We start from the raw sequence: 72,089 nt of genomic DNA on the forward strand, positions 1-72,089 counted from the left end.
GGTTGTGCGATGATTGCATACATATATATGAATCTTCGATAATATCCGCAGTGTCCCATGAAGGATTGCACTTGTTTCGCATTAGTAGGCCTGGGCAGGTCTACTATGACTTTGATTTTGTCTAGGTTAGTGGTTATGCCATTACTTGAGACAATATGTCCTAAGATGCGGCCTTGCCTAACCATAAAAATGTACTTTTCCGGGTTAAGAAAGATTCGATATATTCTGCACTTTTCAAATACCTTTTGTAAATGGTCAATATGTTCCTCTCGTAGAAGAGAGTGTACACAAAGATCATCCATATATATTTCTAAGAATATTCTCAGGTATTCTTTGAACATATGCGTCATTAACCTTTGAAAGGTAGCTGGGGCATTGGTTAAACCAAAAGGCATAACCTATACGCATATATTCCCCATTCTGTGGCAAACGCTATTTTGTGTTGATCCTCTATTGCAATTGCCAGTTGGTTATACCCTGAAAACCCATCTAGAAAGGAATAAGCATGTTTCCCGGCCACCCTCTCAAGTACATGTTTTGTGATCGGCAAGGGATAATTATCCCTTATGGTGGCTGCATTTACCTTTTTGAGGTTCACACACACTCGCAGCTTTCCGTTCTTTTTTGGGACAACCACACTGGGTGACACCCAATCTGTATGCTCGATTTCATAGATGAATTCAACATCCATCAGCTTGTCAATCTCCTCTTTGATTCGTTTAGCAAATGTGTCATTATATGTATAAGGATGATGTTTGCTAGGTTTGACATTTGATTTCGAAGGAATTGTATGTTGGCATATCGATGGATCAACTCCTTAGAGGTCTTTGTAGGACCATGCAAACACATCTTTATACTTCTTGAGAAGTCGTGTTAGCCGTTCTTCTTCTTTAGGCTGTAAATCAGTTGCGATATAGACCGGCTGAGGCTTTTCACCTGGTTCAGCGAGGTCTATCAGTTTTTCATTTTCCGGCCCATCGTAAGATTCTTGGTTTATTCTTTCCCTGATTGGTGGTGTCATTATGATTTTTTTGTCCTGGATGGTGAATTTCCGATAGTGGGATGGTACATTCATGTTTCCTTTTTCTGACTCCTCCTTACCATCACTTTCTCCCTCAGTAGTCCATACCTCTCCTAAAGACCGTTTTAGTTCTTGGTATTTCTTTTTACGCTCCAATTTGGTCCACTCTGGGTCTTTTGTTGTTTCTTGTTTTGATTTTTGAGATTTTGTTTCTGTTTTAGCTTTCCGTACTTGTTTTATTTCCTCTTGCGGCCGTTCCCTTCGCACTCTTGAGAATCTTCGTGATATTTGGTCTTTTACACAATCCTCTGCTTTGACAAGCATTAGATAGTGAGTTTTATCTTTTATCCTAGGCATCAGGTTCTCTCTCATTTTGTTTTTTGCTCGTTTTCTCCTATAGCGTTCCTGGCGTCTAGGGTGCTGATTGGCAAAATCATAAAGCTTGATATTCTCTGTTTTCTCCCCACGCTCGCTTGAGCTATCTGAACACTCATTATCTGCATCGTTATTTATCTCCAGATGCCCAAAGGAGTTATAAAACTCTTCTTGTTCTGGTAGTTCTACAATTTCTTCTCCTCCTCGTATAAGGCTTACCATGTAATAGGGTAGCACATCATAGCCATCCTTATCGTAAAATTTTGTCGTTGGGCTATCTGTAATGATACAGACATCCAGCGTTGCTAGTATGTGTTCCCATTCCAGAGGTTCCAAGGCATCTTCAGGAAAAGGTTCCGGAATATAATCCTTGTCCTCAATAGCTCTTTCTAAGACGCATTCCTCTCTTTTTAAGCTCCCGCAATGTGAAGCTCCGCACATCCATAGCTCTTTTTGTTGGCCTAACCATGCTGGGAGTTCGGACCCTGCCAATGTAGCTGAATCAAACTCTTCCACTGGTGTCTGGTTCGCATCTTTGTAACTATGGTCTTTTAGGTGTATTTTGGTTGTAGTCTCACCATGTTTGAGGTATATGTGGTCGTAACCCCAATCTTGGGCCATCTTTAATTGTCTCATGAATGGTCTTCCCAAGATGATCTCGTAATTGTTCTTTTTGTCGAAATCGATTATTGCAAATGTATGCTCATACTCGATTCTGCACGAGGTGACAATTACTTTTTCTAAGAGTCCTAAAGGCTTCTCCACGAACCCATCTGCCAGTTGCAATTTCATTCTGATAGCTCTCAAAGCCGGTTTTCTCCATTTTTTCCAGATTTCCTTAGTGGCAATAGCGACTCCTGCTCCACTGTTTAGAATAGCTTTGGAAACTACTCCTTGAAATTCTACTGGTAGCGTGGTGTTTCCATCTTCTCCCTCACAATACTCTCCAACCTTGTTTAAAGGTATTGGCCTTGTGTTTAGTTGAGGCTTGTCCAATTCTCTGATCCCTTCTTGAAGCTTCGTGGTGGGGTCTTTTGCTCCAAATTTTTCTAAGTACTTGCCTACAGTGGTCCACATGTTTGGTCGTAACCTCAGAAGTTCAACTAATGTGATTGTACATGCCACAGGGGTGGACAATAACTCAATCAACCCTTGTGAATCCATCACTCTGTTAGAAGAAAGTCTTTGGGATGGGATTGCTCTCACCTCAGACTTGGTGTCATACTCTCCTAAGTAAGAGGGTAGAGTTTTTAGTGAGTCTGGTTGGCTGTGCCCCAAACTAATTGATCCCTGGTCTCCCCCTTGTGAATGCATATCAAAGTTCATTTGTGATCTTGCCTCAAATTCTTCAATAGGAGGTAAGATCTCATTTTTCTCTTTTCTCGTGCTATTCATATGGTAACTCACCCTGTTAGCTTCGTTGGCATCGCGGATTTGCTTCCATAGGTCATCTAGCCTGTTACAATCCTTACCCATTTCTACCAATGTTTTAGGTTGGAAACCCTCCCTTGTCTCATTTGTTGTATTTGGCACTATGATAGGTTCTCTCCTAGACTCAGAGGCATTCGTGAGTCTCTCCTTCGTTTCTACTTGTTTCTCTAAAGTTGGTTTGATAGGGGTTGGAGCTGGTACTTCATGCCAACTTGCAGGTTTACCAAGCGGGTTTTCTATCAAGGATTGAGCTGTTTCAATCATCTTTTGACACATTTCCAACCTCTGTTTTTCTATTTTGGCATATCGATAAGTCATCCATCTTTGCTCTTGGATTTGGTTGTTTTTTAGTCTGGCTTCATAGGCTTTTAAAAGTGCGTCTAACTGCTCATTTACCTTTTCTGCCAACATTGATCCTCCTAATCCTGCACTTTTGGGTTCTGCTATTTCCTTGGGTGCTATGGTTGCCGCAGTGTGTGAGCTTAGACTAGCTAGATCCTCTAACCGCTCAAATCTATCCTTCGTGTGTTTCAACTCCTGGGATAGAACCGTTTGCTCTCGTTCTCTCCTAGCTTTCATACGCGCCTTTCTAGCTTTCCAAGTGCTTCTATGATTCCTCACTTCTGAACTTGGGGCATCGGTTTTTGGCTCTTCAATTATGGGTTTGTTCGTCATTCTTTGAGCTTGGGCTTGTGTCGCTGCCTGAATAGGTATTACTGTCTCGTTTTTTGACCCTCCACTGGAAGGCACTGCTTCCAGCATGTTCAAGGTAGTTTTTGCTCCTTTGCTCGGGTTCTTAGGGCAATCAGGAATTAAATGAGTAACTCCACACTCAGTGCAATATGCGTTGACTCTAACGATTTCATTATGAGGACAGTCTCTTAGCCAATGGTCTCCACCACACTTGTAGCAGGGTCCTTTAGGCTGTTGAGGTGCTCCTTAAGCTCCTCTTTGTTGGTATGCATGTCTCTTCCCGCCCATGCCTCCGTTGGCTATGAACAACAATGTTCATTCATCCAAGCTATATCTTCCTTCTCCTACTGCCTGTGCAGCTGTTGGGGTCCTGCAGTTCCTATCATGCTCCATGGTTCTGGCGTTGAGGGTTCTTCTGGTGGATAATAGGTAGGATTTGCAGCATATCCACTGGGATCTTAGTAATATGCATGCATAGGCACCAAAGCCTTCTCTTCTAGTTTGGTTACTGTTGGTGTGTATCTTATGCCAACTAGTCGTAATCCTGGTAGGGGTGGTTGTGTGTCCCAACACTGGTTGTGGTCTTTCTATACCTAAAGGTCCTGGTAGGTTGCCTGCTTGATACCTAGGCATTGGTGGAAGTTGAGGAGATGCTACTTGAGCTTGGGGAGCATACAGTCCCTTGTTATAATAACATTCCTCCGTCACATGGTTTGTCCATTTTTGTTCAATAGCACACCACTTGGGCTGTTTAGCATGAGGTTTGCCGTACAGGTTAATCTTTTTTAGCACTTCCTCTACAAGCTGCTCCTGGCTTACAACTACTTCTCCTTTCGGTGATGTCTTAGCGGACTCGCTTCCACTTTGTTGTGAGGATGAATCGTTGTCAAGATCCTTGAACTCACCCTCTTTGTAGACCGCACAATTGTCTACAAGGTAAAGAACCTCCTGAGTCAACGCATTTAACGTGGTGCTCCTCTTCATATGTAAGTCCTTCTAGAGATCTGCATTTCTTAGTCCTTGAATAAATATAAGCATAAGTCTGGACTGAGTTGGCAGTTCTTCCACAGGGCAGAACATAACATATCTTTTTAGTCGTAGAGCTGCCTTTCGCATAGACTCCCGTCTTTCTATTTGAATTTATGGATTTGTGAGACTGTATTATGAGCTATCCCCCTTTGTGAGAATTCCTCTATAAACTCGTCAAACACCTCCTCCATAGACTCAAAGTCTCTACGCTCCATAGAGTCAAACCAAGTAGCAGCATCATCCTCTAGGGTTAGTCCAAACCCTGCAAATTGGGTAGGGAAGTCTAACACCTCTTCAGCTCTAATTACACGCACAAAGACTGCTACATGATCCCTAGGATCTCTGTTTCCCGTGTATTTCTTGTTTACCCATTTTTGCACTTGAGAAGGTCTAATTCTACGATGGTCTACAAATCTTATCATTGGATCTCCTTGTCCCAATCTACATACCTCCTCTGGCCTTCGGTAGTGGGAGGGTTCCTCTCCCAATGGTGCTCCTAAGCCATAATTTCTGACGGTTTTTGCAAGAGATGGTTCATCTCTTCGAACTCGTTCGATGGGTGGTCTTCCAGGCTTTGTTGACCCTTGAGTTTTTGGCTTACTCTCGCCTTGATACCGTGAATAGAGTGGCGGTTCTTGTAAATCCCTTAGCCCTCGTGCAACTAGATAACCATCTCTGATCACTTGCCACCTTTTGGTCTCTAAAAATACGTCTTCCTGATCTTAAATTCATCAAACTTAGCAATGCAGCTTAACACAAATCCAACCACTCACCTGGCAAAGGATCAGTTTCCGCACAACTTCTTGCTTTGCCGTTGAATATACCTGTACACAAGCGTTTAATTTCGATAATCGAATCAAAGCATTTAGCCGCTAGAGGTGGTTTTAGTAATGATTGGTATAACTGGAGAGTTAACCTCAACCACTACCGTGTTTATACACTTCTGATGTTCTGGATTAGGTATGCTAATCTGGAACTGTACTTCCCTCGGATGTTGGTCAATTTACATGAAAAGTCATAATTCCGTCTTTGCTTCGTCAAAAGGTCAAACAAGGTCTAAATTCACTTCTAAAAGAAGTCCTGGAACTCTTAAGTCAATTGGAACATCACTGTATGTCCTCAATCAAATTTTCTTTTCACTAAGCCCCTGTAGACATCCTACGCATAGGATGTCTCCTGCTCTGTTTTGCCTGGATTTTTGCACTATAGACTCCCCTTGATGTGCTGAGTCCACATCTATTTTTACTTTTTGATTTGGACACCTATAAGCTGGTCAATGGATCAGAAATCTGTTCCAGCAGCCTGATGTTGGCCTGTGACCAGTCAAATCAACTCCAATTTGGACCAAAATTGATTAGGAGGCTTGCCTTAGGCTATACAACACCCTGCTATGCATACAGTCAGTTACTGGCTTCAATTTCATGCATTAGATATTCTACACCTAGCATGTCTAATTGCTCAAAATAGCTTCAAATGCAAAGCACATACTCCTCTTGAGGTGCTGATTACTTTTGTATGCTCAAATAAGGGTTTGGAGTGCCAAATCACCCAAAACACATCCTACACGTAGGATGTCTTTTTGGCGTGTTTGACCCCAGAATTGTGCCACACCTTCCCCTTGATGTTAGCAACTCAGTGCTATGCTTAGATTTTAGTTTGGATTTCAAAAGACCCCAATTTTAGCTGTTCTAGTCCTTTTCAGTCAAAGATGCTAAAGTCTGCTTAAAACCCAATTTTCTTACCCAATTGAGATGAAACATTTCTCAGTCACTCAATATATCAGTCACATCAACTTTTGAACTTCACTTCAGCTTTCAAACACTCTTTTGCGTCTTTTATAACCTTGTGATGAACCCAACAGCAAGTATAACATGTATGAAGTGCTCTAGATCATGAATCATGATGTCCTACTTACCCTACTCCTACTCATCATGTGAAATGGTGATATTGGTGTATCGGTTGCTTCTTGGCCTCTCCGGACTCTCAAGCTCTCCTTTCACAGCCTCTACCACTCTAACTCCTACTCTCTACACCACAACTCAACTAAAAACTAAAAACTATTTAAGTCTACCTAAATCGAAGGATCTAGGCCAGACACACGCTCCCTCTAAGACCTAGAGAGTCCTCCACCCTCTGATCCTATCTAAATGTAAAACGAGATTCTGGCAAGCTAGAGAATCCCTATCCTCAAGGACTAGTCTCGGTCACCTACCTAGAGTTTTCGTCCCCGGCAGCGGCGCCAATGTTGGCGGATACGCCGCGACAGACGTCAGCACAACGAGAACTCACCTAATAAGATTTGTCAGCTAAGGAGGAAGCTTGACCCGCAGGCACGTGGAAGCAAGCATAGGGTGTCAATCTACACTCGACCGACTCTTGACTAATTCCTACAGAGGTCTCTACCCAATGTCTAAGCTACGGCCTTCAAGAGTGCATAAGAGGAGGTTTCCTACAATGCTTCCAAGAGCCAAATACCCATCAAAAGGTCTCAAAATGCCACGGAACTTGAAGGAGACCCTACTAACACCAATAGGTCGCTCTCCCTAAGGTCCATGAACCAAAATCCCAACCCTAAACACCTGGTGCAAAATCACGTAGGATGTCTGGTCAAAATTTGTAGGTTATCGTTTCCAAAAACTAAAGTGCCTAATGTATAGCTCTACTCAATGCGAATGCGAGGATATGCTAAAATGGGAAAATGGATATCGTATGCTCACCGAATCACCAAATGAAGCTCGTAGGTCGAGCTCGCAAAACCGGACCGTACACTCGCAATGTGGGTATCGGCGCGTAGCTCTCATCGGGGGCAACACGCTGCACTTCTCTGCACTCGATTCCGACCACCGGTGCACGCGTAGCATCAAGATGAAGCTCTCACTCTCTCTCGTACACAATACTCTCACTCACAGACAATACTCTTTTAAAAATGACAAAGGTCTTTCATTAAGGTAAAAAAGTGGTATAAATACCTTACAATCTCAAACCCTAATGTTCCAATTTAACCATCTACTCAATCTAAATGTCAAAAATGGGATACAATCAGGAAACTTCTGTAAGCTCCAATATTTACAAAGGTGAAATGATAGGTTTTCTCAATAAATGAATAATTACAAAAAATAATAGTCCGTCGAGCAGTCATTTTCCGTTGGGTGTGTCCAGTTGCTAACAGGTATTGACTGGTACTACTAGACTATATTGGTACTAGTAATGGCACTATACATTACTAATATTGCAATACTAGTATTGGTACTTACTGGTTGTACTGGTACTACTAGACTATATTGGTACTAGTAATGGCACTATACATTACTAATATTGCAATACTAGTACTGGTACTGACTGGTTGTACTGGTATTGTATATATTGGTACTAGTACACACACACATGGCTGGTTATTGTGTGTTTCCATTTTCTTGGTATAATTTGCTAGAACTGTTAGACCTGGGATACCTTTGGTACTGACTGGTACTACTGAACTATACTGCTACTGGTAATGGCACTATACACTACAGATACTGATATTGCTATATTGTTATACTTGTACTGGTATTGGCACTTACTGCTACTACTAAACTACACTGGTACTAGTACACATGTACACACACTCATATGGCTGGTTCTTACGTGTTGCCATTTCCTTGGTATAATTCGTTGGAACTGTTGACCTGGGGTACCATTGGTGAATAATTGGCTTAAATTCACTAGAAAATGTTTTTTTAGGATTTACCTAACCCTTAGTTATTAAAGGGTTTATGGGCGGGCTACCTGGCTCTGTAAATGATGTCATCTTCTGCTTAATAGCGAGGTGGCTCCCTCCTGACAGGTCTGCAATAATGCATCCTTAGCTCTCTCTCTCTCTCTCTCTCTCTCTCTCTCTCTCTCTCTCTCTCTCTCTCTCTCTCCTCCCCCTCTGTTTCTGTACAAGGCAGTGCTGTTGCACCATCCCCCTATTGAAACCGGGCTCACCATACGGCTGTGAAGAATCGTGGCTATTTGCTCCAAACCTTATAAAAAGGTGAGCTTTACATGCTCAATTAGCATTGGTTGTGTGTGTGTGTGTGTGTTCTTGGGAGTTGTTCTCTGTACATTAGAACTGTGAAGGTTTTACCTGCAAGGGGTAATGTTAAGTGTTGGATCTATGGCAAAGGGCAAGGATAAGCAAGCTATTGCGGAGTTGACTTCTCCAACTCAATCTCAGTTGACGTTTGGCATTGAAATGGACTGCTGTCCAAACTAATTGATGGTTGTGATTCAAGTGTTGGTATGGGAAAAGTGTCATGCATATGACGACAGAGGTTCTTTAATGGCAACTTCTTATGAGATGCTTTTAATTTACAACACTGGTTTTTTACTCACCTTGTGAGTTAGGAATTGCTTTTTCCTATCATATGCTTCGCTTTTGAGTTTAGGGATATTTGTCAATGAATTTCTACAATTGGTTATAAGCATGTAAAGAAGCATTAATAAGTTGTATCTTCTTAAATATGACCTTGAAAGGCGATGTATTGATAGAGGTTTTGCCTAAATATCTGGTGTATGACCCTATACTAGCGGGGTTGACACACATGTGGGGCATAAGACAGTGGCTTGTATGGTCTGGCCTTATCTCATGAGAGCTTGCAAAGCTAAAGGGGCTCAAATGGTTCTTTCCCCTTTATATGAAAACATCTTTGAATATAAAGGAGTAGCTTCACATTTCTTATTATTTAGTTGGGTGACATCTATAACATGTGGGACACCCATGCATCACCTGCATATGGTGCCAATGCTAACTGATTGTTGTGCTATTTCCATGGGTGTAGGTGAGGGTTACCTTCTCAACTATGGTTTTCAATGTTCCTTGGCTTGAAAATGACGGATCATTATATCTTCTGGCCCTTGATTTCAACACTTTTGTTTAAAGACTACCAACTTTTTATTGACATAGTTTCTAGTGTCTTTTGATTCTTTGGTGTATCTGTTATATTGTTATTGAAACACACACACACACACACACACACACACACACACACACACATTATGGCTAGTTCTGGAATGATTGAAATTTCCTTGATATATTTTTTACTTGAACTATTGGCCGAGGGTGCCCTTGGTGTATTACTGGCTTGGATTGACAAATTTTTGGTACCTAATGGTATCTAAACCTTGGTGTAAAAATGGGTGGACCTTTTGCCTTGTTACGATAAGCCTTGAACCTTGGGGAAATGAAAGCTTGAATTCACTAAAGGGTGGTACCTTAATGGTACCTAACCCTTGTAGGTTGAAAGCATGAAAGGGTGGTCAGTTTTAAGGGCTTTTCTAGGTGTTTTTGAAGTAGTTCTCAGGCTTTATTTGTTCCCTTCAAATAATTTGTCGGGGATGTGGAAAATTGCAAGAAATGGAAAATGCCGCCACTTCAAGAATGCCATCATTTTTTGAACATCGTTTACGGGTAGAGGGTGACTATGACCTATTGCGTGCCAGTTTACACAGCAAGAAGCTACCCACGCGCTACTCCATCTTCATGTACCCTACGTGAACAGAGCGAGGAAGAGCTGCGGATGCCTGCCGTCTCTGTGCGACCTCAATCTTCACCGGGTACTGTAATCCCCCCTCTCTCTATTTCTCTTTTGTTGCAGTTGAGCAATGTGTTTGTTTGAGAACATTTGTGAATCATGGATTGTGTTTTTTTGTTGGTACAGTGATATGAAGACTCCACCACGAAAGTGCATCATGGCAACAACTGATGGTGGTTCAGCTAGCATGCTTTCATCCAGTAGCAAGCCTAGGAGCTCCACAACATTGGGCATAAACTCAAAAACTATCAACGACAAAAGCATTGGTACATATCAACTCTGTCTCTTCAATTGTAGAAATGTTCTTTTCAATGTTTGTTTACTCTATCAAATGTGGTTTGCAGCAAGATCTTCCTGGAAGATTCAATACCCAAGCAAACTCGATTTTGCTACACACGAGAGGAGTTGCATGAGGAGTATGGCTTAAGCTTGGAGGGCAAGCTCTAGTAGCACCTCGGTGAGGCTGATGTCACAAATCATGATTGGTTATCGGTCTTCGTGAAGAAAAGGGAGAAGGGCTCTAAGACCTGAGTTTGTAGACGAATGCAAGTTACTATTTCACAAAGTCTACCAAAGCATGGCAGCCAACAAAGAGATCACACACAAGTTTGCAACATTGTTTGTGTACGAGCGATGCCCAACTGCTCGACAAGATCCTGCTGGTCGAAAGGTTGCATCGGCTGCTTTTGGTGAACATGTTTTGGACCATTGCAAGAAGCTTCCGGGTGGCATTGACAAGAAAGTAAAGAATTGGCTAGAGAACAATGAGGGGACATCACTTCAGCCCCTTCGTCTTGACAATGTCGGGGCAAGTCAAAAAAGTGGGCAAAAATGCTCTCTTTTTTGGCAGCACTTCTCTAGTTAGTGCCTCCTTCATAGCCAGCAAGTAAAAGCACAGGTGGAGCAGATTTGGGATGCAAAAAGGGATGCCTAAAAGGTTTTGAACACAACATTGGATAATGTGAGAATAGAGCTACACGACAAAAACCAAAATATGTGGAAGATACAAGGGACATCTTCAGCCACGGCAGTGCTTCAGGGGCAATTGCAGGAGCTCCAGTTATTGCGGTCTAGCATGAAGGGAGCTATTGATACTGGCCCAGATTTTTTGGTGATTGAAGGCAAGATGGCTGCTCTAACTAGTGCACTCACAGCTCTTGGGGTCGATGCAAGCAACTTGAACATAAGAAATGAGGTGGATCGTCTCAAGGTATGTGTCGACCAAGTCAAGGCATGATTTTTGTTTATGTGGTAATGCCCTAGGTACTTGACATGGTACTCTCTTCTATTTAGGTGGTTGTTTTTGTCATGCCAGTTATTTCTGTTTGTATGGCAATGCCCTAGGTACTTGACATGGTACTCTCTTCTATTTAGGTGGTTGTTTTTGTCATGCCAGTTATTTTTGTTACGGTGCTAAGTGTCCAACCTACCTGACAAGGTAGTTTTTTCTATTGTGGGGTTCTTTTGTGACATGGCTACTTTTCTGTTAGGTGGTAGAATCCAAGGTATTTTATATGGTAGTTTTTTCTTTTTTTATACTTTGGTTTTGCACTCCTTTTTAGTTCTATCATGGTAATAGTGCCCAAGGTACTTGGCATGGTAGTTTCTTTTAACCTAGCTCTCTTTTTATTACGGTGACATTGACCAAGTACTTCTCCATGGTGGTTTTTTTTGCTATGGGTGTTTGTTTTTTCCGTGGAAGTTTGTCTGTTATTGTGGTACTTGTCATGGTAGTTTTTTCTACCATGACAGGTGCAGGGGTCATGGCTATTTTTCCAGGTATCATGTAATGACCAAAATGCATGTCATGGTACTTCTTTTGATCATGGTGGTGTTTTTTTCATGGCATTATTTCCTGTTATGGTACTTTTATTTTGCTATGGTTGTAGTGCCCAAGGTACTTTTCTACTTTTCACGGTATATGTTATTACCTTAGAGGTTTTTTGGAAAGCCATCTCTGTTATGGTGGCAGTGCCCAAGGAACGTTTTCATGGTTTTTTCTGCTATGGTTGATTGTTTCTTTAAGGAAGTTTATTTGCTATGGTGGTTGTGCCCAAGCTACTTGTAAAGGTAGTTTTTTCTACCAAGGTGGTTGTAGGGTCATTGCTGATTATTGTGTAGTACCCAAGGTACCTGTCATTGTACATTGTTTTTTGTCATGGTGGCTTTTTTACCATGACAGTCTTTCCTGTTATGGTAATAGCCTTCGCGTTGATGTTTTTAATGGAATGGCAATTTTCTGTTCTGGTGATAGTGTCCAAGGTACTTTTCTACCTGCCATGGTATTTTTCATTGCCTCGGTGGTTTTTTTGGAGTGCCGGTTATTTTGTTACGTGGCAGTGTCCAAAGTACTTTTTTATGGTAGTTTTTTCTGCTAAAGGTACTTGTCATGGTACTTTGGGCTATAATGGTGCTTCTCAGATCTAATCCCTGTGGGCGTTTTGTTCTTCATTTGTCATGCAGAAAGAAGTGACTGACTTGGAAGCATCAGTGAGTACGTGTGTGCAATAGATCAGCTTTTGTGAGAGCATGTTGGAGTAGGTGAAGGCTGGTGACACAATGTTACTGCTTTCAATAGCTGGCCAACACTTGAGTCACTTGCAAGCTACAGTCTCTGTTCCAAGACTATGTGCTGCATGTGGTCTTGCATTTATGGCTTCCCATGTGGTTTGTTTATACATGATAGCATGCGGTCATGCATACCATGCTCTGTGTTTTACTGCCTGGCTTGGATCAGAGACGGTATGTGCGGGCGCCTCTTCCAAGAGGAGTATTCCAGATTCACTAAAATCAATGCGCCTGCATACATGTTGGTTGCCGTTGCTCCAAATCTCATATAAATCCAAGAACTATTCAGGCTGCCTTCAAGTATTTTGCTGATTGCACAAGCCTGAACTTCATTGATGTGCTTGCAGGTTCTGGCCATATTCCTTGTGTGGCACCGATACAGAATGACTTGCCAAAGGTTGTGCTACAAGCTACTCCTGAAGCCCATAGTGTGGACTCTAGGGAGGGCACTCCAGCTGTGAAGGTAGACCCCCCTGTAAGGACAGTAGCAGTTGAACCAATGAAGCGAAAGCAGTTCAAAGGAACATCCAACAGTTAACAACGCGGAGGCAATAGCGCAAGAGGGAGTGGATGCAGTACAACGCATGGTAGCTGGTGATGAGACTCCAGACTCTCCCATCTTTCTGAGTGACACGGTAAAAGTGTCAAAGAAGTGCAAGAAAAATGGTGATGGTAAGTGGTAATGGTATTGGACTTGTGAACTTCTAGGCAATGTCTGCATGGGGCTGATGTCATAATAATCAATATCTAATTCTCCTAAATGTTTTTCTCATGTTAAACTGATCATTTAATATGGGGAAGTGCCAAGGGAGAAAAATCTAGAATATTGGTTAAGCTAGTAGACTGGCCAAGTAGGGATCCAAAGGAGGGAAAATAGGGGTCTAAAGGGGGGGGCCATATGCAAAAGAGCAACGTGCAACAATGGGCTTAAAAGACCCTAAGGTTCAGCCCATTAAGACTTCCAAAATGCTAAGGTTCCGAAATTCAAAGGTTGTGTCCAAAGGTCAAAAGCCTAGGGAAACTGGATGCTTTGTGTGTGTCCTTGTTAGCTGAAGACTGGCAACCACAATCAATTGAAGACTGACGAAATGAGAAAATAAAGAAATCCTATGTAGTCATTCTCTAATTAAGAAAACCTATAGTTTCACTTGTAAATACTTGGGGCTTGCAGAAGTTTTCGATTTTGTATATTATTTTTGCCATTAGACTGAGTAGGATTTCACTTTGGAACATGAGGTTTTGTATTTGGAAGGTATATATACCAAATTCTAACCTTAATAAAAAAACCCTTTTTGTTCATTCTATGAAGGGTGTGTGAGAAGCATATTCTGTGTATGAGAGAGAGTGAGAGCTTATCTTGACGCTACATGCACATTGGTGGTCTGAATCGAGTACGGAGAAGTGCCGCGTGCTGCGCTCGGAGAGAGCTACGTGCCAATACCCACATTGGCGTGTACGACCCGGGTCGGCTTCGCGAAATTGACCTGCGAGCTGTTTCTAGGGATTCAGTAAGCATATCCACACGTTCATATTGAGTAGAGCTACACATTAGGCACCTTAGTTTTCAGAACCGGCGAGCGGCAAAAACCTGTTAGACATCCTACGTGATTCTGCACCGGGTGTTTTTGGGTAGGGTTTTGGGTCACGGACCTTAGGGAGAGTGGCCTATTGTTGTTAATAGGATATCCCTCAAGTTTCGTAGCATTTCGAGAACATCTAATGGGTATTTGACTCATGGAAGCGTTGTAGGAAATCTCCTCCTGTGCACAATAGTAGGCTGTAACTTAGACATTGAGTAAAGACCTCTGTAGGAAGTAGTCAATAGTCGGTCGACTGTAGGTTGACACCCTATGTTTGCTTCCACGCGCTTGGGGGTCGAGCTTCATCCTTAGCTGACAATTCTTGTTAGGTGAGTTCTCGTTGTGCTGACGTCCGTCGCGGCGTATCTCCCAACATTGGCGCCGCGGCCGGGGACAAAAACCCTAGGTAGGTGACCGAGAGTAGTCCTCGAGGATAGGGATTCTCTGGCTTGCCAGAGTCTTATTTTACATTTAGATAGGATCAGAGAGTGGTGGATTCTCTAGGTCTTAGGAGGAGTCTAGGGAGCATGTGTCTGGCCTAGATCCTTTGACTTAGGTAGTATTAGTTAGGTTGTGGTGTGGAGAGTAGGAGTTGGAGTGGTAGATGCGGTGAGAAGATAGCTTGAGAGTCCGTGGGAGGCTAGGAAGCAACCGAGACACCAAAATCACCATCTCATATGATGAGTAGGAGTAGGGTAAGTAGGACATCATGATTTATGATCTAGAGCACTTCATGCAGGTTATATTTGCTATTAGGCTCATCGATGAACTATAAAAGATGGTAAATTGTGTTTAGAAGTTGAATTCAAGTCCAAAAGTTTTTGTGATTATTGTTGAAAGATCTACAGAGTATACGGAAGCCCACTGCCAGAGAAAATTTAAATTCTAAGACAGTAGACATCCTATGCATAGGATGTCTACAGGGTGATCTGGCATGAATTTTGAGAATCTGAGTTGACCAGAGTGTTTAGAAGTTAGGGTTTACCCCATTTTCACCTGGAAAGTGGAAGATTGACCATATCTTGATAGATTGTGGCCAAAAGATAGGAATTGCCAGACATCCTACCCAAATTGTGCCAAGGCATAATTGTGAGACCAAAACCATAGGATGTCTTCATGTGCATGATCTACATGATTTATTGAGTGCATGTGAAAGGTTTCATCTCAATTGGATGAGAAAATTGGGTTTAAGCAGACTTTTTGACAGAAAAAAGGCCAAAACAACTAAGTTTGGGGTCTTTTGACATTCAAACACAAATCTAAACTCACCAGGGAGCTCAGCACATCAAGAAAAAACTATGGGCCAAGTTGGGTTAAATTCTGATGCAAAAGACATCCTACACGTAGTATGTCTAATACATGATTACAAAGCCCAAAATTATATTTGGGACATACCAGGCTCTCATATAGCCTTAGACAAACCTCCTAGTCAAGTTTGGTCCAATTTGGAGTTGATTTGACTGGAGAATTCATCAGAACGGACATTAGGCTTCTGGAACAGATTTTTGATCAGTTGACCAGCTTATAGGTGTCCAAACCAAAAAGTGAGAGCAGCTGTGAGCTCAACACATCAAGGGAAAGCTACATTGCAAATTTTAGCTGAAACAGAGTAAAAAGACATCCTATGTGTAGGATGTCTTCAGGATCATTTTTAGGACAATATTAAACTGTGGACATACCAAGAGGTTCTAATTGACTTAAAGGTTCCAGAACTTCTTTCAGAAGTGAAATTGGACTTTGTTTGACCTATTTATGGAGCAAAGACGAGAATTAAGACATTACCTCTAGACTGACAAACACGTAGGTGGTGTACAGTTCAAGATTAGTGGACCTAATCAAGAACATCAGAAGTGTATAGAGTACAGTAGTGGTTGGGATTGACCCTCCGGTTATACCAATCATTACTAAGACCACCACTAGCGGTTAAATTCTTTGATTCGATTGCCGAAATTAAGCGCTTGTGTACATGTATATTCGGCAGCAAAGCAAGAAGTTGTGCAGAAACTGATCCTTTGCCAGGTGAGTGGTTGGATTTGTGATAAATTGCATTGCTAAGTTTGATGAATTTAAGATCAGGAAGACACGTTTCGAGAGACCAAAAAGTGGCATATGATCAGGGTAGTTTAGTATCCACCGAGGAGAGTGTAACTCAGGCAAGGCTAGATCCATTAGCCCCAATCATTGAGGAAGGTAGTGATACTGACACTTCATCAGACAAGTCCTTCTTCATGATGGGTAGTCAACAACCAGGAGGCTTCTCCGGTGAAGGACCAATGTTAGGAGGGAGCACCTCCCAAAACCCTTTGAACAAGGCCAAGTTCACTATAATCTTCTTAGAAGGAACAAACTCTCAGGGAGCCCTAGTTTATTCTGACTATCGGGGATGCAAATGTATTTGTATAGAGGAACGGCCTTCTCAGAGATTGGAGACAATTCAAGTCTATGATGATGGAGATAGATTCCGAGATGAAAAGGGGAACCACTATCTGATAGTTAGCAACCCTGAGGATTACAATAGGTATGGAGATAATGTGGCAAAAGAAAAATGGTCTCAGAAACTCAAGAGCCGCCCCCTAAAATTGATCGACCTGGAGCTCTTTTTATGTATGATAAAAAACAACCAGAGTCTCTACCTATAATGAGAATGTGGGAATTTACAAGCATGAGAGCAACGGAGTAGTTTCTTATTTTCGATGCAAAGAATCCTACCCAAATGAATCAAGGGATGACAAGGTTCTTTACTTGTTCTCTTATGAAATTGCTATGGGGAAGGATATCATTTTTGTTGACAGGTACGAGCAAAAATACAAACGAATTCTACCAGAGGAGGTAGATAAGGCAACAGTTCCAGAAACATCAACATATGCTCCCGAAGAAGTACCAAGGTCCACCTATACCCCTAGCAAGTCAACAAATCCATTTTCAGAAGAGTACGACACAACATCACATTCTAACCGACATCAGACTTTTAACTAAAAGAACCAACATGCAACCCAACCATCACTGCAGGCATGGCCTCAACAAAATGCAACAGACTGAAACAGAGGTGGTTATCCAGCCACACGAGGGCTAAGAGATTTACAAGAACCACCACTTTATTCATAGTATCAAGGCGAGAGTAAGCTGAAAACTCAAGAGTCGGCAAAGCCTGGAAGACAACTCATAGAACGAGAACAAAGAGAACGAGTTCGGAGAGATGAACCACCTCTTGCAAGAACCGTTAGAAATTATTGCTTAGAAGCACCTCTGGGAGAGGAATCCTCCCACTACCAAAGGCTAGAAGAGGTATATCGAGGAGGACGAGGAGAACCAATGATGAGATTTGTAGACCATTGTAGAATTAGACCTTCTTAGGTGCAAAAATGGGTAAACAAGAAATACATGGGAAAGAGAGATCCTAGGGATCACGTAGCAGCCTTCGTGCATGTAATTAGAGCTGAAGAAGTTTTGGATTTTTCTACTTAATTTGCAGGGTTTGGACTTACCCTACAAGAGGATGCAGCCACTTGGTTTGATTCTGTGGAGCGTAGAGATTTTGAGTCTATGGAGGAGGTTTTGACGAGTTTATTGAGGAATTCTCACAAAGGGGGATAGCTCATAATACAGTTTCACAAATCCATAAATTCAAACAGAAGGAAGGGGAATCTGTGCGAAAGGCAGCCCTACGACTAAAGAGATATGTGAAGTTCTGCCCTGTGGAAGAACTACCAACCCAGTCTAGACTTATGCTTATATTTATTCAAGGATTGAGAAACGCAGATCTCCAGAAGGACTTACATATGAAGAGGAGCACAACGTTAAATGAGTTAACTAAAGAAGCTCTTTACCTTGTAGACAATTGTGCGGTCTACAAGGAGGGTGAATTCAAGGATCTTGATGACGATTCATCCTCACAACAAAGTGGAAGCAAGTCTAGTAAGTCAGCACAGAAAGGAGAAGTAGCTGTAAGCCAGGAGCAGCTTGTGGAAGAAGTGCTAAAAAAATTTAATATGTATGCCAAGCCTCAGGCTAAGCAGCCGAAGTGGTGTGTAATTGAACAAAAATGGACAAACCATGTGACGAAGGAATGTTATTATAATAAGGGATATGTGAGAGAGCGACCTTATACTCCCCAAGCTCAAGTAGCATCTCCTCAAATCCCACCGATGCCTAGGTATCAAGCAGGCAACCTACCAGGACCTATAGGAGTTGAAAGACCACAACAAACAACCACCCCTACCGAGAGTAAGACCGGCCGGCATAAGATATGCACCAATGGTAAATGAACCAGAAGAGAAGGCTTTGGTACCCATGCATGCATATTACGAAGATCCCAATGGATATCCAACAAATCCTGTCTATTATCCACCTAAAGAACCTAAGATGCAAGAACCTTGGAGCATGATTGGAAGTACGGGACCACCAACAGCTGCCCAGGCTGCAGGAGAAGGAAGATACAGCTTGGATGAACTAACATTGTTGTTCATAGCCAACGGTGGCATGTTAGTGGAAAGTTACTGTCTGTTTGCTCGTGGGTGGTAGTTTCTTGGAGGACTTTTCTAGCCCATTGATTAGAGCATTGTTAGCTCGTTGCTCTGGTCGTATTCCTCCTAGCTGAGTCTTTGCATCCTTATTAGGAGCCATGTATGAGGATAATTGTGGTGGTTGTGTCTTCACGGAGGACTTTGGAATCCACTTTTGATGCACTTTATTCGTGTAGCGAAGACATTGATTCTCGGGTCGTTGATCTTCTTGAAGCTCGAAGTGTTCTACAAAGTCATAGAACTCGTCGTCTTCTTCATCTTTTGATTCTCCACATTTCTTTGTGTGCTCTTTATTTCGAGAGCTTGTTGATGTCTGGTTCTCTTCGTTTTCCTGGATTACACTCACTGCAAAATAAGGAACGACATCATAGCCATTTTCATCACAAAACTTTGTTGTGGGAGCATCCTCCACGATGCACACGTCCAGAGTAGCCAAGATGTGTTCCCATCCAAAAGGCTCTAACTCTTCTTCAGGAAATGGTTCTGGGATATAGTCCCTATCCTCTATAACCCGCTCTAGGATACATTCCTCACGTTTCAAGCTACCACATTGTGAAGCTCCACACATCCACAGTTCTTTAGGCTTTCCTAACCAAGCTGGAAGTTCTGATCCTCCAACTGTGGCGGAATCAAACTCCTCAACCGGTGTTCTCGTCACATCCCTATAGCTATGGTCCCTCAAGTTTACCTTTGTTATGGTTTCCATATGTCTCAGGTATATATGGTCATAACCCCAATCTTGGACCATTTTCAATTGTCTCATGAATGGTCTTCCCAGAATGATTTCATAGTTGTTCTTCTTGCCAAAGTCAACAATAGCAAAAGTGTGTTCATATTCAATGCCACAAGAAGTAACGATTACTTTTTCTAGGAGTCCTAGGGGCTTTTCCTTGCGTCCGTCTGCAAGCTGCAGGGTCATTCGTGTGGATATTAAGGCAGGTTTTTCCCATTTGTTCCAAACCTCTTTGGTTGCAATGGCCACACCAGCTCCACTGTCAAGGATTGCCATGGTTTTTACACCATTGAATTCCATAGGAAGGGTGGTGTTTCCATCTTCTCCCTCGTAATACTCGCCTACCTTGTTTAATGGAACTGGCCTAGTATTTAGTCGAGGCATTTCAAGCTCTTTGATGCCTTCCTCGATTTGAGTCATTGGGATTTTTACACCAAATTTCTCTATAAATTTACCCACATTAGCCCACATGTTTGGTCTTATTCTGAGCAACTCGGCTAACATTATTGTACAGGTGACTGGGGTAGATAGAATATCTACTAGCCCCTTTGAATCGACGGCCTTGTTGGGAGACAGTCTCTTTGATGGGACTGCAACCACATCTGACTTGGTCTCGTACTCTCCCATGTAGGACGGTAGTGTTCTTAGCGAATGGGGTTGACTATCCATAGATTGTACAGATCCTTTGTCGCCCCAACACGATTGCATGTCTAGATTCATTTGAGATCCAGTCTCAAATTCCTCTATTGGTGGTAGAAACACTCCTCGTTCATCACCAGTCTTGTCTACTCGTCTTCTTGGGTCATCGACTTCATTGGCCTCTCTGACTTGTTTCCACAATTCGTCAAGACCATCTATCTCTTTACAATCCTCAGGTATAGCTTGGTGAAATCCCTCGGAAGAGTTATCCGTGGTATTCAGTACTATCCTTGGTTCTAATGCTGGGTCTTTGAGTTTTGGTCTGTGCTCATGACTAGAATCTGGCTCTTTTAGTTCCTGGTTTTGGTGGGATTGCTTGTGTAGGCATGACACAGATCACATCCTCAGGTTTTGCAACTTGTGGTTCTAGTAAAGCTTGGGCTGTTTGAATCATCTTATGGCACATTTCAAACCTTTGCTTTTCTAGTTGCGTATAGGGATATGTCATCCACCTGTGTTCTTGGGTTTGGTTGTTTTTGAGCCTCGCATCATAGGCTTTCAAGAGGGCATCTAATGTCTCATTAACCTTCTCTGCCAACACAGATCCTCCTGAACTAGCACTTCTCGGTTTCTCATCCGTGGATGGTTCTTCTAGAGGTTTAACCATCTGTGTAAGAGAAGGTGCCTCCTTTTCCTCATGTTGTTTTATCTTCTCCTGAGCTTCGGTAAGCTTCTCAGCTAGGGATTTTTGCTCTCGTTCCCTGCGAGCTTTCATCCTAGTCTTTCTAGCTTTCCAACTATTTCGTTTGCTCTTGGTTTTCTAACTAGGTGCGTCTGCCTTTGGTCCATCATCTGTCTTTGGACTCATGTCACTTTCCGTGTTCTTTGTCTCTGGATTCTCATCAGCTTTCTTTTGAGCTTGTGCTCTCGTAACCACTTGAACTGGTACAACATTTTCATTTTCTGAGCTACTAGGGAGCTGAACAATCCCTGATACATTTGTCGTGATTTTCTTGATTTGGTTTGGGTTTTTCGGGCAATCGGGGATCGAGTGAGTGATGCCACACTCAAGACAATAGGCATTTACTTCAGTGATCTCCGTACAAGGACGTTGTTTGACCAAGTGGTTGTCACGACTTTTGTGACAATCTGTCTCTGGTTGAGGAGATTCTTTTAGCATTTCCTCTTGGCTATAAGCAAGCTCTGACCTAGATAAGCCGCTATTTGCAATGAATCGCAATGTCTTTTCGTCCATTCATACCTTCTTTCTTTCGACTGAAACCCAGGAGGTGGCGGTTGTACCGGCCTCACCACTCCATGTGTTTCTCTCACATTTTGTTGCTTCGAAGGGTAATACTTACTTTGGTAGCTATACCACATTGTAGCTAGTACTGGCATTGGTTTATTTGATGCTTCCATCATTGGCATGTATCTCATGTTTACCGGCATTCTAGCACCTGGCAGCGGAGGTTGTTGTCCTAAGACAAGCTGTGGCCTTAAAACGCCTACTGGTCTTGGCGCATTCCCCGTAATGTATCTAGGTGGAGTAGGTGCTTCTGGAACAGGTTGTACATACCTCTCCCTAGCATTTTCCATGCTATAATAGCACTCTTCCCCCGTATGGTTCGTCCATTTTCTCTCAATTTCACACCACTTCGGCTCTCCCGAATCAGACCTTACAAGAGGAATCAACCTCTTCACCAAGTCGTCAATAAGCTTTTCTTGATCAATAGGTGCCGTTGGCTTGGCAATGGGCTCACTTATCTGTGAAACACTGTGCTGAGAGGATGTGTCATCTCCTTGACTCTTTAAGTCCTTTTCTTTGTATGCCTCACAGTTATCCACTAGATAAAGAGCTTCTTTGATCAACTCGTTTAGCGTCATCCTCCTTATCATATGCAGATCCTTCTGAAGGCCCGCATGTCTCATTCCTTGGATAAAGATCAGCATCAGTCATGCTTGCGTAGGTAATTCCTCTCTCGGATAGAGCTTAACATATCTCTTGAGCCGTAATGATGCTTTGCGTACTGATTCATCCTCTTTCTGTTTGAATCTATGGATTTGCGAGACCGTGTTGTGAGCAATGCCATTTGGCGAGAATTCTTCAATAAACTCCTCAAACAGCTCATCTAGGGTCTCAAAAGCCCATTTTTCCACCGAGTCGAACCAAGTAGCTGCATCATCTTCTAGAGTCAATCCAAATCCCGCAAACTGTGTCGCAAAATCTGAAACTTCCTCTGCTCTAATCACTCTTCTAAAAGCCACTACGTGATCTCTCGGATCTTTATCTCCGGAGTATTTTCTGTTTACCCATTTCTGGACTTGGGATGGTCTAACTCGTCGATTGTCTACAAGTCTAACCAGAGACTCTCCCAATCCTTCTCTCGTTATCGCTCTTGAAGGGAATCCTGGTGGCTCTCTTCTTGGAATTCCTATAGGAATTCTCGTGTTTGGTGGAGGCATTTGTGGTCCTTCATTGACCAAATGTCCACCTCTTTCTAGTACAGTCTGTGGATTTGTGCTTTCTACAACTCTGTATTCTCGTCCATACTTGTTGACAACTATAGATCTCCATTGACAGTCGACTCCATATGTGTAGACATATAAGAGCTTGTAATCCGCTATCTCTTCTAGGTACGGATCTGAGCACCTATAAAGATTGACCTCATTGTCGTCAATGTATCTATATAGTCCTTCACTCTCATGACCAATCATCCAAACTCTCTCAACAAGATGGATCTTTATCAATTGCAATTTTGGAAGATCTATTGTGGGAGGATATTCCTCTATCGTCGGGCTCCAAGCTTGTGTAATCTGCGTTTGAATCTAGGGTAGACATGATTCTGGGCTTAAGAGCTTTTGATTGGTTCAAGTAGACTTAGTCCACTGTGTTCAAGTGCTTTGGTTAGGGAAAAGTCGAAACTATGTCCAAAACCGCAACCGTTTCGTCACAATTCTCGCAAATTGTCGCTTTCAAACACCCTTGACTTCCGGATGAATTTTGAGGCCTCAAACGATGTTTTTTTCAGGCTATGTTTTCAGGCTTGATCTGTAGAGCCGTTCTCAGGCTACGTTTTGATATAAAAACTTTTTCGATCCGATACCGTTTGTGAAAGTTATGGCCAAAACAGTGAAATGCAGTTTAGACCGGTCAAAATGAGTCCAAATTCAATTTTGAAAAAATATTTGGGATCTCTGTGACACTGTGAACACTTCTGTATGGTCAAAAGTGCAGTTGGGCCCTAAAACTGGCCTAGAGACATACTACGCGTAGGATGTCTTTTTGCTCAGAATCTAACAAAATTTGGTCTAGAGACTCTCCTTAAGTCCACCAACACAATGGTATGCTCAGATTTTAATTTGGACCTAAAAATGGCCTTGAGATATCGTACGCGTAGGATATCTTTTTGCTCAGAATTGCCACAAATTTGAACCACAGACTCTCCTTGATGTGTTGATCATAGTGGTGTGCTCATATGTTGATTTGGAGTCCTAAATCAATCTGGAGACATCCTACGTGTAGGATGTCTTTTTGCTCTGTTTCAGCTCAAACTTGCACTGTAGCTTCCCCTTGATGTGCTAAACTCACAGCTATTTTTACTTTTTGATTCTGACACCTATAGGTTGGTCAAATGATCAAGAATCTATTCCAAAAGCCTGATGTCTGTTCTAATGAATTCCTAAGTCAAATCAACTCCAAATTGGACCAAATTTGACTAGGAGGCTTGCCTAAGGCTATACAACACCCTGCTATGGTCAAAGTAGAATTTTGGTTTCACAATTATGCAGTAGACATCCTACGCGTAGGATGTCTAACTTCTCAGAATTTCCCCAAATTTGAACCACAGACTCTCCTTAAGGTGCTGATCACTGTGGTATGCTCAGAATTTTCTTTAGAGTCCAAAATCAAGCTGAAGACATCCTACGCGTAGTATGTCTTTTTGGCCTGTTTGACCCAATTGTCCCACAGCTTCCCCTTGATGTCAGTAACCCAGTGGTATGCTTAGATTTGAGTTTGGATCTCAAAAGACCCAAATTTTAGCTGTTCTTGCCTTTTTCAGTCAAAAGTGTTAAAGTCCGCTTTGAACCCAATTTTCTCACCCAAATGAGGTGAAACCCCTTTCAGTCACTCAATACAACATTTAGAACATGCCTATGGAGTCATCCTATGGTTTGGTCTCAAAATTAGGCCTTGGACACAATTTGGGTAGGATGTCTGACAATTCTCGTCTTTTGGCTTTGATCTGTCAAAATTTGGTCAAATTTCCACTTTCCAAGGTAAAACCTACCTTCTAAACACACTGGTAATCTCAGATTTTCAAAAAAATGCTCAGATCACCCTGTAGACATCCTACGCGTAGGATGTCTACTTCTGATTTTTTGAGACTGAAGTGTCCCTAATGCTTCCTTATGCTCTCAGAAAGTGCAAGTATGCTTCACAGTTGCAAAAACATGCAAAAATCACTCAATTTAAGCCTTTTCTGAAATTTTACATTTTCTGACTCCGCCTTTTGGCTTTTGGTCAGCAAAAAGAGGGAAAAACACTCAAGTCAATATGTTACTAGGGTAAAACCTACCCTCTGAACCCACTGGTGCAGTAAGAATTTTCAAATTTGGTCTCTAGAACCCCCTTGAGACATCCTACACGTAGGATGTCTATGTTTACGGAATTGCAGGTTTTCTTCACAGAACCCTTGCAAATGCTCTTTTATATGCACAACATCAGTAAGTCATACAAAAATATCCACAAAAGCTTGTTTAATGCATTTTTACCCTCAAAAGCACACTTTTTCGTGATTTCAAATGCAATCAAGCACTTTAGCAAATAATTCAGTGTTGAATAGCTCTAGATCAGAATCGGATCACTTACCTAAAGCTACTCCTACAAATCATATGGGGTTTTGCATCTATGAGTAGAAAAACGCTTCACCGCCACACACGGACTAGTAAACGCTTTTATCACCTCACAAATCACTCGACCACCAACAACTACTCTAATCCACAGATCCTAACTAAACCTATCTAGTCGCAGATCCTCGGCAAGACACACACTTCCTGGCTATCCACTTAATCGCGGAATATCCTCTTCCGGATCCACTTAAGAAAAACGCTTTCTTTAGCCGAAACTAAATCAAGCAACCATCACACGAGTGTTAGTAGGAAACCTACTTAGGTCCTTGTGTCCCCAGTAGCGGCGCCAATGTTGGACGGGAAGCTACTCACACACCCATGAAGTGCATGCAAACACTACCTAGATCAACATAATGTCAATCGAGGACACAGATGACACGATAGGCACACGAAGGAAATCTCTTAAGCTTGTCAGGCTGAGACCATCCTACACATACAACACTTTGGAAGGCCAACTAAACCACAATCAAGAACCTCACTGCCCTCAACTACACCACCTAGCCACATACACACATACGGAAGGTAACTCACCTAATCATGCCAGATTCGTAGGAAACTTAAGGAACACCATCCCCTCACTAGGATACACCTGTCCCTAAGCTTCTACACTCAAAACCCTCACTCTAAACCCATCTGCAGAAAACGCGTAGGATGACAGAGCCAAAATTTGAAAGTGCTCAAAACTGAAATTTATGAGTACCTATGCGTAGCTTATGTCGCCACCATTCTATAGACTACTAGCACGCAGAAAACAAACATCGTTTGATACACTTACGACCACAAATAGCTCGTAGATGCGTCGACGTGTGCGCTTCGTCTCGCGTGGAATGCTTGGCGTTGTCGCGTAGCTCTCCTCAAGCCTACAACAATGGTGCAGTCGGATCTCCAATGTGTTGAGCGAGCAGGGCGTAGCAAGAGGATGAAGCTCACACTCACTCTCTTTCTCTCTCACACACCGTAGACAGCAGCGCTAAGTTTTGATTATGATAAAAAAGTCTCCTTACAAAATGACCTAGGTACCTTATATACTAAGGCTACCTTAGGTTTAACCAAAAATGGGGTTGAAAGGGTCAAATGGCTTTGTATTTACAATCTGGAAGCGCCATTGCACCCCGACTTCTGAAACTAGAATAATTACTCATTACAAATGACGTTTATAGCCATAATCTGCAGCATTTCATAACTCGCAAAAGATAAGACTTTGGTACGAAACTTGAGTTATGTTGTGTTGTTGACCCAGCGGTCAACAATAATCATAGAATTTGGTCCGATCCTAGATGATACAGCCGTCCTGCAATCAACTGGAAGTTTTTTGTTTGTCGAATTGTTTGTTGTTTGGGCCTCTCTTCCTTGTTATCAAATCTACCTCCAAAGGAGAGAATGCTAACAATTTCCTGAGACCATTTGGGTATCATTTCAATATTGAAAAGATAAGCATCTGGTATGTCATCATCTACTCCTTCAGGAGCTTTCCCGTTTTGTAAATGCTCGTGCTCCCATCATTGGCCGTAGTGGCATCTCATCTCTTTTTATCAGCACTTTAGTGTTCTAACATGCGTCACAACGCTTTACAAATTCCTCAGCATCCATATGCAATGTAGGCCACCATATCCCCGCAGTTAAGACAATCTTTGTCGTCTTATCGCCTGAAAAATGGCCTCCACTTATTCCTCCATGTGCGTGTTCTAGAATCAGTAGGTATTCATTTTTACTTGCACAGATTCTACGTTGATTGTCCTTTCCTCGCTTGTAGAGTTGATTTTCAATTAAATTAAAGTCTCGAGCCTCCAACTATATAGCTCTTTGTCGTGCTTTTGTTATGTTTTCAGGAAATGTCCTTGTTGTTAAGAAATCAATGATATATTGACTCCATGCAGGTGCAATGGTTACCTGAAACAATGTTGTGTGATCCATCGATCGTTTGGCACTACATATAATACAATTGTTAACATAAGCATGTGTGTCAGCATACATAGTTGGCCAATATACACCTAAGTGTTTCAATCTTTGGTGTGTTTTCATTGTTGAACAATGAAATGCACGGTCTTGGATGTGTGCTTCCTCAAGATAACACTCGAATTCCTCTGGATTTATACATAGTCGTAGAATTTGGTCCGATCCTAGATGGTACAGTCGTCCCGCAATCAACTGAAAGTTTTTTGTTTGTCGAAATGTTTGTTGTTTGGATCCCTCTTTCTTTTTATCAAATCTACCTCCGAAGGAAAGAATGGTAACAATTTCTTGAGACCATTTGGTTATCATTTCAATATTGAAACGATAAGCATCAGGTATGTCATCATCGATTCCTTCAAGAGCTTCCCTATTTTGTAGCCTTGAAAGATGATCCACTCATAGATGCGTTTTAACTTTTTTTACTACCACTGTGAAGTCAAACTCTAACAATATAATAAACCAGCGTACAATTCTCCCAGTATTGCATGGTTTATTTACTAGATACAGAAGAGTTTGATTATCTGTGAAGAACACAAATTTGTTTGCAAGCAAATAATGCCGAAATTTCTTTACAGCATATATCATTCATAATCCCTCTCTTTCAGTGGTGGTGTAGTTCTTTTCTGCACTATTTAGCTGTCGGCTTGCATAACAAACTGGGAAATCCATTGTTCCGTCTCCTGGTTGAGCCATAATATTCCCAATAGCGTATGCAGAGGCATCAATGTGAACATGGAATATCTTAATCTGGTGCTTTAAGTACAGGTGCTGATGCAAGGCTTTTCTTAAGCTTTTTAAATGAAGTTTCACACTCCTCAGTCCAGTCGAAACTGGCTAATAAACGATATAGTGGTTGGGCAATGACCGCATACATATATATGAATCTCCGATAATATCCACAGTGTCCCATGAAAGATTGTACTTGTTTGGCATTAGTAGGCCTAGGCAAGTCTACTATGACTCTAATTTTGTATAGGTCAATAGTTATGCCATTTCTTGAGACAATATGTCCTAAGATGCGGCCTTGCCTTACCATAAAAATGCACTTTTCCGGGTTGAGGCAGATTCGATATGTTTTGCACTTCTCAAATAAATGGTCAATGTGTTCTTCTCGAATAAGAGAGTGGACATAGAGATCATCCATATATATTTCTAAGAATATTCTTAGGTACTCTTTGAATGCATGAGTCATTAATCTTTGGAAGGTGGCTGGGGCATTCGTTAGGCCAAAAGGCATAACTCTATACGCATATATCCCCCATTATGTGGTAAATGTTGTTTTGTGTTGATCCTCTATTGCAATTGCCAATTGGTTGTACCCCGAAAACCCATCCAAAAATGAATATGCCCGTTTTCCTGTTATCCTCTCAAGCACATGTTCTGTGATTGGCAAGGGATAATTATCCCTTATTGTTGTTGCATTTACCTTTTTGAGGTTCACACACACACACACACACGCAACTTTTCATTCTTTTTGGGGACAACCACAATGGGTGACACCCAATTTGTATGCTCGATTTCATAGATGAATTCGGCATCCTTCAGCTTGTCAATCTCTTCTTTGATTTGTTTAACGAATGTGTCATTATATGTGTAAGGACGCTGTTTGCTTGGTTTGGCATCTGATTTTAAAGGAATTGTATGTTAGCATATCGATGGATCAACTCCCTTGAGGTCTTTGTAAGACCATGCAAACACATCTTTACACTTCTTGAGAAGCTGTGCTAGCATTTCTTCTTCTTCAGGCCCTAAATCAGTTGCTATATAGACAGGTTGAGGCTCTTCACCTAGCGCAGCGAGGTCAATTTGTTTTCCATTTTCCATCCCATCGTAAGATTCCTGGTTTATTCTTTCCCTTATTGGTGGTGTCATTATGATTTTGTTCTCTTGGATGGTGAATTTTCAATAGTGAGATGGTACATCCATGTTTTCTTTTTCTGAATCCTCCTTACCATCACTTTCTACCTCAGTAGTACATACCTCTTGTAACATTCGTTTAAGTTCTTGGTATTTCTTCTTACGCTCTATTTTGGTCCACTCTGGATCTTTTGCCTTTTCACGTTTTGATTGTTGAGATTTTTTTGAATTTGTTTTCCTTTTGGTTTTCCGTGCTTGTTTTATGTTCTCGTGTGTTTTTTCCTCTCGAACTCTTGAGAATCTCCCTGATATTCTGTCTTTTACACAATCCTCTGCCTTGACTAGCATTAGATAGTGCGTTTTATCTTTTATCCTGGGCATCAAGTTTTCTCTAATCTTGTTTTCTGCTCTTTTTTTTCTATAGCATTCCTGGTGTCTAGGGTGTTGATTTGCAAAATCATAAAACTTGATATCTGCGGTTGTTTCCCTACTTTCGCTTGAGCTATCTGAACACTCGTTATCTGCATCGCTACTTAATTCCAGATGCGCAGAGGAGTCATAAAACTCTTCTTGTTTTGGTAAGTCTACATTCTCATCTCCTACTGGTACAAGGTTTACCATGTAATAAGGTAGCACATCATAGCTGTCCTTATCATAAAATTTTGTTGTTGGGTTATCTATAATGGCACAGACGTCCAACGTTGCTAGTATTTGTTCCTATTCCATAGGTTCTAATGCATCTTCGGGAAAAGGTTCCGGAATATAATCCTTGTCCTCAATAGCTCTTTCTAAGATGCATTCCTCTCTTTTCAAGCTCCCACAATGTGAAGCTCCGCACATCCATAGCTATTTTTTCTGCCCTAACCATGCTAGGAGTTCGAACCCTGTCAATGTAGCCGAATCAAACTCTGCCACTGGTGTCTGGTTCACATCCTTGTAACTATGGTCTTTTAGGTATATTTTGGTTGTAGTCTCCCCACGCCTGAGGTATATGTGGTCATAACCCCAATCCTGTACCATCTTTAATTGTCTCATGAACGGTCTTCCCAAGATGATCTCGTAATTGTTCTTTTTGTCAAAATCAACTATTGCAAATGTATGCTCATATTCGATTCCGCAAGAGGTGACAATTACTTTTTCTAAAAGTCCTAAAGGCTTTTCCATGAACCCATCTGCCAGTTGTAATTTCATTCTGGTTGCTCTCAAAGCCGGTTTTCCCCATTTTTTAAAGATTTTTTTTGTGGCGATAGTGACCCCCGCACCACTGTCGAGAATAGCCTTGGAGACTACTCCCTGGAATTCTACTGGTAGTGTGGTATTTCCATCTTCACAATATTCTCCAACCTTGTTTAAAGGTATAGGCCTAGTGTTCAGTTGAGGCTTGTCCAATTCTCTGATCTCTTCTTGAATTCTCGAGGTAGGGTCTTTTACTCCAAATTTTTCTAAGCATTTGCCTATTGTGGTCCACATGTTCGGTCGTAACCTCAGGAGTTCGGCTAATGTGATTGTGCATGCCACAGGGGTAGACAATAACTCAATCAACCCTTGTGAATCCATTACTCTATTGGGAGAAAGTCTTTGAGATGGGATTGCTCTCACTTCAGACTTAGCTTCATACTTCCCTAGGTAAGAGGGTAGAGTTTTTAGAGAGTCAGGTTGGCTGTGCCCCGAGCTAATTGACCCCTGGTCCCCCCCTTGTGAATGCATATCAAAGTTCATTTGTCATCTTGCCTCAAATTCTTCAATGGGAGGTAAGATCTCATTTTTCTCCTTCTCAGCGCGATTAGTTGGTGGTTCACCTTGTTAGCTTCATTTGCTTCCCGGATTTGCTTCCACAGGTAATCTAGATTGTCACACTCTTTATCCATCCCCGCCGATGTTTTAGGTTGGAAACCATCAAATGTCTCATCATTTGTATTTGGCACTATGATAGGTTCTCGCTTAGACTCTGAGGCAGTCGTGAGTCCCTCCATTGAATTTGCTTGTTTCTCTAGAGTTGGTGTGATAGGGGTTGGAGATGGCACCTCGTGCCAACTTACAGGTTTACTAGGTGGGTTTTCTATCAAAGATTGGGTTGTTTCAATCATCTTCCTACACATTTCCAACCTCTGTTTTTCTAGTTCCGCACATGGATAATTCATCCATCATTGCTCTTGGTTTTGGTTGTTTTTTAGTCTGACTTGTATGCTTTTAAAAGTGCATCAAGCTGCTCATTTACTTTTTCAACCAGTATTGATCCTCCCGATCCTGTACTTTTGGGTTCCACTATTTCCTTGGGCCCTATGGTTGCAGCAGTGTGTGAACTTAAACTAGTTAGATGCTCTAATCGCTCCAATCTATCCTTTGTGTGTTTTAGCTCCTCGGATAGAGCCGTTTGCTCTCGTTCTTTCCTGGCTTTCATACGAGCCTTTCTCGCTTTCCAATTGCTTCGTTGATTTTTCATTTCTGCACTAGGGGCATCGGTCTTTGGCTCTTCAATTATGGATTCGTTTGTCCTTCTTTGAACTTGTGCATGTGTGACACTGCTTCCAGCATGTTTAAAGTAGTTTTTGCTCCTTTGCTCGAGTTGTTAGGGCAATCAAGAATCGAGTAATTCCACACTTGGTGCAATACGTATTGACTCTAATGATTTCATCGTGAGGACAAACCCTTAGCCAATGATCTCCGCCACACTTGTAGCAGGGTCCCTTAGGCTATTGAGGTGCTCCTTGAGCTCCTCTCTGTTGGTAAGCATGCCTCTTCCCTCCCATGCCTCAAGGGAAAGTACAAGAAGTCAACCTTGCTGAGGATAGTAGCGATAGTGACGAATCTTACGACATCCCCTATCATCAACTCAAGCCATCACTATCACCAACCCCTTCAGCAAAAACCATGACACGTCAAAAGAATAGGACAACAAGTCAAAGTCAAAAAGCTCGACAAATTTGGATACCCAAAAGCCAGATCGGCCAAAAACAGATATGGATCAAGAAGACAAAGATCTCTAATGACAAATCACAAGATCCAACACCAAAACAAAAACAAGGAAAGCGTGCACAAACGGGTAAGAATATCACAAAGTCGCAAGCTTTCACAACTCAGGTATGTGCTCCAAAGAAGTTGATTCAAGCACGAAAAAGTCAGAAATTCATTTGGATTCCAAAACAACCACAGTATCAACTTTCAAAGCCTAAATCCCGCCCCCAACCAAGCGTACAAGGGCTGAAGCAAAGACCACTGTTGACTCACACAACAAAAAGGTGGATCCCAAAGAAAGCTCTTCAAACACAAACGAAGCACGGGCAAGTATGGGTTCCCAAACGAGCATCAGCAACAAAACAGCCAATAATCGCAAAGAAATGGGTCCCAAAGAAGAACAACAAAACTGCTGACAGTGCATCGCCGCTTGAATTCTTACAATTTTTCCTACGATTACAGTACAGTTAGAAGAGAGCAAGTCGCTTCAATCAAGCAACGATACAGGAGCTTCAAAGGCCATTACATTGCTTAGAATAGGAAGCCTCGCCAACAAATGCCAATAAGCAAATTGCTTATACCCACATCTTGCACAACATAAATCTTTTCCATGCATTGACTGTGTATGCATAATAGGGCTACATTACAAGGCCTGTATAGGCACGACTTTTAATTGCCCAAGCACAACATATACCCTTTGCGATACCATGTCGTAAAGGATGACTCCAAATAGGAAGGGGGGAGGCATTCTGAATGCGGACCTAACATTATGACTATTAGAGGGCAATGTTTTGTGAGATGCATTGAATTTTTGCGTTGTATTGTGATAATTTTTTGACAAAATTTAGAGTATATGCCCTCATAGTAGTGTTACAGAGGAGTATGGGGACAAAATCCATATATGAGCCCCTAGGGACATGTGTATAGTGTACATAGCATTTATATTTCTATTTGAATGATTTTTATTTTATTGAGTTGTTTTAAGATTTTCTTTGTTAATTATTAAAAATAAATTAAAAAAATCCATAATCCACATGAAGAAAAGACTAACGAGAGGCCTGAGCACTACAAAGAGAAGAAGGTACAGGAAAACGATGAAACTTCACGAAGTATGTCTCAGTAGCCACTACAACAGCCGAAGAACTTGTCACAAAGCAGTGTCAACATGCAACCGACAAGTCATACAAGTCAGAGTCGAGTAGCTACGCCACAAAATGAGCGAGGTGTTAGTCCCAAAACTTCAAGTAATATTCTCTGTGGTCTAAGCGTCTTAGCTATTCTAGGTACTGCTCAAGCTGGAAGAGTTGAGCATATTTACGTTGTGTCGCTCATGCTGATATAGGTGAGCAAAAGAGTCGAAGTCTAAGTACTTAAGTCTAGTGAAGTGAAGAAGAAGGTCCAAAAGACACTCATGTACTGAGCACAGTGAGATACGAGTGGAGAAACTTCTACATCGAAAACCCTTCTTGGAAAGGTGAAAGCTATTGAGACATCTTTTGATGTCACATGTGCTACATTTATTCCTCGAAGCACCCATCATCTCCTTCTTTCACATTGCATGCTTTTGTTGACAAATTTCTCATATGCATATAGAGTGTCCCATAATTGGCACTTGCATCAGGCACTCTTTCCGTGTTTCACCCAAGCACTCACCTTTCATGAACATGTACTTCACGTTCAACTGCTCAACTCCAATAAGAGCGTATACCAAAGGCATTTTTTCCCACCGGGTTTTTCCCCTTTGGTCATCCAGGTTTTAGACCCTAATCTAAAGACACCTATCACCATCCTCTTGTACATATTCCTTCTACATCAACAATAAGGAAATGCTACTCAAATCAATTGACACATGAATTGGACCACCAATTTCAGATCATAGCATACTTCTCCTCAATGGCGAGTCGAAGAATGGCCTACAATGACAAAGCTACAGACAACACTAACAACATGATTGCACAGGAAGTTAAATGACATTGGGTTCTTTTTGAATTTAGATCTGGCAGTAGACCTATAATGACAGAAACAGATGTTGCATCTCGGAGCGTGGATGTGAAAGACATAAAGTTCGTCATCCATTATGATTTTCCTGAATCATGTGAAGACTATGTACATTGGATTGGACGAACAAGACAAGATACTACAAAGGCTATAGTCTATACTTTCTTTCCAACAACAAAACGACAGCAAAGACCACATCGCCATCGACAATCAGGTCATGTCGGGGACGACGTGAACGCGGAAGGGGGGAATGTTGACCGCTGGGTCAAAAACAAAACATAACTCAAGTTTCGTACCAAAGTCTTATCTTTTGCGAGTTATGAAATGCTGCGGATTATGGCTATAAACGTCATTTGTAATGCGTAGTTATTCTAGTTTCAAAAGCCGGGGTGCAATGGCACTTCCAGATTGTAAATACAAAGCCATTTGACCCTTTCAACCCCATTTTTGGTTAAACCTAAGGTAGCCTTAGTATATAAGGTACCTAGGTCATTTTGTAAGGAGACTTTTTTATCATAATCAAAACTTAGTGCTGCTGTCTACGGTGTGTGAGAGAGAAAGAGAGTGACTGTGAGCTTCATCCTCTTGCTACGCCCTGCTTGCTCAACACATTGGAGATCCGACTGCACCATTGCTGTAGGCTCGAGGAGAGCTACGCGACAACGCCAAGCATTCCATTTGTGGCCGTAAGTGTATCAAACGATGTCTGTTTTCTGCGTGCTAGTAGTCTATAGAATCGTGGCGACATAAGCTATGCATAGGTACTCATAAATTTTAGTTTCGAGCACTTTCAAATTTTGGCTCTGTCATCTTACGCGTTTTCTGCAGATGGGTTTAGAGTGAGGGTTTTGAGTGTAGAAGCTTAGGGACAGGTGTATCCTAGTGAGGGGATGGTGTTCCTTAAGTTTCCTACGAATCTGGCATGATTAGGTGAGTTACCTTCTGTATGTGTGTATGTGGCTAGGTGGTGTAGTTGAGGGCAGTGAGGTTCTTGATTGTGGTTTAGTTGGCCTTCCAGAGTGTTGTATGTGTAGGATGGTCTCAGCCTGACAAGCTTAAGAGATTTCCTCCATGTGCCTATCGTGTCATCTGTGTCCTCGATTGACATTATGTTGATCTAGGTAGTGTTTGCATGCACTTCATGGGTGTGTGAGTAGCTTCCCGTCCAACAATTATGTATAAATGCGGAGGAATTCGAATGTTATCTTGAAGAAGCACACGTCCAGGATTGTGCATTTCATTGTTCAACAATGAAAACACACTAGAGACTGAAACAATTAGGGATTTATTGGCCAACTATGTATGCTGACACACATGATTATGTTAACAATTGTACTATATGTAGTGCCAAACGACCAGTAGATCACGCGACATTGTTCAGGTAAACATTGCACCTGCATGGAGTCAATATATCATTGATTTCTTAACCACAAGGACGTTTCCTGAAAACATAACAAGAGCACAGAAAAGGGCTATAGAGCTGGAGGCTCGCGACTATAATTTGATTGGGAACTAACTCTATAAGCGAGGAAAGGACACTCAACTTCGAATCTGTGCAAGTGAAAGTGAATACCTGCTGATTCTAGAATACGCACATGAAGGCATAAGTGGAGGCCATTTTTCAGGCGATAAGACGACAAAAATCGTCTTAACCGCAGGAATATGGTGGCCTACATTGCATATGGATGCTGAGGATTTGTAAAGCGTTGTGACGCATGTCAGCGCACCAAGGTGCCGATAAAGAGAGATGAGATGCCACTACGCCCAATGATGGGAGCAAGGGCATTTGCAAAATGGGGCATTGATTTTGTGGGGCCTATTTCATCCCCTACATATCGCACCCATACCCAATATATCATTGTGGCTACGGACTATCTCACAAAATGGACGGAAGCCAAGGCAACACAAAAAGCAGACGCACGAACCACTGCACAATTTTTGTATGAGAATGTCTTTGGTACGATACGGATTACCAATAGAAATTGTCAGTGTTTGATCGAGGAACACATTTTCTTAATGAAGTCATTGAATATCTACTAGAGGAATTCATGGTCATACATAGAAAATCTGCTCCATATCATCCATAGGCAAATGGACAAGCCGAGGCCACAAATAAAACACTTGTGCACTGTACACAAGTACGAGAAGAAGCACAAGCAGAAGCAAAAGAATGTTTTGCAAAAAGAAGACTTCTACGACAACAACAACAAATTGGATCGCCGTTGCAAATAAATTCTATTCGATTAACGAATTTTAATGAAGACACAATAGATCCAAAAATTGCAGTCAAAGTGGGTAGCAACCAAGTTGAATCGACGGCATTGATTGATTCAGGAGCTGAAGCAAATCTGATTTCTTGTAAAGTATATAAACAACTCAAGCTTGAAGAACAACTCTATCCTACTCAACAAGCGCTGGAAAGTAGTACATCACATTCATTAAGCATGTTGGTCTGGAGGATATTGCATGTACAAATACATCAATATGTTTATCCCCACAAGTTTTATGTGGTTGAGGATGCGAGCACACTACATCCAATGTTGTTGGGACAACCATGGCAGAAAGATTATAATGTGCAGATAGATTGGAGTTCGAATACGATCAAAATTCAACAAGCAAATCAACACCAGGTGGTAGCCTTTGCTCAAACAACCATGAAGAACCAGATAGTGGTGCCACAATCACTTGATAAAGAGCAAAAAAGATGGGTGCCACTTAACCGGCAAAAGATACCTACGAAGGATAACTAGGAAACCGCCCACCGGAATCAATAAAAAATGAGACACGACAGGTGACAATGAATAGATCAAGGTCAACGATACGCAAACAACAGGTATGGGTACGGAAGGATGGAAGCAAACGACCTCCGAAAAACAATGTTAAACAAACACCGAACATGGCCATAAAACAGATATGGATATCGAAAAACATGCTCAATTGCCAACTACATGAGACACGCATTTCGATCCCCAGAGCGATGCTACAGGAACTCCCTTCAGTACAAGAAACAGAAGCAACCAGACAATCACTAAATCCGACATCGGCCAATCGATCTATGTGGGTGCCGATCAAAAGAACTGCAAAAACAACCAAAGAAGAGGCCGTAAACCTACAAACACCTCCAAATCAAAGCTACAAATGGCAATCAAAAGAGAAAAAGAATATGGCCACATCGGACAAAACACTCCCGTCCAAGGAGATCACAACGGCAATATCTACAGTAGCGGCAAACCAAGCCACTTTCGCAAAGAAGACGATCAAACAACGAGCGGCAAAATTACAACTTTTAATTGCAAAGAAAATCTGCCAACCAAACTAGGAACAAACAAGAAACCTCAACGTCGAATGCCAATAGGCATCTTGCTTATACCCTCCTCTCGCACTGCGTTAATTTTACCATGCATTGACTGGGTATGCATCAGGCAGGGCCACATTACAAGGCCGTGCATTAGCACGATTTTTAACCCATGCACTGCACATACCCCGAGGTGATACTTTGTCGGCAGGGAGGACTCTGATTAGGAGGGGGGGGGGGGGGGGGGAGGCATTCTCAATGCGAACCCGATGACCGTAAAAAGCAGCAAAAAGGGCATGTTTTGACTATTTTTGAGGGGTTTACATTTGATTGCAAAATTTTCTGGACTAACCTAAGTACATATGCCCTTATATAGCATTAATCTACTAATATATGAGGCCAAATGCCAAATTGAGGCCTATGGGTGTGTGTATATATGTAAAAATAGCCATTTTTGGACAAAATATTGGTAAAACGGAGAAATCCAGCCATAAAAATTACATGCGAGTGTACATAGTGTGTTGGGGTGAGTTTTTGATTTATTTTATTTTTGGGGTTTTTCTGGGTTGATTTTGCTATTTTCCTTTTAATTTTACTAATTATTGGCAGAAAAACTTCAAAAATACAAAAAGCAGGTGAAAGGTGAACATAATGAAAAACAAAAAAGATGGGGATGATCAGTGACTATAAGATAACCCAGGGTACAATGTGGGTGCAATTATGAAAATGAAGCGGGAGGTGTGTTGTGACCAGATTTTGACCGGATTGTCAAAATTCTCAGAAACTGAGCAAACGGAGTCCAAATGGGAAACTTTTCGAGTCTAAACCGTGTTTCACGAAAAGTTAGAAGCACATGTCAAATTTCATGAAAAATGGTTATGGGACCCCCATTATAAGATTTTTTCACTCCACTTAGAGCTCATTTCTACTATTCACTTGTGAGAGAGAGCTCTAGCCACCTAGAGCGCATAGGACTTCCAGCAGCTAATATGCCGTGCACAATCATCCGACGGCCACCAGATATGAGAGGTAGGCTCAACACCTTATACTCTTTGTGTATATGTGATGTTTTGTCGCCAAGACTAGCATAGAACTCCAACGGGGTTTGCAGGATAGAGGCCTGTGAGCACAAGTAGCCACCTAACAGCTAACCTAATACCAACAAGACTTCATAGGGGGTTTACCCTAGCCTAGGAGACCAATCTTGGATGCCCAAAGAAGGCAAGAAAGCAACGGAAAAAACCCTGACATCTCAAGCCCTGCAAGACGCCACAAAGAGGGAAATCCAACAAAAGTGGCCCGAATGATACCAAAACTCATGGGTAGGAGCTTCTCGACGAGCTCTACAAGGCTACATAGGCCACATGGCCTTAGGCGACCCAAAGCAAGCCTAAGCTTCAGAAATGGCATCGGAACCGCAAAGCATCACTTGGCTCTCATAGCCAAGCGAGACGTCCGTTTGCCACCAAACTTCACGAGCGGCTTACCAAGGCCTTCGACAACCAAGTCCTATGGTGGTAGACCACTACAAATCATCGGAGGCATGCAAATGCAATAATGGGTACTTCCAGAGCTACAAATCACCAAACGAAGCTCATGTGAAGCCAAAGCCAACAAGAATCACATAGCAAGGTTCCCCAGGGGTTTATGAAGCTATGCTGGTCATCATCAAGAAATTTCATCGTGGAAAAGCGCTCCAAGAGTCAGAAATCGCCTCAGAGGCTCTGAAAGCCAAGAAGGGAGTTTCTAACTAACCATTTGATTTTTTAATTGAAATAAGGCACAAAGGGGACTTAGGAAGGTCATATGCACACAGTAGTAGGACTTGCTCCAAAAAAAATGCACAGGAGACATCCTACGCGTAGGATGTTTCAAGGCCACTTTTGGGCACCCACCTCATCATTCAGCCATACACACAGCCTCTACATGTCATTTACATCTAATCCCTCAAGTTTCACTCCATTTGGACCAAGTTTGACCTCTTATGCATCAACAAACACAAAGTCAGATTATAGAGGCAAGAAATGGTCATAGACCTATCAGAAATGATCCAAATCAAGTGAAACTTGAACCACACACTCTTCATAACATGTCAAAGCTAATTGTGAGGTCACATCTTTAAAATCATGAAAAAGACATCCTACACGTAGTATGTCTCCAAGCTTGAAATGACCTCCAAGTGGATTTTTTGATCTTCAAACATATTTATCACATTCATACAAGCCCACCCACCAAGTTTCCAGCCAAACAAATCACTTTTTGGCCTCATAGCTCCTTAGATGGACTTTCCAGATTCTCAAACACCAGAAATGGTCTTCCTACCCTCAAAACTTATCCAAATTCAAATCTGAGACCATGGTGATGATCCACAGGCTGTGCCCTATCATACTGACAAGTTTCATGCAATTCTGAGAAAAAAAGACATCCTACGCGTAGTATGTCTCCAGAGTCATATTGACCTACTGAGCAAAGTTTGACATCATAAATGTGATCAACATGCTACAAGAAGCCTACATATCAATTTTTAAGTCATTTGGATAACGTCTACTCATCATTACAGGACATCCTACTCATTTGTACACCAAAAGCCTAAAATAGTCAAAAATTTCACTTTTTGGTGTCTAAATCAAAATCCAAGCACATAGCTGTGATGCACAGGTCATAGGCTATCATCATGTCAAGTTTCAAGTCATTCTCATGAAAAAGACATACTACACGTAGGATGTCTTTAGGCTTATTTTGCAGCACAAATCCTACTGTTTTCACTTGCAGGGGATCCTTAGTCCCTCTTGAGCTCATGTTTCAATTTTCAAGTCAATTGGATAGTTAAAACTCAGTTTATCAGCTAATCTGTAAAGAACGCTAACTTTGGACTACTGAGTGTAACAGGATCCACGGCAGTCGCTAAGTCGCTAACAAAGAAGAAAAGAATGACCAACAAGGATTACCTGGTTGAGGTGGAGCCATTTATAATACCAACAGGAACCATAAAGCCCACCACCACTTGGTTACAAAGCAACTTACTTGAAGAAAACGACCTCAGAATATACCAAGGCATGTTCAAAGACCCAGAGGGCAATGCCATAGAGCTGCCAATGATACCACGTGAACTCAATGAGTTCACGAGAAAGCGAGACATACCGTCTATCTTGGAAAAGTTAGACTTGCACAATTATTTTGAGGATTTGCCAGCAGGAATTGACATTTAGAGAGTCTGGGAATTCGTCACAACAATAAAGGAGAATGGTATAGCTAAGGTGATAGATTTGCAAGGAAAGAACAGAGTGATTGGGATCACACCAGAGGTGGTCGCAAGTGCCTTGAATCTCTCTAATGCAGGAGACAGTGTCAACAAGAGGCAAGAAGAGGTGAAGGTATATAAGGAAACCAAGAAGAACTACACCTTCAAGGATATTGCGGATCCAATGGTGGCAACCATGTGCCAACTTTACAACCAATATTTCCATATCTTCATCAAGGAGCCTCAAAAGTACATTGTGCCACCTGCAACAATTGGAACAACATTCACATGGGCAATGAAGACAATCAGCCCAGGAGAGATAGATTATGCGGCATACCTGCAGTACAATATTGTGAGGGTGGGAACCTAGAAACCTACATATATTGCAGCAAGGGAGATGCTCACAAAGGTGATATATGAAGCTCTACATGCTAAAGGCCAGTGGCCTCTTCCTCCATCACAGAATGAGTGGTTGAAGCTGACAGAAGACAAGGAAGAGGAGCAACGTATAGCTCCCAGGGTGACCACCAGGTTGAAGAGAAGGTTAGAGACAGTGGAAGAAGATCCACCTCAGCCAAAGAAAGGAAAGAAAGCTACCATTTAGATGCCAGCAAAAGAGACTAAATCCCAGAAGGCCGCTCGGCTAGAGAGGTTGATGGAGAGTTTCAGAGCCCAAAGAATGCTTAAAGGAGATCTAAACGAATTATGGAAGCCCTCACTTGAGGCCATGTCTAGATCTTCTCGAAGGACTAATAGGGATCGCTTCAAAGATTATATAAAGAATTTTTGAGATCCTAGATGCGGCGGCCACGAATATTCCAGTCATACCTTTTACCGAAGAAGAGGTTGATGATGTGAGGCGGCAGCTATTAGAAGAGCAGGAAGGTGAAGAGCGAGAGAGGAAAACAAAAGCTGATCAAGACTTCAAAAAGAAGCTATCAACACCACCATCAAGACGCAAGTCAAGTCCTCCACCATCACCACCTCCTCCTAGTCCTCCTCAACCTCGACAAACTGAGGAGTTGAATAAATCTGAGAAGCAACAAGACTCCAAGAAAGAAGAGGACAAAGAGAAAGAGTAGAAGACATAATTTGAACCAAAGCCTGAGAAGCAAGATCCGGAGGCAAAAAATTCTGGAATATTCTTGGATCTGCTAGCTGCTGGATACACCCAAGAGGAGGCAGCTCATATGGATTTTCAATTATCAACCCTTAAACCAGAAGAATACATGCCGAGCTCTCATTTGGTGGAGCTAAAGGAGATTGTAACAAATACCATGGATTTGCAACCACAAGCCGAAGATTGGGAAGAAGTGATGCAGAAACTGCATAGATTAAGAGCCAGATCAGTGGCCAAAGAGATTGAGTATGAAGGGCTAAGGTTGAGTGAAGAAAAGGTGAAAGCTGAAGTGGAAACACTTCAGAAGCAAAACCAAGAGAAGATGCACAGCCAATCACAGATGCAAGCTGAACTGGAAGCAGCGCTGCAGAAATGTCAAGATTTAGAAAGTCAAAACCAATAAATCAATCAGAAGCTGATAAACTCTGAAGAAGAATACCAAAAAATCAGCAATGCTCTTTCTGAAGCCGAAAAGGACAAGGATGGGTTCACCCTACAGCTGGCGGAAGAATCAAAACACGTTGAAAGCTTGAAAGAGGCCAAGGACAAGGCTGAAATATCACATGAAGCTAGCCAAGATGAGGTGATTGAACTCAAGGATCAAATCAAAGTGAAAGATCAAACGATTCAGAGGTTGAGAGCATCTCCGGGCAGAGCAAGAGCTGCAAACAGCTGCAACTACAATCAGCCAAGATAGAGATGTGTTTGAAGAACAAATGATAGAACTTCAAAAAGAGCTGACGCTTGAAAAGAGGTAGAGAGTGATGCTGGCAGAGGGATCAATGGTGATACAAAGTAGATTGGAAGATGATAATAAATCATTGAAAGCAAAATTGGTTAAGCTTTAGAAAAGACTAGAAGATAATACAAAGACACTGCAGACAAAAAATGATGAGGTAAGATAGAAGCTAGACGAAGCTGATAGAGTCAATGTAGAACTTAATGACCTATTAGTATCCGTGACAGAACAAGCTCAATTAGCAAAAGACGACTTACAGAAGCAGCTGGACAAACTTAAGAGCCAAACAAGTGAAGAACATCAACAAAGTCATGGGCCGGCTGCTATGGAAGGAATTGAATTAGAGAATGTGTCAGATCCGGTGCACACAACATTACAAGAGGACATTCTAGTGGGACCATTAAAAGAGCCCCGGGATCTGACACAAGAAGAAGAAGACAATCTACAGAAAGCAATAGAAGCAGCCATAAAGGACACCGCCAAAGAAGCAATGCAGTGGGAGCAGAGGATATTGAAGTCAATGACCAATCAAAAATTAGATGCAAATGTCGTTCGACATGAATGGCTACAACCCTCTCTCCCCTATCCTCTTCTAAAATACGAGGCTGCTACAATCAACAAGAGGATTAAAAAGGAGTCTATAGTGCCGCTATACAATAAAGACATCACCAAACCAGAAGGTGTTAAGCTCGTTGTGGACTCTCAACTAAGATGGAGGAAGGCACGGCTCACTAAATACCCACAATATTTAGTACATTTGGTAGAGGCGCCCAAAATGATTAGAGACGACCTCAACTTTTGCCCTCTACCAAGGATGTGGACATGGAAGGAACAGAAACTGCTGAAGAGAAGCCACCCCACGTGGCTCAACTACCCGAAGCTGCCACGCTTGAAGGCAGGCGAGAGAATGAGTGAGCAATACATGGTGAAAACCCTAACGGGCGCCATTAAATTGTTCACTGGCTCGCTTGAACTCTCTTGCATTATGCTCAGAAAGATATGTAAAACACTTATGGCAGTCTTTGAGGTCTTCAAACCTGGTGAAGCCACAGACAACATATTCTTCTTCTAGGACACTTATAGATGTGCTTATGAATTGTCTGCTCAACCTTCCCATGAGGTGATACATGCCCTCTACCAAAGAATAATGGTTCTTGCCCTCATACCATCTCCAACCAAGCCTTTGAAGAACCTTCTACAACGGCTTCTTCACCATCGACACAGATATATTCGGCCCAACATTAGTGACCCAACATGTACGATATGAGTCTGTTTTGAAGATGCACGGTCGCCTCCACTGAAGCAACGGCTCTACTGTCATGTCGAGGACGACATGAGCTAGGAGGGGGAGTGTTAGTTGAAGACTGGCGGCCACACTCAATTGAAGACTGACGAAATGAGAAAAGAAAGAAATCCTACGTATTCATTCTCTTATTAAGAAAACCTATAATTTCACTTGTAAATACTTGGGGCTTGCAGAAGTTTCGGATTTTGTGTATTATTTTTGCCATTAGACTGAGTAGGATTTCACTTTGGAACATGAGGTTTTGTATATGAAAGGTATATATACCAAATTCTACCTTAATGAAAAAACCCTTTTTGTTCATTCTATGAAGGGTCTGTGAGAAGCGTATTCTGTGTATGAGAGAGAGTGAGAGCTTATCTTGATGTTACGTGCACACTGGTGGTCGGAATCGAGTAGGAGAAGTGCCGCGTGCTGCCCCCAGAGAGAGCTACGCCCCAATACCCACATTGCACGTGTACGACCCGGCTTCACAAGATTGACTTGGGAGCTATTTCTAGGGATTCGGTAAGCAAACGGTGTCTGTTTTCGCATTTCAGCATATCCACGCGTTCATATTGAGTAGAGCTACACATTAGGCACCTTAGCTTCTAGAAATGTAGACCTACAAAAACCTGTCAAACATCCTACATGATTCTGTACCGGGTGTTTTTGGGTAGGGTTTTGGGTCATGGACCTTAGTGAGAGTGGCCTATTGGTGTTAATAGGATATCCCTCAAGTTTCGTAGCTTTTCAAGAACATCTAATGGGTATTTGGCTCATGGAAGCATTGTAGGAAATCTCCTCCTGTGCACAATAGTAGGCTGTAACTTAGAAATTGAGTAGAGACCTCTGTAGGAAGTAGTCAATAGTCGGTCGAGTGTAGGTTGACACCCTATGTTTGCTTCCACGCGCCTGCGTGTCGAGCTTTGTCCTTAGCTGACAATTCTTGTTAGGTGAGTTCTCGCTGTGCTGACGTCCATCGCGACGTATCAGCCAACAGTCCCAAAAGTCTTTCTCAAGCCCTACAAAGGAGGGGGCGAGCCTAATAAGTAGGGGATGAGAGAGAAACTCACACACACACACACACACACACACAAGATTCCTTTGCACACAAGGGGAAAGAGGAACACATGTCAGCTCCCTAGCCTAGATGCCCACAAGGTGTACTCAAATCCTATTGGATGGCCTTGGAGGTGGACCAATGAGAATTAGGCTAGAGTAAGTCTAGTATAATTAATTTAAAAACACTTAAATAAAAGAACCAATAAGAATTAAGCTTTCCAGAAGACTATTGGACAGTCTCCCTAGGGGTCCAATGAGCATTCAACAGCCTAATGCCTTGCCTGATTCCTATTGGCCAGGAGACAAAGGGGTCCAATGAGCATTCAACAGCCTAATGCCTTGCCCGATTCCTATTGGCCAGGAGACAAAGGGGTCTGATGAGAGTTTAGTTGCATTAATTAATTAGCAAAAGCTCTCACAAAAGGGGAAAGGGGGACACTTGTTAGAAGGCTATCACTTATGCTGCTTAATTGCCATTGCTGGCTAAGCCTGGGGAGATCCAATAGGGAGTGAGCATGAGCAAATAGAAAGAGGGGTCGATCAAGAGAGAGAGGGGGACTGATTTTTCAAGGGATTATTCACTTACACACACACACACACACACACACACACACTCTCTCTCTCTATGTGTGGAGCAAGAAGACTCTCTCTCTCTCTCCTTCTCAAGCTTTAATGGAAAGCTTACCACCTACTCCAAGCTTGTGAGAAGGGAGGTCTACACCAACAACTCTTGGCTTTGTGATGCAAATCCAACCAAGAGCCAAGCTTCAATGCATGCTCACCTCCTCTACCATGCTAACTACTAAGCTAAGCTATGCTAATATGAGTGATTATGTGAGGAGATGTACATCTTTCTCGTAAGACTACTCCTTCTTCCTCTCAATCTACTCTCATACCCCGCTAGCTCTCACCATCTTTGAAGGTGTGTGAGGTCTTGGGTCTGAGATCATGAGGGAATTGATGTTGTGTTTGATAAGTGTTTTGCTTAGTGCTTGAAGTTTCCATCTTCATTGCACTAGCTAGTATTGAAGGAATACAAAGAATTGTATTGTAAAATGTCTCTCTTGATGGGAGAAACCATAATACAAAGTTTTGGAGGGGGGACCGGCTCCATGAAAATCCGGTCCTCAACTGTTGTCAATTGCTTAATTTCTGTCTCTTTTGAAGTATTGTTCATGCTATCTAACTAGGTGTTATACTTTTTGTTGCTCTCTCCACCCAAGCACTCTTGTTATTCTCATTAGGAATCTATTCTAACGAAAAGCTCACTATGTTCATGCTATTTTCCGGTACACACAAGTTACTAGGCCATTAAATGTTACATTGGTATCAGAGCACAAGGTTTCTCTTTTCTTGCTCAAGAAGGGAGGCCCTCAAGCTAGCTATAAATGGTTGGTATTATTAATTGCATGTGAGTAAGTAGAATAGGGAATTTTCAGCTTTGCAGTGCGCTTACCTTTGTGCAGTTAACGGGGCATCACCGTCGAGAGCTATGGTCTTAATAGTGGAGTCCTACGGGGCTTGCCTATGGCTTAACCACTATTGAGCTATTAGAAGCTTGAGAGGAGCCGGTGTTGTTTTGGTGGTTAACGACCCTCTCTTCTATTCCTTGCAATTAATGGTATTCGAGCTATGGGTACAGTAGCTTGAGTGCTTTTTCTAAAGGGGTAAAGAGGAGTAGCAGCTAGGGCTTGAAGTGCCAAAGTACACCTAAAAAGTTTACACCTAAAAGTTGTTAGAATGGCTGACAACAGTAAAGAGAGTGAAATTAATGTTGATAACTTCGATTTTGCTAATGAGCAAGCTCCCCACCATGACGAGAGAGCACTTAGGAAGCCTCCTTGCGAGACTTCCAAAAGAGGCCTCTCTCCGATTCGGGAAGAAGAAGAGGATCCATATGAAGGGCTCAAAAATTTACTTCTTGATGATGCATCTACTTCCCAAAGGAGAATTTAAGAGCCTCCACGGAAGGAACGAGTAAGAAGTGAGTCTCCTACCACCTCGATGGAGATGGCTTCTAGAAGACGACGGGCTAAACGCTCTCCATCACCTCCAAAACGGAGAAGACCATCGCATACTTCTCCACACCATACTTCAAAGAGGGATGACAAAAAGCAAGAGAAGAAAAAGACGAGAAAGAGGACACCCTCTTCTCCATCTTCTTCATCCTCTTCCTCTTATGAAATTGATGGTGAAGACAAAGAAGATCAAGGCAAGAAAAAGGCGAGAAAGAGGTCACCCTCTTCTCCATCTTCCTCAAATTCTTCACAGTCTGAAGAAAGTAATGGTGCAACCTTTGAACCATCAAAAAGAAGAGGCCACAGGAAGTCCTATGCCACGTGGAAGAGGTCATCCAAGCTCAAGAAGTTCAAAGAGGGAGGGAAGAGCATCTCTTTCCTTACCTACGATGGCACCTTTGGTGCTATGGACAAAGTCTTGTCCTTTATCCAACAATTCGATGTGGCGTTTGGAGATGAGGGCTTCACGGAGTCCTCTAAGCTACGCCATGTAGTTATGCACTTTCAAAAGTTCATCAGACAATGGTGGTCTAGCCTACATGCCAACGGTGAAGCTCCACAAACGTGGAAAGCTTTAAGAGCTTCCATTATGAAGCAGTTTTTGGCCACCGATGACAAAGACAAAGTACTCACGGAATGGTGAATCTTGAAGCTCTCTCCCTATGAATCCATTCACAAATATGTAGACAAGTTTTGGGACCTACAACTCAAAGCCATCGTCTTCAAAAAGTTGGATTTTGGAGAGAAAAAGCAACAATTTTGTGCGGGCTTAACTGAAGAAATGGCAGAGTATGTCAAATCCCAAAGGCCACGCACCATATCGGCGGTTATACACCATACTATGGTCGCTTCTCGATCAATTTCCAAACGGGGACTAAAAGAAATTCTAAGCCCACAGAAAACAAGGGTTCCAATGAGCCTAAGGGGAAGGACAATGTCCAAAAGTCTCTTAAGGGCAACTCCAATAAAGCTAAAGAGAAGGGGTTTACAAAGGTAAAAACAAATTCTCTCCTGAAGAGCTTGAGCGTTATCACAAATGATAACCGCGCTGTTTCAAGTGCGGCGAGCAAGGGCATGTGTACCGCGCTTGTCCCCAAAAAAACACCCACCATGAGCCTCCTAGAGCTACCTTGGTCAAAATCCAAGAGGAGGAAACTCACCACAAAGGATCTCCTCTATGCCATGCTTGGGGAAAGGCAAGAGAACATGATGCTTTTATTCTCTTTGACCCTGGTTGACCCTGGTTCTACTCACAATTTCATATCCACAGAGTTGGCCACCAAGCTAGGCATACAAGCTTACGAGATGGGAGATGTCCTACCCACAGATGGTGCTTTCAAGGGGCAAGAAGCTTCAGTCACTCCCTTAATTGGGAAATTGAGGCTCCATGTCCAAAGCTATGTGGACAAAGAGGACTTCTTTATCTCTCCTCTCAAGCATGAGGATGTAATCCTAGGGGCACAATGATTTGATCGCATGGCTTCCAATGTTAAATTCCCTGAAAAGAGAATCTCCTTTAAAAAGATATGTACATAGATGCTAAGGAAATGGGTAGCACCATACCCATTGTACACACGCAAGCTTTCAATAAGTCAATAAAGAGGTCTATTTTCGTCTACATAATTTTTGTTAAAGACTCTCAAAATGAACCTAATGTTTTAGCAAAAAAAAATATACAGAATCAAAAGGAATTAGAGTTATCCAATTCTCTCAAGGGGTTTCAAGATGTCTTTATTGACGACATCCCTTGTGAGCTTCCTCCTAAACGAGGCAATGATGACCATGCAATCGAACTTCTTCCAGGAAGTTCACCGCCTAACAAACCTCCTTATAGAGTTTCTCAAGCTCAACAAGAGCAGATTATGCGGCAAGTGCATGAGTTAGTTGAGAAGGGCATGGTTAGGCCTAGCTCATCTCCATTTTTCTCACCTGTGCTATTAGTGCAAAAGAAAGACGACACATATCGTATGTGTCAATTATAGAGCACTAAATAGAATCACTATCAAGAATAGGTTTCTCGCTCCATGGGTAGAAGACCTATTTGATAAGCTACAAGGGTCCACCTACTTCAATAGGATTGACCTAAAAAGTGGCTATCATCAAATAAGGATAGTTGATCAAGACATTGTAAAGATTGCCTTTCGAAATATGTTTGGTCTTTACAAATATATTGTCATGCCTTTTGGCTTGACCAATGCACCAGCTACATTCAACCGCTTGATGGAGAAGCTATTCAGGCCTCACCGAACCTTTAGTGGAGCGTTCTTTGATGATATCATCATCTACTCTAATTCATTAGACGAACACAAGCAACACCTCCAGGTAATATTTCAAGTTTTAAGAGAGAATAAACTTTAGGTTAATTGAAAGAAAAGTGAAGTTTTATTACAAGACATTCAGTATTTAGGTCACATTATCTCTCAAGATGGCATCCAAATGGATCCATCAAAATTAGAGGTAATAAAAGGATGGCCTAAACCAAGGAATCTTCATGAACTAAGAAGCTTTTTAGGTATTTATACATACTATAGACGCTTCATAGAAAAGTTCTCACTAATAGCAGGACCATTACATGACCTAACAAAGAAAAACGTTAGGTACACATGGTCTGCCAAGGAGAACAATGCTTTTTAAAAGCTTAAAGAAAATCTTATCTCTCAACCTATGCTTACACTACCGGATCTCTCAAAGCCACTTGAGGTCCAATGTGATGCTTGTGGTGATTGCCTTGGAGCTGTTTTGCTCTAAGAAGGGTGCGCCATAGGCTATGATAGTCAAAGGCTCGACCTTGTTGAGCAAGCTCTAGGCATATATGAAAAGGAACTCCTCGCAGTTCTACATGCCTTAGACTCATGGAAGCACTATTTATTGGGGACTCCTTTCATTTTGTGAACGGATCACCAAAGTCTTAAGTACTTCATGACACAGACCAAGCTCTCCGACAAACAAATGAGGTGGGCAAACTTTCTTTCGCAATTTCATTTTCATATTGCTCACGTTGCTGGCAAGCATAATCAAGTAGCCGATGCACTCTTAAGACGACCGAGAGTGAATGTGGTTTCCATAGCAACTCACAATGATCTATCTTCTATGATAGATGAGTATGCTATTGATCCCAATTTTAGAGATGTGATTTCAGCCCTTGCATTAGGGAAGAAAGAGGAACCATTTACTTTACAAGATGGTTATCTTGTCTATGGCAATAGACTATGCGTTAGTAGCTCACTACGTGAGAAAGTAATGTATGAATTTCATGCTCTTCCTTATGCAGGGCATAGAGGGATTCAATCTACCATAAAAGGGATTGAAACATATTTCTATTAACCTACCATGAAAGCAAACATACAAGAGTATGTTTCTAAATGTGTGGTATGCCAAAAGACAAAGTTTGATAAAGGGAAGCAACTTGGATTGCTTCAACCTTTGCCAATCCCTAATTCACCATGGGAGAGCATATCCATGGATTTTATCTTTGGATTGCCTAAGTCTATCCATGGGAATACGGGAACATGGACGATCGTAGACAGGTTCAGTAAACAAGCTCATTTTATACCTGTCAAAAAGACTATAAAAGCCCATCAAATGGCAACCCTCTTCATTTCACAAATCTTCAAGTATTATGGCTTGCCAATGTCCATAGTGTCGGATAGAGATCCTAGAATGACCAGTAATTTCTGGAAAGGTCTCTTTGAGAATTTAGAAACAAGGCTAAACTTCTCTTTGGCCTATCACCCGCAAACGGATGGCCAAAGTGAAATAGCTAACCTAACAATTCTCGATCTACTAAAAGCCCATGTAACGGAAGTAGATCAAGGATCCCAATGGGAGAAGTACTTACCCTTAGTGGAGTATGCCTACAATAACAATGTACATACTTCCACGTGAAAAGCACCTTCTGAGGTAATTGAGGGAAGATCAAAAAGTCCCCTGCTACTTAAGGTACATGGGAAGATCTTCGCTGCAGATGAGTATAGCCAAGAGCTACAAGAATCTTTGTAAAAGAGTAAGGATGCTATCTGTCTCTCACAGCAAAGGCAAAAGGCTCTTTTGCTGACAAGCACACAAGAGCCCAAGCCTTTAGAGAAAATGATTGGGTCTTACTCAAATTTTCCAAGGCTCGATTAAGGCACACGACAGGCAAGAATCCTACGGAACACCAAAAGTACTATGCTAAGTTAGCAAAAAGGTACTATGGTCCCTTCCAGATTCTTAGGCCAATCAATGAGATGGCCTATCAACTCAAGTTGCCCAGCCATTGGCTCATACACAATGCTTTTCATGTGAGCCTACTAAAGCCTTACAAAGGAGAGCCACCTCAAGAACCAACTATTGAAGACCCACCGGAGATTGAGGACCAAGAAGAGGTGCTGCAGCCCGAGTCCATCCTCCGACATGAAGACAAGGTACTAAGAGGCGGTAAGACTATCCGACGATACCTTATTAAGTTTAAGAATTATCCTTTTGAAGATGCTAGATGGATGCAAGGCATACAATTAAAGGATAACCTAAACCTTGTCAATGCTTACAATGCTTCCCTAGAGTAAGCAAATGTACAAATGTTAAAAATGAATTGTCTTATAAGACTCTCTTTTTCTTTATTGTGCACAAATGTGAAGTAGTATGCATGATTAGATTAAGTTTGCGGAGATGACGTCTCCCGAACACCAAGTAGAGCTTGTCACTCTACTATGGAAGATTGATAGGACTAATGTGCAGACATGCTTGCGGCGGCAGCTTAGGCTCTCAAGCGCCAGATGGACTAGTCATCCATTTTGAAACGATGTCGTAGGGTAACATAGGGATAATGACTAATGAATATGCTTTATCTTCTCTACACCATAGTCGAGGACGACTATGATTTCAAGAGAGAGGTAATGTCATAATAATGAATATCTAATTCTCCTAAATGATTTTTTCATGTTAGATGAGCATCTGCAAAAGAGCAATGTGCAACATTGGGCTTAAAATACCCTAAGGTTCAGCCCATTAAGACTTCCAACATGCTAAGATTCCAAAATTCAAAGGTTGTGTCCAAAGGTCAAAAGCCTAGGGAAATTGGGTGCTTTGTGTGTGTCCCAAAAGTCTTTCTCAAGCCCTACAAAGGAGGGGGCGAGCCTAAGAAGTAGGGATGAGAGAGAAACTCACACACACACACACACACACACACACACAAAAGCTTCCTTTGTACACAAGGGGAAAGAGGGACACATGTCAGCTCCCTAGCCCAGATGCCCACAAGGTGTACTCAAATCCTATTGGATGGCCTTGGAGGTGGACCAATGAGAATTAGGCTAGAGTAAGTCTAGTATAATTAATTTAAAAACACTTAATAAAAGAACCAATAAGCATTAAGCTCTCCAGAAGACTATTGGACAGTCTCCCTAGGGGTCCAATGAGCATTCAACAGCCCAATGGCTTGCATGATTCCTATTGGCCAGGAGACAAATGGGTCCAATGAGAGTTTAGTTGCATCGATTAATTAGAAAAAGCTCTCACAAAAGGGAAAAGGGGGACACATGTCAGAAGGCTATCACTGATACTACTTAATGTCCATTGGATGAGCCTGTGGAGGTTCAATAGGGAGTGAGCATGAGCAAATAGAAAGAGGGGTCAACCAAGAGAGAGAGGGGGACTGATTTTTCAAGGGATTATTCACTTACACACACACACACACACTCTCTCTCTCTCTCTATGTGTGGAGCAAGAAGACTCTCTCTCTCTCCTTCTCAAGCTTTAATGGAAAGCTTACCACCTACTCCAAGCTTGTGAGAAGGGAGGTCTACACCAACAACTCTTGGCTTTGTGATGCAAATCCAACCAAGAGCCAAGCTTCAATGCATGCTCACCTCCTCTACCATGCTAACTACTAAGCTAAGCTATGCTAATATGAGTGATTATGTGAGGAGATGTACATCTTTCTCATAAGACTACTCCTTCTTCCTCTCAATCTACTCTCATACCCCGCTAGCTCTCACCATCTTTGAAGGTGTGTGAGGTCTTGGGTCTGAGATCATGAGGGAATTGATGTTGTGTTTGATAAGTGTTTTGCTTAGTGCTTGAAGTTTCCATCTTCATTGCACTAGCTAGTATTGAAGGAATACAAAGAATTGTATTGTAAAATGTCTCTCTTGATGGGAGAAACCATAATACAAAGCCTTTTGGAGGGGGGACCGGCTCCATGAAAATCCGGTCCTCAACTGTTGTCAATTGCTTAATTTCTGTCTCTTTTGAAGTATTGTTCATGCTATCTAACTAGGTGTTATACTTTTTGTTGCTCTCTCCACCCAAGCACTCTTGTTATTCTCATTAGGAATCTATTCTAATGAAATGCTCACTATGTTCGTGCTATTTTCCGCTACACACAAGTTACTAGGCCATTAAATGTTACAGCTGATGTGTTGTTTTATGACATAGGTGGACCTTCCAAAAAGAATAGACCTTCGGAGTCTACACGTTCAAAGCAGCATGCTTAGCATGCAGATGGAGATATGGGAGAGAGGGAAGCACCCAGATCACCTCCTGCCATGAAGAGGATTCCCAGAAAGAGTACTCCCCTCTGCAATCCTTCTAATGTTTCCCACCCCCCCAAGCCTTGAGTTTGCAGTAAATTGCGACTCTTCAATTGTAATACAAGAATCTGTGATTCTTTATTTTGAATGCATAAGAAACTTTTTTGTCGGCCTCTATGTTTTTGTCGCTTTTATGTTTCATAAGCGCAGTGTCTATGTTTTTGTCGGCCTCTATGTTTTTGTCACTTTTATGTCAAATATTGCCTCATGTTTATTTTCCAATGTTGAATGTTGTCTTTTACAGAGCGTCCAAAGGAAAAGGGGACCCTCAAGCTGCCCGTAGAGGAAATCATCATCATGAGAGATCCTCCAAAGTACATTCCGCCAGCTATCTCCTCCTTGCCATATGATGATCCAACATGACCAGCCCTAATATTAGATCTTAATGGTGTACTTTATCTTACATGTACACCTGATCAGTATGACCCTTCATCTGTCCACGATATTGAGGCTACATCATTTGTCAAGCATGACAGGAGGATGGCAGGTACTTGTTTGTTCCAAAAGATGCACAGGATTTTATTGCATGGGCTTTGACATGGGCAAATGTCTACATATGGACCAATGCAATGCTCAGCAGACTGGGCTCAAGAATTCAAAGATGTTTTCCCCAGGTTCACAATCATATTAGTGGATAGGCTAGACAACAATTATGTGATGTGGACAGTTACTATTTTGGTGGTGGAAGACCAACATTTTCAAGGTATTGCAAATTTTTTTGGCGAAGTTGCAGCGGTATGATACCTGCAATGTCCTTTTAATTGAGAACAGTTCCTATAAATGTCATTATATCCCTGTGGTACTTACATCATAGTGCCTGGCATTGAGCACCGCTCCATCGAATACTTGTCAAAAGATCTAAAGGTCTTGTTGGAAGGGTGGCAGCATGCTACAGATTGCCGTGCCTTGGAGGACACATTCAACAAATCAAAACCTACTGATGATGACAAGTATGTATTCACAACAATTGCAAAACAGTTTAAAAATACATCGTATGATGCGTACTTATGTGGGTTGCAACTCATGCCCATAGTTCACAAGCGACGATGACGTCCCTTGCTTTTTTTTGGATGACCAATCCTTTATGTACCTTTTGTAACTAAACTAAACCTGGGGCAGAACCTTGTATATTTATATGCTACTTTCCATGTGGAAACCAATTTTTTGGCTTCATTTTGATTGCCATTGTAACTCATGTAAAGACTTGATGTTAAATTGATGAAGATGTGATATATTCCTTTTGGTTGGATGCGTTGTCTTTGTGTCCCATCATTGAAGCGTTATTTTTCTGATTCAAGTAGTTTAAGAATGTTGAAGTGTCCTAGCAATGAAGTGTTATTTTTTTGATTCTTTTATTGTTTCCCAGTCTAAGACAATTTCCTACAAAAACCACCCTGGACTACTTGTAAGGTACTTTGGGTTGGCATACAAAAACTTAACAGATTGTTCTGTATAGTAACCACCTGAGTGTTATTTTTCTGATTCAAGTAGTTTAAGAATGTTGAAGTGTCCTAGCATTGAAGTGTTATTTTTTTGATTCTTTTATTGTTTCCCAGTCTAAGACAGTTTCCTACAGAAACCACCCTGGACTACTTGTAAGGTACTTTGGGTTGGCATACAAAAACTTAACAGATTGTTATGTATAGTAACCACCTGAGGACAACCTATAAGGTACTTTGGGCTGGCATACAAAAACTTTTACAAGTCCTTGTTTCGTACATAGTTTAAGACAATTTCCACCTGTGAACTACCTGTAAGGTACTTTGGGCTGGTAGACCTATAAAGTACCTATAGGTACTTTGGGTTGGCAGACCAAAACCTTTTCAAGTGCTTGTTTCTTACATATTTTAACAGATAGTTTCCTACAGAAACCACTTGAGGACTACTTATAAGGTACTTTGGGTTGGCATACAAAAAACTTTTAGATGTGCCTCTTTCCTTCATAATTTCACAGACAGTTTCCTACAAAAACCACCTGTAGACTTTCTTTAAGGTACTTTGTGCTGACAGACCTATAAAGTACCTATGAGGTACTTTGGGATGGTATACAAAATGTTTCACAAGTGCTTGTTACCTACACATCTTAACATACAAAAACCACCTGAGGACTAGCTTAAAGGTACTTTGGGCTGGTAGACAAACTTTTAGAAGTGCTTGTTTCCTACATATTTTAACAGAAGTGCTTGTGAACTACCTGTAAGGTACTTTAGACAGGCAACAGACTGGTACTTTGTGTTCCAGAATTGAAACGTTTACAAGTGCTTGTTTGGACTGGCCTGCAAGAGGTTTTGAAACCTATGATAGGCTCCTACAAAAACCACATGTGGAATAGCTGCATGGTACTTTGAAGCTAATTACTGGTACTTCTCAAAGTTACTTGGGTAGCAACATATATCACTATTGGCATACTGTTGTACACATTTTTGTATACCTCTGCAACGAGTTTGAACTTATGTGGCTCTCCTTCTAAGGGTGCCAAAGGTATCTTAATCAATCTAACTAAGTGTGATGCCAGAAGCACTTTTGGTTGACTAGTAGGCATGTAATAGATATGATCAGCACCTTCCACTAGCTCGTAATAGTACCCCTCAACCAAATAGCTCCCTGCAGAAAGTATGTTTCCCCAGGAATCACTTAAGGCTCTTGCTGTTTTGTATTTATCCTCTGAGCACCTCTACTTTCATGCAAACCCGATTCACATATCGTGCTGATCTTGAACCTGATGCATCACTTTCTTGTTGTCTCCTATAGCTCTCTCTTTTCATCATAGACCAATATTCTTGCATCCACTGGTTACCTTCATGGCAAATTGTGACTAAGTCTTACTTGTGGTAATTTGAGGCATGTCATCATGAAGTGGACTGTATTGCGCATGCTGTTGAAAGTACTCAAAGCCTGCAGTGTACTTGGAGGTGGCTGGTCGTGCACAATCCTCTCTTCCAAACATCCAAAACCACAAGCAATGGCCGGCCATCCAACGTGGCAATTGTGTGGAGGCTGTTGCTGGTGTGGAACGTGCTCTCCCAAACTATTGAAATCGACATTCCACAAAAGGTGACAATCGAGTGGAGGCTGCTGCTTGGACACAACCTATTGACCAATCTCCAGCTGCAACATTTGCAGCCTGATCTCCTGGACCATAGTCTCCACACCTTATGACAATTCTCCGCAAGGTCCCTCTACAACTTCCTACTGCAATTTTCCCTCTTCTTGCGAGAGAGAGAGAGAGAGAGAGAGAGAGAGAGAGAGAGAGAGAGAGAGAGAGAGAGAGAGAGAGAGAGAGAGAGAGAGAGAGAGAGAGAGAGAGCTTGTAGACTACTGAAGGGGTAGAGATTCTTGCCTTCGACTAAATCAAGAACCATTAAAGTGGTTGGCACAATGCCTTAAGAAATATTGAATATTTATCTTTTGGCTTTTGAAAACTCCCAACAAAACACCATCCAAGAGTGCCTCACAAGAAGTGTCAAGGACACTAATTTTTGCACCACCAACCCATGATTTAACCCTGTAGGGAATAGGGGTTATGTGATTGTGACAGGATTCATGGTTCTGCATACCCTGTCATTCTCTACATTAACCCATGGTGGCTCACTCCTGGAAGGTCTACGCTACTATTCTATCTCATTCCCCTTTCTCTCTCTCGTCCTCTCACCCTTCTCTGTACGAGGCGGTGCTGGTAATCTCTACCTCTTAAGATTGGGTCCACTGTATTGTGCCGATGGTAGACTGCCACTTGCTCCAATGCCCCCCCCCCCTTCTCCCACCTTATCTCTCTGTACTTGGCGGTGCTGCTGCTCCATTCATCTAATGAGGTTGGGCCCGCTTTACAAGCATGAAGGAGGTGCCACCTGCTCCAAACCCTATAAAAGGTGAGCTTTTCTAGCTCACTTAGCATTGGTAGTGTGTGTGTGTGTGTGTACTTGGGTGTATTAGTTTGCATATTAGGACTGTATATGTCCTTTCCTTCTAAGAGGTAGTGGTACGTATTGGATCTATGGAAAAGGGCAAGGAGAAGCAGGTCATTGTGAAGCTGGCCGCTCCGAATCAATCTCATGTGAATTTTGGCATTAAAATGGATTGTTGTCCATCTGTACGATGGGTTGTAATTCTTTGGTTGGTATTCTCATGCATATGCCAATAGAGGTACTTAAATGGCAACTTATGTTGTATCGTTTTAGTATTTACTGCTGTCCAAAGGGTGTGGTTTGATTCACTTGAAGTTATGGTGCTATTCCTCATACATAGATTGTAATGTCACTTATACTGAGCCTTTTATGTGTATGGATTGATTGATTTATTCACCTTTAGGAAATGCTTTGTAAGATCCCCAACCCGCCTATACCGAGATCGGGATGGGATCCTTGATAGGTCTCTAGGTTTGATAAAAATCAGAGTCTCTAAACAAGAAAAATCCAAGGAATAGACCTTTACCATTGACAATGGCTTGGGTACATAGCCTTAGAAGAAGACCTAGTCCTGTCTCGCAGCGGAAACAGGACAACGTATTAAAAGTCCAAAAAACTATTTTGGCCCTATAACTGCCACAATTGGGCTAAGGTATCCTTAACCACCGCTTTTTTCCCCCTAACAGATGTGAGGGCACAGCCGCTAGTAGACTCCTCTTCCAAGTGAAGAAGTTTTCTAAACGTTTTAGTGCGCAGGGATGGATAGTCCCAAAAACTATTTCGGCCCTATAACTGCCACAATTGGGCTAAGGTATCCTCAACCAACGCTTTTTTTCCCCTAACAGATGCGAGGGCACAACCGCTAGTAGACTCCTCTTCCAAGTGAAGAAGTTTTCTAAACGTTTTAGTGCGCAGGGATGGAGAGTTACCTGACTAATCAGGTCCACCCGTCCATGATTGACAACCTTACTCAATCCCCACTTACCACCCCACACTCACACAATAATCATTTATCTTATTATCACATTGTTTTAACATTTAAAATAATGGTTTCTTAACGTTCCATCACAATAATTCCTTGAAGACAGCATTGAAAGCATTCTTTTAGAAAACATACATTTTTAAACTTAAAACAGGGTACTGTCAAGCAAAACATTGTCCATAATAACCATGAGCAGTACTCTTCTTGTCTTGAGACCACCTAAGGGTGAAAAACGACACCCATTCCTTATTCAAATCCGGAGTGGATAAACTCCCACCCAAGGTTCCGGGTGCCCATACACCAAACCAGTTGCCCATACAACCGGGCGGCTCCCCTATGATAAAAAACGGTATCCTAACTTATGTAGAAACATCAAGACATGACACGGAGTAGAAACTCATTGTTCATGGGGGTAACCGACTTATCCGTGGCTAGAAAGCCAACCATTATCATCAAAATATACCAAGGAGTCGGAGGTGTCTTGAGATAAGCTGTCTTAAGGATGATCAATCATATCTTTCCTAATTCAACAAGTTTTAACCCAAACAATTCTTTCCTACAACCCAACAATTCTTTCCTATATTATAAATAAATGCACGTTGGAAGTTACCTTCCATTTTTGGTCATTTTTATCCTTCCTAACCTTACGTATGCAATGCTAACTTAAAATTGAACTTTAAAAGATTTTAAATGAGCAAAATAGAAATCCACCTGGGACCGATCGTCCACGTGCAGCTGGGCTTGAGCCTGCAAACCTTCCTCCGTCGGCCTATGGCTAGGCCCAGCCTCATAGTCATTAGTGGCCTTGTTTCTTTTGTTGCTAACATCCTCTTCCTCGGCAAGAGGATTTCCCCTGGTTCTCTTTGGAGCCATGTCGGTAGTCTTATAAAAAGACTTAATCGATTAGAAGTTTAATTGAATAATCTAAAAAAAAAACCCCAAAAATAAGGATTTTTGAAGTAAGTAGGTATCCTTGATAGTTAATTTGATAAGATATTCCTCCTGTAACTTCTTTATGCTATAAGTAATTTTCCATGAATACCTTTTAATTTGGGCAGCCCTTTAACTAGCTTTATCCTTAGTCTATATTCCATTTTAGCCTTAGTAAATTATAAATTTCTATCGGCTAATGGATTACTCACCCTAAATTGTAATTGAATATGTTCTATCTTTACGAATTTTCATAAATTTGATTTATAACCTTTCCCTCCTATACGTATGGTCTAATTTAGGTAAGATTTTAATGATATAACTTGTTATACCATCCATTTATGTTGAGGTAATTTTTCCACCCTTCAATAGTGATTTTGGACCTCAGGCATTTATTTGGTAATTAGATAAATTCCTTTACTAAATTTTCTTGTCTATTTTATACGCAAAATCGGTTACTTTTATTGAAGATAAATACCTAAACTATTTATCTGAGGTTGGGGTATTTATCATGGATTTTCCAAGGTGTATTCTACCTCTAATATTTATATCAAAGATTTTTGGATTAATTTATTATATTCCCTCTTTTATTTTCCCATAAAAATAATGTAATTTTACTAGGATAATTAGATAAATTAATATTTTGAGCTTCACATAATTATCATAGGTTTCCCAAGATATAATTAACCTTTGAAAAATAACTCAAGTCATTTTGAATTTATTTGCTAATTTTCCTTATTTTATTTGTCCTAAAAATAGAGTATTTCTTCTAAAGTAATTAGATAAATTATTTATCTGAGCTTCACATAATTATCACGAGTTTCTTAGAATATAATTAACCTTTTATTATTAAATCAATTCAATTTGAATCCATTTGCTAAATTTCTCTATTGAATTTGTCCTAAAAACAGAGTATTTTTGTTAAAGTAATTAGATAAATTATTTATCTGAGCTTGACCTAATTATCAAAGGTTTCTTAACATGTAATTAACCTTTGATAAATAACTCAATTCAATTTAAATCCATTTGCTAATTTCCGCTATTTAATTTGTCCTAAAAACAGAGTATTTCTTCTAAAGTAATTAGATAATTTAATTATCTGAGATTTTTCTAATTATCACGGTTTTCCTACCAAATAATTAACCATTGACAAATAACTTAAAGCATTTGGAATCAATTTAGTAATTTCCCCTATTTAATTTGTCTTAAAAACAGAGTATTTCTACTAAAATAATTTGATAAATTAATTATCTAAGCTTATCTTAATTATCACGGGTTTCCTAACATTTAATTAATTACTAATAAATAACTCAAAGCATTTGAAATCTATTTAGTAATTTTTGTTATTTAATTTGTCTTAAAAATAGAGTATTTTTGCTAAATTAATTAAATAAATTAATTATCTGAGCTTCTCCTAATTATCATGGATATCTGAAATTATAATTAACCACTAATAAATAACTCAAAGTGTTTTAAATCAATTTAGTAATTTGCCCTATTTAATTTGTCTTTAAAATAGAGTATTTCTACTAAAGTAATTAGGTAAATTAATTATCTGAGCTTCTCCTAATTATCACGGGTTTCCTAACATATAATTAACCACTGATAAATAGCTCCAATTTATTAATTTCCTCTATTTAATTTGTCTTAAAAACAGAGTATTTTTGCTAAAGTAATAGGTAAATTAATTATCTCAGCTTCTCCTAATTATCACGGGTTCCCTAACATAGAATTAACCACTGATAAATAGTTCAAATAATTTTGAATCAATTTGATTATTTTCCCCTTTTATTTTCTCTAAAAAACAGTGTAATTCCTCCTAATTAATTAGGAAAATTACTCAACAAATTATAGGATAATTTTTCTAGCTTAATCATTGTCTAATGCAGCTCTAATAATTATCTCAACTTAATCTAAGCTTAATTAGTATATTTTCCATTAATTTATGGTTAATTTGGCTAATTTCAGCTCGAATATGATAGGATAATTAATTAGCTTAACATCTCCAAGATTAATTACAACAATCAACAGAGAATATTTATTAAAAGAGGTTTTATGAGTATACATAGGCCTAAACTAGAAACCTTACATGCTTTCAATTTATTGATGAATCATTAAAGTACAAACGTTTGTATTGCGGCCTTGGTTTGTGATTTCCTTTCAAAAGTGCGGGGTTTTTTGTCGATTCACATATTTGGTCCTGTCTTTGTCTTGGGTGGTTTTAACATAGAAGGGGAGTAGCAGCCTGTAATGTTGGATGAATGGTGCCCTATAAAAGCTTAAAATTAGGAGTGAAGGTCTTCTTAACAGTTGGTGAAGGACCCTATATGGTAATGTTAACCTACTTGATTGGTGAGAAACTTTGGCATGGCATAGATATGCACCAGTCATATGCATGGTTTTTCATTAATGAGGTATCCTCTTGCAATACTAGAGGATGTTACCTTGGGCCTTTGTTTAGGTTAAAAAAAGATGGGTGATGTCCTTAACACTTAGGGAAGGAACCTACATGATGAGGTTGACCTTCTGGTGGGTTGAAAACCGCTATCTATTAGTTTGTGTTGCAATGAAGTAGGGCACACCAAAGCTGAACGCCCAAAGCTCAAAGCTAGCACAAGTGGCAATGATCCTAAGAGAGACGGTAAATCCTCTAGGTAGTTGCACATAGTACAAATGCTTCCTCTCAGTTTCAAAGAGTTCAGGCAGGTGATAGTGTGCCATTGTGATGAGCGCTATGCTTGTTTAATGACACCAACTATGTGGCAGCATAGTGTACATCCGTATGACTATAGTAAATCTCAAAAATAACACACGCATTCGTGTCTCGTGTTCAAATTATTGAGAAACCATAAGATTTTTGAGAAGGAAAGAAAATGTGATTTCTTTGAGAGCAAGATTCATTAGCAGGGTCACATTATATCAGCAGAGGGAATGCCAATGGAGCCTGTGAAAGTGGAATCTATTCTTAGGTGTGGCCAACACCAAAAATCTTGAAGAACTCCAAATTTTTCTTGGTATATCGAGCTTTTACCAACAATATGTAAAGGACTATGCAAAGATCGTAATGGCTCTCAAGTCAAAATGAGGCTTGGTGGGCATAGATCCTACAAGAGTTTGACCTTCAAATACACTACCAAAGAGGTAAGTATAACGTAGTGGCAAATGCACTTAGTCGCATGCCATAGATTCATGAATTAAGCTTCACAATCTTCAAGAATGAATTCTTGGAGTCACAATGTGGCTTATGTGAACATGATCTATCTTTTATAGAGGTCTAATGTGCTAGACACGATTGCGCTACTTCACAGATGTGACCACCTCCTCATTTCCATGTAGTGCTAGCTTGGAGAGACAGGTTGTAGGTGCGACAAGTAGAGAAGCAAGAGTTAGTACTGAGAGACTAACCGTTATTTTTGGGTATAGTTGGGGACTGAAGGGATTTGACTAGACCCTTCATCACCTTTGACAGCTTCACCTTCAAAGGGAGGTGATAAATTTTGTTGGGGGGAGGAGTATGCTAGCTATTCCATTGATAGCGGGCACTTACTCTACAAGGGTAGAGTGTGTGTACCAATTATTGGTGACTTTTGGGCCCGCATTCTTAAAGAAAGTCATGATAGTGCAAGTGTCGATCATCCTAGGATTCAGAGGACCTATACACTAGTTAAAAGGCAAATTTATTGGCCTAGTTTGTTTAAGGACGTTGAGACTTATGTGCTGAAATGCAATAATTGTCAAGTTAATAAACATGAGCGTTTCAAGGTTGAGGGGTTACTCCATCCATTAGAGATACGTCAAGGGAAATGGAAAAGTATTTCCACGGATTTCATTATCGGTTTACCCAAGACTAGTTGAGGAAATGACTCAATGTGGGTGGTAGTGGATAGGTTAACCAAAATGGAAAAGTTTATTGCCACAAAGAAAACGGTCAAAGAAGTCTACACACTCCTCCTTACATTGTTAGATTTCCCTAAGACTGTGTCTCTCTCCTCTCTTCTGCTCCTTCCCCCTTTCTCCATGCACTTAAGTGATCACGGGCGATCTACCCCACAATTGGTATCAGAGCCTTGAACCCGGCATTGACCCCTCCTCGTCCCCACGTGTGCAGCTCACCGTGTGCTCAAGGTGAGCTCCACACGTTGTGCTCAAGGCGTGGAATCTTGAAAAGAATTAAGATGTGCAGAGTTGGGCAAGGAAGCAACAAGCAAGTGAAGCAATTGGAAGCCTTAGGAAGTGTGCAACAAAATCAAGCTTGCAAGCATTGTTGAAGGCAAGCCAAATAGAGATCAACAGAGCAGGTGAAATCGAGCAAATTAGTCCACATCAAGCAAGGCTTGAGAGCGGCATGGAGCGGGTTCACAAATTGAACTGAGTGGCAACAACAAATTGGGCAAGTTTAGTGCAGAGCATGGAATAGTAGAGGTACTCAACAACCAAAGGGTAAAGCAAGCCTTGCCATATTAAGCAAGGCATTGTAGGAGAATGTTAGCGGGTTGCCGCTACGGACGTCTGCAGCATAGCTTTTTGGCACTAACATAATGTCAATACTCAGGGAAAGTGACTCGGATGGGGCACAGAGACTCTATGAGATCGTCAATCTCACGAATTGAACCTTAACAAGCAAACACACTAGCTCAACAAGCAAACCAACACTCAAAGATCAAGGAAATCTGCCTATGTCCTTTCTCACAACTCTACGTCATCATGCCATTTCGGCACTCGAATGGACTTGAAATGCAACGAAAATTTAGGAGGAGGTCTAGGACACCTAGGGGCACCATCCTAGCAAGTGTGGTCGCAATCCGACAAGGTACGAAAATCACGATCCATCATGAAAAAGGTCCTAAAAACTGCAACATAACATGCTAGAAATGTCGTCCTATGGTCTAAGAACACTCTCCTATGGTCAAAACGACTATAAACAGTGATTTAAGCACTCAAATCTGCAATTAAGGCTCACAGATGTGTAGTCGTGAACCTCAATAAAACTGACAATGCTTACACTTAATTGAAAGAGCAAAGAGAGAGGAACACAATGCAAGTTTCAGAATTGAAAACTGATTACCCAATCATTAGAAAAACTGATTACAAGTTGGAGCTGAATCGTAGCTCGAGCATACGTACAACAGAGCTCTTTTCTTCTTCTAAAGATAAGCCTCCTTTCACATTAAGGTTCTTGACATTTATACCTAGGGCATTCTAAATGGCCAGTGGGCCGATTCGCATGGAATTTTACAAATGTCATGACAGCATTACAACTCAGGGAATGACCCACTACTCTGGAATCAGGATTACACAGAGTATTACTACACTAGCTTGGAAAAGTAATAGAGTACAAATGTGGTGTCCAGCTACATGTCCGACCAATTGGGCACCCGTTTGATTTGTCTTCAAACATTCCCCTCTTCCTAAATCGTGTCGTCCCTTGACACGACCTTGTGCAGTCTTGTCATAGGGTTGTCTTCAGTTTTGTCTGCAAGGTTTGGACTTCAGCTTGGGAAGTGCTTTGTCGTTGATGACTTCCTTGAGTGATTCATATTTGCCATGAACAGTTCTTTTGATGTTTTTGTCTTTTTCATTGACTCGCAATACTTCACTGGCTTCAACACTATGGAACTCCTTATGTTTTGTTGTTGGGAGCTTTTTTGCTGAAGTTATCATTGTTTGTCCATTGTCTTTGTATGACATTCTTCGTCTTTCCATTGATCATTGAATCCTTGTCTTCAAGGTTGGTCTTTAGCTTCAGAAGAGCTTTGGCGTGGATGACACTCCCCCCTTCCTTGAGTGATTCATATCTGCCATGTTGTTAATACGTGACTTGATCTTTGATTATCGGGACAACTTTTTAACTCATTGCGCAATCTTTGCTTTGTTGCCAGTATTGGCCACCATGAAGATGGATGTTGATGTGTCTTAGCTTGTAGAACTGATCCTCGTTGGGGCGTGACTTTATGATGGATTTGCTTTCAATGTCCACTGCAATTTGAGTTGTCTGCAATAGGTCACCAATGTTGAAGCACTGTGTGAGCTACTTTTGATTGTCGTTGATGACTCTCTTGTGGAATTTGTCATTGCTTGTTGTTGTAGGCCATTCTTTGACTTGCCATTTTTTAATGGAGCTTTGTTTTCGCCCTTGAAGGAGATAAAAGATTCTCTTGATAAGCATATGGAGACATGCAATTTTTGCTCCAAGTCATTGTCGATTGATTTGGGTAGCCATTTTCTTATGTTGATGTAGAAGGAATATATACAAGGAGTTGATGATGAGGTCTAGATTAGGGTCTTAAAACCTAGATGACCAAAGGGAAAAAACCCAGTGGGAAAAAAGTGCCTTTGGTATACGCTCTTATTGGAGTTGAGCAGTTGGACTTGAAGTACCTGTCATGCAAGGTGAGTGCTTGGGAGAAACAAAGGAAGAGTGCCTAATACAAGTGCCAATTATGGGACACTCTATATGCTTATGAGAAGCTTTCAAACAAAAGCATGTAGTGTAAGAGATGGAGATGATGGTTGCTTCAAGGAACAAATGTAGTACATGTGACATCAAAGGATGTCTCAATAGCTTCCACGTTTCCAAGAAGGGTTTTCAATGTAGAAGCTTCCCCATTCATTCCTCACTGTGTTGAGTGCGTGAGTCTCTTTTGGATTTCCTCCTTCACTTACCACTATACTACAATGACTTCGACTCTTATGTTCACCTATACCAGCATGAGCGACACAACATAAATACGCTCAACTCTTCCAGCTTGAGCAGTACTTAGAATAACTAAGACGCTTAGATCGCATATAAAATTACATGAAGGTTTGGGACTAATGCCTCGCTCATTTAGTGGCTTAGCTGCTCGACTCTGACTTTTATGCCATGTATTTTTAATGGCAACTTGGACTTACCTGTTCAAGGCCAGAAACCCAATTCCATAAGTTCTAAAAATTTAGGCCTTTTCCATTGTTTTGGTCTTTGGATGCCACCATTTTGTCCAATAGGTTGGCATATGTTGGCTCTTCTTGACTTACTTTTCGTATGTTCACACTGCTTTGTGAAACAAGTCCTTCAGCTCTTGTAGGGGTTGATGTAGCTTTTCCGTTATTTCCCATGAGAAGCGGTTGTTGATGTGTGTGGGTTCTTTGTTTTTGAGTTTCCACAAGCAATTTCGGAACCCATCTTGTTTTTGGTCCTTGTGTGACCGTCTTTGGCATTTTACCTTCTTCTATTATTTGATGGACACTAGGCTTTGGTATCCAAATTTGATGATTTCCTTTTTAGAAGCCTTGATTTTGTAGCTGAAGACGAGGTATCCATCTAGAGATTGTAGAAGCCTTCATTGCAATTGGCTTCCGTTGATTGGTGGTTTTCTTTTCTTGCTTTGGGGAAGAAGCTTGTGTTGCATGATTTTTCTTGGTTATTCCAGATTGATTTAAAATTTTTGGTAGCCATATTTGAGTGTTACCTTCATAAAATCCTTGTGCTTCAAGGAGCTAGAATGGAATCATCCGTTACTTCACCTGTTTGTGTTGTGTAGCTTGGGTAGCTTGTTTGAGGTCTGACTTTGACACCCATAGTTGTCGCGTTGCTCGCTTGGAAGGTCTTTTGTTCTGCCTTTTTTTGTTGTTCTTTCGCTTGCGTGAGCTGTTTGTATTTTGTTGATAGCTTGGCTCGCTCCTTGTAGAACTTCTTTCTTGAGGTGAGTACATCCAAGCTGTTACTCTAGGCTTTTTGGGCCAAACATTAGTGTTTCCTTGGAAGTAGCCATGAGCAGTGATTGACTCATTTAATGCTACCCACCTTGTCACTTTTTGTTGTTGAGGCTGAACTTGTGCTTCATGTATCCAAACTGGGTCTTTGACTTGGATGTGCTCTTTGGATACTAGCACTTGGTTGACATTCTTCGGTTTCTTTTGTATGCTTTTTTGTGATGGAAACTTTGGTTGATAGATTTTTTGCTTTGGTTTCCATTGCATTGTTGATGGTATGGATCTTGATGTAGACACTTCATGGGAAGTCTAATGGAGGCTCGTTGAAGGTAAAGTCGTCTTGCAAGGTTGATCTTCTTTAGAGTTTACTTTAGCTTTACCCTTTTCCGTGATGGTTGGTTGGTCCTTTTTTGCATTGACTTGAGGTGCTTTTGGGTCTTTTGATGGTTGTTGTTGAGGCTTTTGATTATTGTCAAAAGAAGACGTTCCTCTAGCTTTCTATCAAGACTAGACTCTCCTTGATGTGATGGGAGTCGATTATGTGGAAAGTATCCTTGTACTCCCCAATACTCAACTTGAGTACGGCTTCTGTCACTCTGAAGCTAGGAATCGGCATTTTTGAACTTGTGTACATGATGTCCTCTAGCTCTTTGATTGGTGGCTTTCCCATCATGATCCACGTTCCATAGGTCATTATATTCTTTGTCGCTTTTGGATCTATCACAACTGAACATGTGATGTTGAGTCTGATTTCTCCACATATGCTACACGAGAAATCAATGATTTATTCTAATATTCCAATTGGTTTCTCCACGTATCCATCCGCTAATTATAGTTTCATTTGAGTTTTTGTAAGAGCAAGCTTCCCCCATTTTTCCCATGCCTCTTTGGTTGCAATGGCAATTCTTGCCCCACTATCTAGTATAGCAATCGTCTTTACTCCTTTGTACTCAACTGGTAAGGTAGTGTTCCCTTCTTCCCCTTCACAGTATAGCAATCGTCTTTACTCCTTTGTACTCAATTGGTAAGGTGGTGTTCCCTTCTTCCCCTTCACAGTAGTCACCTACCTTATTTACTGGTACTGGCTTTGTCTGTGGCTTCTTAGGCAAGGTGTCATCCATGTTTTTGTCCGCAAGTTGGTCATGTGAAGGGATTTTCAAGCCCATATTTTCTAGGTTTTTGCCCATTTGGCCCCATAGATGTGGTCTAATTTTTAGTAGCTCTGAGAGATAAAGTGCGCATTGTATAGGAGAAGACATCAATTCATGCAAGCTCTTGGTATCCATCATTTTTAGTGTGGCTTTCCACTGAGAAGGTACCATTTTATCCTCTGAATTTGTTTCGTGTTCTCCTATGAAAGATGGTAAAGTCTTTGGAGAGTGTGATTTACTCTCGTAAGATGCAACAGACCCGACATCCCCGTATAGAGATCGTATATCTCCTCGGAAAAGTTCGTGATCCATGTTTATCTTAGGGATAGGTGCTGACTGTAAAGTAACACTACCATCTTTTTGGTTTTTGATTGATTCCCACAAGGATTGTGGCCACGGTTCTTCTACCTATAGAATTGGCATTACTGCTTGTGAACCCACCCCATTTGTGGTATTGGCTACTTCCCTTGTATCTAAAGGTGTCTCAACTCCTGGCTCTTCCTCTTTGTTTACAATACCACGACTTTCCTTTCCTAAATTTTTCCGCAAATTAGCACCTCTATCCTTTTTGAGAGTTTCATTACTCAAGCCCTTTATGAAGAGAAGTGAGAGTCTTTCATCTTGTGGTAGCTCTCTCATAGGACATCTGTCTATGTATTGTTTGAAGCGAAGCAAAGCTTCCTTCACTCTCTCGTTTGCTTTTTGCTTTGAAAGTGTAGATTTGTGACACCGTGTTGTGCTTGATTCCCCTTTTCGAGAACTCCTCTGCAAACTCTTGTAAGAGTTGCACTATGTTTGGAAAATCATCTTTGTTTAATGGCTGAAACCATGTCAAAGCTGTTCCCTCCAATGTCAATCCCAATCCCTCATACTGAGTATAGAAATCTGCAATCTTGTTTAGCTCTCAAAATTTGTTTGAAGAGTGAGACATGAGCATATGGATCCCCTGACCCATTGTACTTTGTCTTGACACATTGAGCCACTTGGTATGGTCTTAAACGTTGTGGTTTAGTCACTAATCTAACCAACTCGTGGTCTCTTGGAAAGATATCTCTCACTCTTTCCTCTCCTCTTGGGGAAAATCCCGGTGGAATCCTTTTTGATGTGTACTCTGACATCATTTTTGGCTGAAACTAAGTAGGAATCAAAGTACCCTTGTATGTGTATCTCTCTAGGTCAATTGGATCGACAAGTTTGTAATCACGTCCATACTTATCTACCATCAAAACTTGCACTCCATTGGCATTCGTATACGTGAATGCATAGAGATTCTTATGGGTGGTCAACTCTCTAGCATTGGGCTCTACACGCCTATAGAAGATGTATGACTCCCCGTTTGTGAATCTGTATAAGCCATCATAAGCATAACCTGTAAGCACTCTCATGGATTCATTGGCTTTGATGAATCTCACGTTCGGTTTGTTGATTAGGGGATGCCTCTCCTCTAGGTATTCTTTCAATCCTATTGTTGAAGGCATTGCAGTGTTTGTTGCATTTTTCATGTCTCTAAGTGGAGTAGAGAACCTTGGTGGTGGATGATTTGTCATGTTTAAGGCTCTCACAAAAGTCTCAAGGTAGTCCTTGACAATCCCACTTTGGCTTAGTGCATCTTATCCCTTGCTGCCCCTGATCAAGTCTCTCAAAAGTCAAAAAATTTGTGACTTTTTGGTCTTTGGAAACTGATCTTGGGTACCCTAAAAGTTTGGATTTAGAAAACCTAGAAAAATTAAGCTTTCTTTGTGGCTATACCTGACTCAATTTGGAGTTGTTTATCAAAAGTTAGAGCACTTTTAGTGAACTGCACTTGAAACAACACTCAAAACAGTTTCAGGACCAAAACATAGGAACTTTGGCTCGTATCTTGGCCTCCAGAAGGTATTTTTAGCTCAAATTGAGATTTGGGATGTCCTCAAGTATGTCTACAAGATCATAAATTCAAATACCCCCACTATGCTAAGAGGTAAATGGATCGCGATCCATGTTCCCTGTCAAATTTTTTTCTCCAAATTTTTCCAAATTTTGACTGTGTGTAGACAAGGTCATATGCAGTTCAGGGCTTTTGGTTTGGTTTTTGATATCCAAATTCACTTTTGAAAAGACCACTAGACTCGTTGTGATGTCCCCTAGATATGGTGCAAATTTGGTCAATTTGTGACAAAGGAACATGGATCGCGATCCATGTACCTATATATCAGATGATAATGAAACTTGGCACACAGCTTCCCCTTGGTCTTCTAATGCTAGCTAGGTGGTTTTTGTGTGATTTGGACTTGTTTAGTTCAGGCAAAAGTCAATCCCTTAGGTCTGTTTCAGGGTTTTCACCTTGAGCAGTTTTTGGCTCTTTTTACCCACTTTTTGAACTTTTTTGACAAAATTTCTTTGGGGAATTTTCTTCACAATGGTCTTTGCTACAGGCTGGAAAAGTTTTTGTCCAAAACTTTCTCAAGGGTACATGGATCGCGATCCATGTTCCACCACTTTTGGATTTTGAACTTTTGGTGTGCTGGTAGCTTCTGATGTTTGTAGCTTGCTCCACAAATCTTTTTGAATTTGGATCAGTTTTACCCAACCAAAACTGACTTCTATAGTCTGCTGTGACAGTTTAGAGAATGTTTTGTTTTTTCCTCTTTTGACCACTTTTTACAACTTTTTTGTATATGGTTCTTTTGGGAAAAGTGTTTGTCTCTGTCTCAGCTACCTACTCCTCAAATCTCAGCAAAAAAAAAATCAAATTTTTTTCATGAGGTACATGGATCGCGATCCATGTTTGGAAGCCATACCGACTTTTCATGGCACCATTGGAATCAACATGTTTACTAGATGCTATGGTATCAAAAGTTTTGGATTTGAACTAGTTTTTGTCAATCAAAAGCAAGTTTTTCTGTCTCTCTTCCGATTTTTGACTAGTTTCTGTATTTGGCTATTTTGACCAACTTTTTTCTATTTTTTGACATGGTCCCTTTTGGTAAAGTTGTTCCAAATGATATTAAGAATGTACTTGTGAAATATTAGCCCCAAATGTAAAAAAGGTACATGGATCGCAATCCATGTTTGACAGCATTTTTTCATGAATTTTGTTATGTTGGTTCTTTATGCCCTATAGAAGCCAAATCTCACCCCTTTTTGAATTTGGATCCCAAAAAGTTGAAAAAACCCAACTTTTGTGTCTGCAATGCTTGCCTGTTTTGTTGTTTTTGTCCTAACATCCAATTTTCATGTGATTTTTGAGTTTTTCTTTCAAGCAAACTTGATCAGAGCAGTGTCTCATTGATGCACAATGTAACTCGTCACTTTTTCCCAAAAATGGTTTTTTTGAGGTACATGGATCGCGGTCCATGTTCCTCCACAGATTCTGACCAAACTTCTCAAATTGCTTCTAGAGAGTTTGTTGATGTCCTTGATCCACCAATTTTTGAATTTGGATCACTTTTGAGGTCTCTACCATCAAATTTTCAGAATTTCAGAGTTATGGTCGTTTTTGCCAAAACATGGGTTTCACCCTTGTTTGCCTCAAACTTTTAGCCCAAATTTGATTTTGGTAATTTCTACTTATCCTACTCCTAAGTACTGAAATGAAACATGCAACAAAAACTAACAAAATGATACAAAATAAAGTCGCAACGAAAAACGGAACAGCACTCTGAAAGCATAGAGAAAATCGGAGAATGAAATGCTTTTGGCTATCTCACTCACAATGCTCTTTACCTCTCAAGAATTGATCTAGCAAGTCCTTGACTTCTAGACTCTACCAAGCACTAAACCCCGTGTCTAGCTGCTTCACTGCTAAGGTGTAAATGGAATGGAAGGAAAATCTTAGAAAAAGAACGCTCTAAATACACACTAGGTCACTCACCATCTAAGGATCATATCCCGGACAGCGGCACCAATGCTAGCGGATCGCCGCGACGGACAAGGTGCAACATAGCTTTTTGGCACTAACATAATGTCAATACTCAGGGAAAGTGACTTGGATGGGGCACGGAGACTCTATGAGATCATCAATCTCATGAAGTGAACCTTAACAAGCAAACACACTAGCTCAACAAGCAAACCAACACTCAAAGATAAGGGAAATCTGCCTATGTCCTTTCTCACAACTCTAGGTCATCATGCCATTTTGGCACTCGAACGGACTCGAAATGCAACGAAACTTTAGGAGGAGGTCTAGGACACCTAGGGGCACTATCCTAGCAAGTCTGGTCGCAGTCCGCCGACAAGGTACCAAAATCACAATCCATCATGAAAAAGGTCTTAAAAACTGCAACAGAACATGCCAAAA

The 72,089-nt window shown here is 41.2% G+C and overlaps 1 pseudogene; it reads left to right on the plus strand.

Moving 5' to 3' along the window:
• Window positions 1-10,681: 10,681 nt before the first annotated feature.
• LOC147430351 (uncharacterized) lies at window positions 10,682-56,278 on the plus strand (annotated as a pseudogene).
• The last annotated feature ends 15,811 nt before the right edge of the window (window positions 56,279-72,089 follow it).

Source organism: Adiantum capillus-veneris, chromosome 22 (genome assembly GCF_014529385.1).
Source record: "Adiantum capillus-veneris isolate H3 chromosome 22, ASM1452938v2, whole genome shotgun sequence".
In the NCBI taxonomy this organism is placed as follows: Eukaryota; Viridiplantae; Streptophyta; class Polypodiopsida; order Polypodiales; family Pteridaceae; genus Adiantum; species Adiantum capillus-veneris.